Raw genomic sequence first — 72,089 nt, 5'->3', positions numbered from 1 at the left:
TGAGACAGGCACCCTGCTGGAAGGAGATACACACATACACACAGAGCTGCCCTTTTTGAGATTACAGTCCCTACCTTTCTAGTACCATACACTACAGTACTATATACTTATTACATGTGCTATGGAGCTTATGTATTCTGACAGTGTCTACCAGTGCTGTTAAGGTGGATTTTATCTGCAGATGTTGACAGTGAGGCCACTGTTGTGGAGGACGCTAGTCACAGGGCCATAAAATGACTGACCATTGCACAGACATAGGCCTGTCTGTACTGCTGTATGGGAAATGGGTACATATACACACACAAGGTGGCTGATGTGGGATTAGAACCCCTACCTATCTGCTATTACACACTACAGCTCACAGTATTAGTTGCACGTGCCACTGGTTACATTTGGTGTACAAGTGGCTGCAGCACTACGCCACTCTGCACCTTTATGTTGCTATATATATTTTACCTCTATATATCTATTATATATCTATCTATATACATATAAATATATAGACACACACACACACACACACACACACACACACACATATATATATATATATATATATATATATATATATATATATATATATATATATATATGAGATTGGTACTGATCCCCGAAGGAACTTTTCACCGAAGCACAAATAGCCGGGCATACTTCTGCAAAAGTGCTTTATACAGAAAAAGCACTTTTGCTGAAGTATGCCTGCAGCTAGAGGGAGTTGTGGGGGAATGACTGTTGCGGAGATCATACTATGGTGCAGATAAGGGATATTCCCTTTTCCTCACTGTAGTGTGATTTCAGAGTGAGAATATTAAAGTATGGGGGTGTGGGGGGCTTGCCCCCTTGCATGAAAGTAGATTTATTGTTTTTTAATTCACTTTAACGAAACAGCTTTTTCAGTGAAAGCACTTTTGTTAAAGTGTGTTCGGTGATTGTGGATTCGGACTATTGAACTTTCATTCAATAGTCCTAGATATATATATATATATATATATATATATATATATATATATATATATATATATATATATATGTATGTGTGTCTGCTACATACTGAATAGATAAGGGTAATCATGTCTGAGGGGGACAGGGACAGACAGATACATATAAATATCTGTTTGTATGCACATATATACATTCACATATCAGTTGTTTAGGCAGATGAGGCATCAGACATGGGCTGAAATTAGCTAAGTGTAGGAGCATGCCCAGTGTGACCGTCAGTACCTACAAAGTGACTCCAGGCCAGAACTACTTGTACTCCAGTCTGGGATTTTGTGTGCTGCAAACAATTGGCTGCTGCAACTGATTCAACAGTCCTGCACCTCCTTGATATTTTTTTGGCCAAGGGATTCCATGGTTGTGTGATGTACATAATATATGAGTCATACTTAGGGTGTGTACAGATTATAATACACTGTACAGGGTTTTGTATCATATGTCTGGTAGTTTTACATAGCATTGTAATTTTCTGGTACATCAGTGGCAAATCATTACAGATTGACATTAGGAACTGAAGACAGGCAGTTGCTTTACCTACTCCATACAGAGCAGGGAACCCATGCTACTGGATGACCTGTTATTCTCTGCACTTTCTACATTTGTGTGGCTACTAGTTAATCCTTCTCCATATATGTGGGTCTTTGTCCCACTCCTGTTCATGTCTTTGTCCATTTTTCCTGCTCTAAGTAATTATAGGTATGCTGTGACTGGGGTTCATGATGTAACACCACACACAGGGTTACAGACTTCACACCTCTGACTGTACATGTTTTACAGGATGTCCAGCATTCTGCCCCATATGTCTGCTCTGCTCCTCAGACAGTTGTGTTTTTTTGGTAATATACTACTACATGGTGTCCACTGACTTGTGTAGGTACTGACACAGTTATGTGATGGTCTTTACATCCTGTTGCTACTTTGACTTGCTACAACCTGCTGTTATGCTAGCCACCTCCAATGTTACTCAGAAAATGTGTAATGTCCATAGCTGTGGTCCCCTGTCCCTTCATTGTCTCTGGCATTGTCCAGATTTCTTGCAGTAACAAATAGTGACATGTCTACAGTCTGTGGGACTCCTACCATAGGAGTACCTTACATGCAAAATTGTAGGTGCAGCCAGCTTCGAACCATGAACACCATCAACCATGCTAGTGTACTTATCCCACTAAGGCACACCAGCCAACAGAAAGTGAAGCTTAATTGCTGACACTATCAACAGCAGACAGACATACACTTCATCCCCTGCATATTGAGGAAATCGAACATGCTGCCATGTTGTTTGGGACAGCCCTGGGATTGTCTGATCTGCTGCTATAACCTTGAAAACATACTTTTACTGCAGTTATATGGGAACACACTCTGTGGGGGCTAGGAGACTCTAGCATTGACAGTCATGCGTCTGTCCTATGGCTCTGCTGTTTGGCATTTCCCTTGCATACTGCAGTGGGTTTTGCTGCCTTGTAGCCTAATGCATATTATGGGGAAGCCAGTATTAGACAGAGATTTCTGTTGTCCCACATACCTGTTAGTTCTCTGCAGGTAGCCCAGTAGCCCACTCTACTCCCTTGCATACATGCAGCAGGTCCATACATATGCTACCATAGTCTAGTACCCCATATATTTGTTGTACAGAAGAGTGACTTACCTTGTGAATGCAACAGTTGAGATAACAGTGCTTCAGGGCTAACTCTGTCTGATGCATGCAGTACACAGCCAATACATGGTAAGGTTCAGGTTGTGTGGTGTGGCTGGCATCCTTTTTATGATGTATGTGAGTTGGAGTGAGGTTAGTCCCTAGGACCCTAGGTTGTCAGTGCATGTGCTGTGCATTGTCTCTTGGCCAAGGTCAGGGCACACTGGGCATGCCTACATCTGCCTACAGGGACAGGCTCAGGGGGCTCCTCCTCTGAGTCCACCTGTGAGTGTGGCTGTGGGGACCTTGGCACTGGTGGAGGGCTGTGTATCCCTTCCCTGTAATCATCCTGCTGCATTTGTTTCCACAGGATCATATTGTGTAGCATGGCACATACTGTGAACATCTGTGCACATGTGGCTGGAGAGTACTGCAGGGCTCCACCAGATATATCGAGACAGTGGAACCGTGACTTGAGCATCCCAAACACATACTCTATGATGTTCCTAGTTTGTGTGTGTGCCTCATTATAGCATTCTTTGGTAGGTGTGTGTGCATTTCTGATGGGTGTCATCATACACAGTTCCAGTGCATAACCAGCATCCCCCAGTAGATGGCTGTATGTGATGTCCTCCCTGGCAAACATCTGGTACAGCTGTGATGCATGCCAGATGTGGGAGTCATGATAACAGCCAGGGCTGCCAGCACACACACTCATGATAATGCCCTAGGCATTGCACATGACCAAAACAATAGGATGTTCAAGGAACGTATTTTAAGACATAACCTGGACATAAACAACAAGGTGATGACAAATGCTTTGTTTGGACACATTAAAATAAATACGAACCATTCCTTTAAATTTATGGTGTTGGCAAGACTTTTTGACACACCTAGGGGAGGCGATGCTGTAAATCACATGGAAATTGAGGAATGTAAGTAGATCATGGATTTACAATCTAACCTTGAGCCAGGACTGAACAAAATTGTTCCTATTAAGCCCATACTCAAAGGGTGGGCTCTAAGAAAGTGAATGAATGACTTACTGAAGGTGTGTCTATTTGGTTGACTCTAATGGGCTGCTCACTTGAGAGTCATGGAGGAGGGAAATACTATTTAATATAACACAGACTGACTTTCAAACAGGATTTGATAAAGGTGGAAACCGAAAGCGCTTATCCTACCTACCAGTCAGTTGGTTTTGATGCATGAATTTTAAGTTTTAAGTTTTACTCATTAAAGGTGGTTTTAAATACGGGATTCATTCAGCTTTGGCAGTAGTTTGTGTTCTTTTTCTGTCTACACTTGTTTGGTTTATGAACTGCTTTCAGTGGTAAAACCTTTTCAGTCGTGTCTTATTTTATATTTATTGGCGTAACCACACAAAGCTACGAATGGAGAAAATAACAGCAATAGCCTCTGGAACAATGACAAAAATCGAAGGATGCATACTCTAGAAGAATTGTCAATACTTCTTTATCCTATGGAAATAATCCATTACTTAACCTGAATCTGGAATCTGGAATGGTGAGTGAACCTGTAATCCTACTAGACATGCATAAATTTGAAGAGGTTTACAAAGACGTTGAAAATGCTGCATACAAACTGAAACATTTGCAATGGCAACATTTTCACATGGAGTCTTGCCTCCATTATCAGGTTGTACCTCATGGCCTAAGGATAAGATGTATGCCTACGTATGGCAATACGTATCCAAATTTGTTAGCCAAGTGGCAGAAGCTAAACATTGACACTAGTTTTAGCTATATGAAGCTTTTAATCAAATTTTTTAAACCACAAGAGAATGAAACCATTCTTTTTATAGAAAGTAAACAAAAAGAAATGGAACTGATGCAGCTATCAGATAATAATTTTATGAAATTTGAAGCCTTACAGGATAAACTAGAAGCTTATGATGTGAAGCTATGAAATATTAGAAGTAGTAAACTGGTAAGAGACTTTAATGATTTCAAACAAGGTCGTTTTTTTGAATGTCCAAGGAAGAGGAAACCAAATATAGCGCAGAATGTGAGTTGAGACATAGTTTCTAAAGAACGTCACCAACAGAATAAAAATGAAGCACAGAACACTACATAGTTAGTGATAGAGGCTGAAATACCTAATACCCGGAGAGCTGATAAAACTCAGTTGCAAGGAAACAAATGTGTCCAGCAAGTGCAGGATGAGATCATTGAAAAATTAGATACAATCAAAGGCAATAATGGAGAGTTTAACTCAACAGATACATCAGAAATGTTGATGGGAGAAATGAATATAAATTCAAATGACAATGCAACTAGACCCAAAGAAGGGGCCGCACATTTAGAGTTATACCAGCAACTGCCTTTTTGTTACAGGCCAGGAACCAGCGGGAATCTCGCTCTGTGAGCAGGGAATGAAAGAAAAGGAAGGTGCAGTAGTGGATAAGGAGAGTTATCTAGTAGTAAATATCTCAGGACATCAACTGAGTAAATGTGAGCTAGACATATTGAACAGAGGATTGAATTTTATTCCTTCCTTACATTCACCCTTGAGTGAGTTTATAACTGACTTAAGATGTTTTGGCAGAAATGTGACATTAAAGAACATCTATGGGAACCAAGGAGAAAACACATATGAAAGTAGGTGTGTGTATATAAGAAACCCAGTCTGTTTGTTCCTATAAATCATCCCACTGTGGATGTTTTCATGTGAATATGTGAGAAAGAAATAGCATCTCTAAGATTAAAAGGAGAAGCAAAACACTTTCACAACTTGGATTTTAATGAGCACCTGATATTAACAGGGTTGCAAAGGAGAACTGATATTGTGATAAAGGCAGCGGAAAAAGGAGGAGCCATAGTGATTCTTGACTCAAAGAAATATGAAAAGAAAATGAAAGAAATGCTGGATGAAACCGATGCCCAAATTGTCAATGGGGAGGATGGATTATGCAGGATTTTTTCTGAAAGAATTATACAATCAAATGTCAACAGTAGCTAGCTATAAATTATATTGCTGGCAGACATCTGAGTGGGCTGAGGTGCATCAACGTACAACTGTTATGCAAACTTAAACATGATTCTATAGGACCCTAGGTTGTTGTGCACATGTGGCTGGACAGTACTGCAGGACTCCACCAGATATATTGAGGCAGCGGAACCATGACTTGAACAGCCCAAACACACACTCTATGATGTAACTAGTTTGTGTGCATGCCTCATTATGGCATTCTTACTGGCAAACATCTGGTACAGCTGTGATGCATGCCAGATATGGGAGTCATGATAACACCCAGGGATGCCAACACACACACTCATGATAATGCCCTAGGCATTGCACATAACCTGGCAGTTGATGGAGTGATACCCCTTGCGGTTGATGTACACTCTACCCTCTTCACTGGGCAGCACTTTGATCTGTACATAAGTGCAGTCTATGGCACCCAGTACCTGTGCTACATGGTGGAAGAGACACATACTCTCCTCAGGGGTGTGGGGTAAATAATTGTGCTCACTGACATCTGTTTGCATGGCAGCCAGGAACTGGTGGAGTACCCTGGATGCAGATGCCTGTGAGATTCCCATCATGTCCCCAGTTGGTCTTTGAAATGTACCTGTAGGTGGTATTCTAAGGACTATACATACATTTGTTTCCACTGGGATGGATTACCCTCTGTTGGTTCTGGGTCTAAATTGAGGGCAGCAAAGCTCAGTTAGTTCTTGTAGTATGTCCCTGTCCAGCTCACGTAGCTTCTGGAAGGTTACCCTGGGCCTGAACACTCTTCTTCTTCTCAGTCTAGGCCTATTGTCAGCAGCAGCATCAGCACTGACCTCAGCATCTAGCACATACAGATGTAGCAGAGCAGCAGCAGCCCCTAGCATTCTGTCAGTTAAAATCCCTAAGTCTATACTCCAATGGTGCAGAGTATGGGTGAAAAATCAGATTGTAGGGTATATGCAACCTTTATAGTGGTGTGCTGCAGTTGCAGCCTGTGTGATTGGTTCATTATGCTGCATTCCACCTGATAGGTATATCACTGGGCTTTGAATGGGCAAGTGTCAGTAGAACAGGGCTTATCAGTAATTTAGATACGATTGTTTTTCCTAGACTATTTTCTTTTTTTTTAAGTGCCTTCCCTGCTAAGCACTGCAATGTATCATACAAACTCACAGAGCTAGTGTAAACTCTGCTCAGCAGTTTGGCACACCTTCATGCATGGGCATGCTCATAGCTTAAACCAGCTAAAACATGCACCCCACAGCTAAACAAAGCTTAGCAGCACTGGACACACCTCCTTGCTTAGCTGAGCAGTGCACAGTGCAAACGGGCGCCTCTGAGCTCCAATCCTCTTAAACATATTGTTACAACCCCCCCCCCCCCTTTTTGATGTCAGCTAGCTGTTCTGCAGACACCAACATGGTTCTGCGGCTACACAGGTTTTATCTGTGATCACAGTGGCCCATTTTTGCTATTCAGTAACCCCAGCTCATTTGCATACAGTTCCTTGCACATAACCTGGATACTTTACTCTTCCAGGGCCTGCCTCCTTAGCAACCACAGATATCTACCATTGTACATACCGCATGCAGGGCCGTATAATGCATTATTCCTCACTTATGTCATCTTTTTACTTTTTAAGATTTCTAATATTTTCTTTTGCATAATGGCATGTTTGCGCACTGCTGCATGCTGTAGAAACATAGTACGGGTATTAAAAAAAAAACATTTATTTTATATTATTTTGGATTAGTTTGTGGACTCACAGGACATAGTTTTGCACATATCTGTCCCTACTATGACATTTCTGACCTTCTAATTGGGCTATTTCAGCCCTTGTTCAATTTTTACATTTCTGTACAGAGAATATCTGTTTGCTGGGTCATAAAATAACCTCATTTGCATGAAATTCACCTGTTTTTGAGGTGATTTGCATGCCATGAACACTTCTGTGTCTACACACTCATGCACGGTCCTCTGCTCTGTTTACTGGATTGCACGGCTACTTAATTCCATGTTATCTCCATGCCACTCTGCCCTACAAGGAAAATCACTCCAGTAGGCTTTATTGAATTCGCTCCGGTATCTTCTCATATGTCTGTGAACATTTGAGACATTACTGTTTTCATAAAGAATAACCAAATCAGTTGTAAAATCCATGTGAAAGAGATGTAAGAAGCCAGGTATTTACATAGTGATAGTGTGCACCCCAAAAGTATGTTTAAGGGGATAATACATCATGGCCAGTGCCTTAGAGATAGTAGACTTACTATTAATCAACAGCATTATATAGAATAAGTAGGAAATATGTCATTAAAGGTAGAAGTTTATGGGGCAATGATCATATGCAGATTGATGTATGTCACATCATGAAATATACAAGAGATCTCCAAAGATTATTGATATGATTAAAAGGAATTGGTATATTTTTAGTTCATCTTTTGAAGTTAAGGAAGTTTTGGAAGACAGTCCAAGTTTTTTTTCTATAAAAGGAGTAATAATTAAAAAAAAAAATGATTTCATAAAGATCTACAGAGTTCTAAGAATTTATATTAAAAAAATAAAGGTACCGTATTGCACTATAAATGTCAATTTTGTTAGTTTATTATGTAAGGACAGAGTATTTATATTTCCAGTTACTACTAAGAGATATGATTTCATTTATTTTGCTATATGTAATTCTGAAATATCTAGTTTATCTAGCAGCTTGCGAAACCTGTTCTAGGTTGTATATAGAAAAAATGAATAGGAAATTAAAATAATGAATTTTAAAGCATTTGTTAGATATCCAGATAAATATAGAAACAGACATTTTATGTAAACATGTTAATGAAAAATCAAGCACAAGTTTCAGTTTAGGGTTATACAAGGATTATGTCCTCCTGTACCCTGCCTTAAAACATGCCGCACTAGTCCATTACAGATGAGTCAGCCCTTATTTGTTCTGCCCCAAAGCCCATGCTTCTCCAACAGTTTATAGACCATTCCTTCTCTTGCAAAGAAAACTAGCAAAATCAGACCTATTACTAAACACAAACAAACAACAAAATGTATCCTTTTCACTCTTGTGTCATACAAATGGAAAGCTAACTTTCAAATCACCTTTGCAAATAAAATATGCATTGAAGTAGTTTTATGGGACTAAATTACTAGGGGTTACAGTAGACAATATCATGACATTCCACCTCCACATCCAATAGGCAATCAGAAAAACATGGGGTTGCATGTATTTGCAGCATATCTAAGTGCGGCCATGAATTCTTTTTTATTAGACTCATTGCTCCATCTACTGTTAGAAATGTCTGAGTATTCTTCTTTCACAATGCTCTCATTTCTACTTGCAAATCCTGGTATTTTATGACTTTGTGTCTCTTTATACATAAGACACTGTAATCACTGGGTATAGCAATTTCAATGACCAATGCTAATTTTGCCTTTTTTTCGTGGACTACTATATCTGGTTGCCTTACATCTATTTTTTGAATGGTTGGCAATGGATGATCTCCCATGAGCTATACACCGTCATTTTCTATGATGCTTTGTGGTTCATATTTCCAATGCTCGTCAGCTACTTCTATATTGTAGTGTTTACACAATACACCAATGCAACAGTCTTGGGACAATATTGAGCCTTTCAGTATATACTGTAGGCCCTCTGCCATGGGTTTATCACACCCAGCAACAAGATGTGCAACTGTTTCCAGTTCTTTTCTACAGAACCTGCATTTGCCTTTTTCTCACACCTTTACAATGGATTTTGTAAACCACCATGTACATAGTCCACTATCCTGGTCCGCCATTATTAAACTTTCATCGTTTGGTTTCATTTCACTTCTCCTTAACCATTTGTACATCAAATGTTTGTGAACACAAGGTTGTTCCAGGAGATCTCTATACTTGCACTATGTTCATGAATGTTCCACATTTTTCTTTGCTTCTCATCCGTCTCCTTATATTCTTTCTTTGGCTTTTTTTAGCAAATTGAATTGCTGTCTGATTTTTGTCTATTAATAGTTTGATTTCCATTCCCATTTGACACTGAAATGCTTCTGCTAAACTAAGAAAATTACAATAATATCATCTTCATCTTCTCCTCATGTTTTAAAACTCTCCCTATTTTTCAACATGAAGAGGTCAGCAAATATGTATACAGTCCACCAATTGTAGATCTGTCCATGTCATCAACTTAGAGGAGACCAATGCCTCTTCAGAGTCAGGAATATATAATCTTGGTATACACTGATAATTATATATCATTTGATAAACATGAGGCATTTTTCTTGTTTTCATGTCCTGTTGATTCAATAATTTTTGGGGCCAGTTGCTTACTCCAAAACTGTGAATTAAAACAGGAAGAGCAAATTAATTTATAGCTTGGACTTTATTTCTGGATGTCAAGGCAGTTTTTAATACCACTTTTAGTCTTTTGAAGCACTCCTTACTGAACTTTATTCACATTTGTTCATATTTTATAGTTTATCCTTCATCCATTGCCAAATATTTATATACTCCCTTTTGCATAAGTTCCTTTATATCATATTCCTGTCCCAGGTTGATATTTTAATTTTTTTAATGCTGCTTTTGCACACTTATCAAGACCAGATGCCATTCTTATGGCATCTGAGAAAGTTTTATACAATTGTAGTTGTGCTTTCAACTCCTCATCTCATGAACTATACAGTTTGAAGTCATCCACAAAAAAAAAAAAAAAGGTAGATGAGATATCTAAACACGGTTGTTTTCTGGGATCCAAACTGTAACAATAACCTGATCTGTTAACTAAAGAACTTAGTTCAGTTAAGGACAAGACAAAACAGCAGCAGTGATACCACAATATAAGGACAAAATGATAGACTTCAACAATTGGCTAAGCTTCTGGTGTCATTCAAAGCAGATCCAGTATCTGTCTGCCTGGGATGACATGATCGACAGTCCACGATGCTTTGCCAGAGATGGTCTGCACCTGTCGCCCCCGGGGATTCAGGTTACTGGCTAAGGCTCTTGCCACCCCTATAGTGCCTTTTTTAGGAAAAGTTCAAAGGACAAAACCACCACTGTAACAGGTACAAGAATGCAAAATCTGAAGGCAATGCTACTTAATGCTAGAAGTCTTAACCTCAAAATGCACTCTCTCAAGGCATTCCTAAAAATGGAGGACATTGATATCTGTGCAGTAACTGAGACCTGGTCCAAGGCTCCAGAGAGCACTCCAGCAATACCAGGCTACAACTCTTACCACACTTTTCGGCCACCAAACCAGGATCGAAACACTAAAGGTGGAAGAGTGTCCATATTCACCAAGGATATTCACACCACCAGGCTAGTTGCCCAACACAATGCGTTTGAAATTCTCCAGGTGCAACTAACACTAGGTAAGACTGCAATCCAATTTGTAACTTGCTACAGATCCCCCAGCATGCCCCAAGCTTTTCACTAGACCTTTCTAAACATACTGGAAAATATTAAGATAAAACCAAACACCCTAATACTGGGTTATTTCAACTACCCTGCCATTAACTAGGAAAACTACTCGTCTACCACACCTTTGCCCAATGGTTCTTGGAATTCATAAATTCCAATGCCCTGGATCAACTAATCCATAACCCCACCAGGGGATCCAATATCCTAGACCTGGTCATTACCAACATGTTAAATCGATGCTCCACACCTATGGTCACCCCCTTGTTGGTCAGGTCAGACCATAAGCTAATCACTCTTAACATCCACATCCCACCCCCATCCCCCAGTAAGGAAACCTCCAAAAAAAACTTCTCCAAAGCCAACTTCATGCTACTCAAGTCAGAAGTGACAAACTTCATGACACCCATGCAGACAGGAACTGAAAGCTTGACTGCTGGGTCTTACACTAAGGCACTGTACAAGCACATCCACTCATGCATGAATCATGCCATCCCAAATAGAACCGAAATGCTCTCCTCAAAAATAAGGAAGCCAATATGGTGGTCCTCTGCCATAAACAAACTTTACAACAAAAGGAAGAAACTGTTGCAGAAAAGTGGAAAATCCCAGGATGCAAAAAACTCCCTTACCAGCCTTAGTAAGAAGCTAAGATCCCTCATAAAATCCTCCAAAGCTAGTTACGAAAATAAAATTGCCAAATATTCCAAAGACAACCACAAGGCATTCTATAACTATGTCAAGAATCTAAATGGCAATGTTCAGATCTGCTCTGAGCTACAACAGAATGGCATTAAATATACTGATCCCAAGGATATTGCAATATCCTGGCAGATCGATTCAGTACCAACTTTACCCCCCTCTCACTCCATAAATGGCCCATCTCAATGCCAAAAGATTGCCAAATTCCAGTAATAATGGCCACACAGGTAAAAAAATGCACTCTCCAAAGCTAAGAATACAGCATCCATGGGACCAGATGACATCCCGGGCTGTGTACTAAATGAACTACAAAATGAACTTGCACCTCACTTAAGTGTCATGTTTAATCATAACCTCACCTCAGGCTTCATGCCCACTGAGTGGTGCACAGCCACAGTTATCCCAATCAACAAGGGGCGATCCACCTTGGATCCCAGGAACTAACACCCCATCAGTCTGATGAGCCTGATCTGTAAGGCCATGGAACATAGTGTCATGGAACTTATAAACAAAGACATTGTCAACCTTCAAACACTGGACTCCACCCAGTTTGGTTTTGTGAAGGGCCGATCTTGTCTGCTGAACCTGATTGACTTCTTCAAATCAGTCTCCAGAGCCATGGACGAGGATAAGGCAGTCCACACAGCCTATCTGGACCTCGCCAAGGCCTTTAACACCATCCCCCACTCTGTAATCATAGATAAACTTTCTAAGGTGGCATTAATCCCTACGTTACTTGATGGGTTGCCAATTGGCTTACTGACAGAACCCACACTGTAAAAGTAGCTGACTCCAAATCCAGCTCCAGAGAAGTGACAAGTGGAGTACCTCAGGATTCAGTTCTGGGATCGCTCTAGTTTGGCATCTACTTCTCTGAAGTACAGGCGAACACTAAGGGACTCGACGGGGTGTGGCCAACTAGAAAGGGGAGGGGCTATGCTCAAAATCACAAAATCATTATGAGAGTCCAATTAAAAAAAAAATAAGTAGAGAAAAAAAAAAAAATCAAATGGGCTGCATGCATTGCCACTTACTATCTATAGATGGAAAAAAAAAAAAGGTTGTGAGGCAAAAAAAAATTTTTTTTTTTTTAATAAATTGAATGCCAGTCAAAAATCAAGTATAAGAAAACAAGCAGCACTCAACTCAAACCACTTCTCCTTGCACTGCAGTTCTAATTATAATTTATATTCAGCTTTATTAACCAAAAAAGACCTGCTGCCTGACAACTATCTACTTGTTTCATGGAAAAACATGATCAAAGTAAAAATGAAAAGCAAACAAGAAACAAGCTCAAGATACTGTAATCCTCCAATCCAATCCAATGTTACATTTATTAGTTAGTATTATTCTCTGCATGGCAACAATAGAAAGGCTTTCAATGTTGGCAATTCATTATGCAACAGGCACTTTGAGTAATAAGCATAAAATCACAGTACAAAAATATGACAGAAACCAGACCATTCTGCAAAATCAAGGACAGATGAAAAGCCACTGAATTATTTCTTAATTGTAAACCCTCCATGTTGTATAAATTGATGCATTTTTTTTAACATATTATTTTTTTTAGTTATGAAATCTGAATTATTTGTACCAGAATTCCTAATAACTTTATGAAGAACAAACCAAAAAATACAAGAACAAACCAAAAATAATGAAAAAAAATCTGCATCTTTTAAAATCTATTCAGCTGGAAAACTGTCTGCTGGGCCTGCCTGGGTGACACACCCATGGTTGAATGCCTCCCATCCCAAATTGAGCCTCTAATGGAGCCTTTGCCTACACTAAATCATTTACCATACTACTAACATTACTTCATACACTTTTACTTCATGTTTGAGTTTTAGAAAGTTTTTTTTTTATACAAACACTAAGACAACAAAACAACAAAGCAATGCAGTAAACAAAGCATGAAAAACTGACTTAGCATTAAAACTTTTCTTTTCTTGAATTCATCATTCACATCACATGCATTGAAACATTCAAAAAAAAATTCAATCATACATTTAGATAAAGATTAATTTTGGTTTGTTTTTGTTTATCATAGGCCCCCTTGCATATGAAATATACATGTCTTTTGATCCTTGTGTACAATACAGCAGTTGTTAGAGGGCTTTTTAAATTGTTTTTGAACAATTTTCCAGTAAGCTGGGAGCCATTATTGAATCCCCAAATGATGTGGATAGTCTACAAAAGGGCCTTACAGAAACAGATGATTGGTGCCAGAGCCATGGGCTCAAGCTCAATGCCAAGAAATGTATAGTTATCCCCTATGGGGAAAAGCATGTACCCATGGATTACCACATAGATGGCAGTAGACTAAACACCGAAAGTGTGATAAGAGACTTAGGGACCCAGGTGGACATTGGTTTAACCTTCGATAACTACATCACCACAACAGTCAGAAAATCCTTCTATGTGGCACACCTCATCACTAGGGATTTTCATCCATACATCATCATTGTCTCACTGTACTCATCCCTCATTAGACCCATTATAAAATACAATGCCCCATTTGGTATGTAGCTCTCAAGACATCTGCAACAACTGGAAAGACCACAGAAATATCTCACTAAAAGAATCACAGGCCTAAAGCAGATGCCCTATGCTGACCACCTTAAAAAACTCCAGCTTTTACTCTGTCACATATCGTCTACTCAGAGGCGATCTCTGCTTAACATACAAGGCCATGTCAAACCTGAGCTGCTGGACATGCTACATTTAAAGAAATCCCAATCCCTCAGAGCTACATGCTCCAGGAATTTAAACCTTGTCATCACAATGAACAAAACATGCTGTAGGGATAGGTTCCTGACCCAGAGACTCCCCAGACTCTGGAACAGACTGCCCATACATGTCAAGCAGAGCGCCTCTTTGGCCCTCTTCAAAAGGTACCTTGATGATTGGATGGGAGAAAGGAAATTCACCCCGGGGATCATGTCAGTCGTCCTGCTAGACAATAATAAGGTCATAAGTTCATAGGTTAGTACTAGGCTGATAGCCTAGTACCAACCTATGAACTTATGAACCTATGATAACGAATCACACTGGAATATCCCCCTTTGAATTTTCATTCCTGGGATAATAGCTTTCCTTTGTCATGGCTCTACTGCAGACTGGTTTACCACTGTTTCATGGTCACTGTAAAATAATTGATTGATGTAGGGTGTATCTTATACATCTGTAAGCATCCCTTTATCCATGAATGTGGAATGTTATCAAATACTTTTTTGTAATATATCCATGCCATACTTAAATTCTTCCCGTTTTTAAAAATTCTCTATTATGGCTTTTTTAACAACAAATGATCCTTTGTTCCATATGACTTTCTTTTGTTTCACTTTTGTTTTTTTGCCATAATTGAGATTTTTCTAAATGACTATAAACTTTGCATTAATTCCAGTATATTGTTTGTATATTATTTGAAAGCAAGTTAATGGTCTATAGTTCTTAGGATGGCTTGCAGGTTCACTGTTACGGAGGAGTATCATTTTCCTGTTGTTAACAAGGTTGGTGTCTGTTTGGGGGAAATTGTTACTCAGGGCTAAATCTTTATGTAAAGATGTTGACACTTTTGGCCAGACGTTAGGTAGTGTATTTGGCCCTGGGGCTTTCAGTTTGAAACTTTTCTTATTTTTATCTCAATTTCTCTCACCATTACTTCATCCGCTTAATATCTCATACATTGGAGTTCCTTACTGCTTCTTTAAATTCTCTTCCATCCATTCAATACTTTTGTTATGTTCAACAAGGTCTTCTTAAACAATTCTGCAAAATGTGTCTATTTCTTCTTTTTTTGGTTCATAGGTAGGTACTAGGCTATCAGCCCAAGGGCCTACGTAAGCCTAGCCAACAAGGTTCCCTGGCTTACGCCACCCACGAAAGTTATTTTCCTGTGCCACTGTCAAGCAGAGACACAGAAGTGATCCCCAGGGTGTATTTCCTATTTCCCATCCACTCATCAAGATTTTTCTTGAACAGTGCTAATGAAGAACTTTGCTTGACATAGATGGGTAGCCTGTTCCAGAGAATGGGAAGTCTCTGGGACAGGAATCCATCCCTCCAGCATGTCCTGTTTATTGTGGTGAAAAGGTTTAGGTCCCTAGAGCGTGTACATCTGGAGGGATTGGGATTTCTTTAGGTGTAGCATGTCCAACAGCTCTGGGTTTGACATAGCTTTATATGTTAGGCAGAGATTACCTCAGAGTAGGCGATATGCTATGGAGTAAAGCTGGAGTTTTTTGAGGCGGTCAGTGTAGGGCATTTGTTTGATGAAGTCACCCATTATTCGGGTGTTTGGTTGAACCCTAATATTTCAAGAAAAGAGGAGTGGGAATCCTGGGGCATTGTGGGGGATCTGTAGCAAGCTACAATTTGGATTGCAGTTTTGCCCAGAGCTAGTTGCACTTGGATAACCTCGGATGCATTATGCTGAGCAACTAGCCTGGAGGTGTGGATATCCTTAATGAATATGGACACACCTCTGCCTTTGGTGTTTTGGTCCAGGTTACATGGCCAAAATGTGTGGTATGAGTTATAGCCTGGTAGTGCAGGGGTGCTCTTTAGAGCCTTGAACCAGGTCTCAGTCACTGCACAGATATCGGTGTTCTCCATTTTAAGGAGTGCCTCGAGTGAGTGCATTTTGAGAGTTAGACTTCTAGCATTGAGTAGCATTATCCTCAGTTTTTGCTTGCCTGTTCCTGTTATGGTGGTGAATTTGTTATTTGAACCTTTCCTAAAAAAGGCACTATAGGGGCAGCAAGAGCCTTAGCCAGTATACGGAATCCCAGGGGTGACAGGTGCAGGCCATTTGTGGCAAAGCATCGTGGTCTGTTGACCATGTCATCCCAAGCAGACAGATACTGGATCCCCTTAGAATGACACCAGAAGCTTAGCCAATTGTTGAAGTCAATCATTTTGTCCTTGTACTGCAGTATCCTTCTGGGTGATGGCAGAATGCTACATAGGGCTAGGGTCATACCTGCCTGGGCTTCAAGATTGGAGAGCTCTTCCATGTCTCTTTTCATGTAGTCCAGGGAGGTATGTCTCAGGTCATTCACACCAGCATGGACAATGACAGAGTCATATTTGTACTTTCTGTGAAGTGATCTGAGTGTGTGGGTTATGTGACGGATCTTGGCACCTCACAGGCAGCTGACTGTAACCTTCTCCTTGTTTAGCCTGGTGAGTGAGACATCAGTGTGCCTGACTATAGAGTCACCTATGACTAGTGTGTTGGGTACGTTGTTTTGCCTTATTGGCTGTGGTTGAGTGGCACACTGAGTCTGTGGGTTATGTGTCATTTGGGTTGTGTTGGGGTATGGAGGTTGCTTGTGTTTCTGCTTTGGAGGTCTCTGTTGCTTAGACAGATTATTATTGAGAGCCTCCGCAAATGTTTTTGTGTTACTATGTGTGGATTTTGGTGGTGTAGCTTTAGTGAGACTAAGTGATGAGTGTGATGTGGTGCAAATGTTTACCTTCTCCTCATGACTGTCGAGTTCAGTCTTGGTTGGTGAGAGCTTTACCTCCAGTTTGGCTAGATAAGTGCATTTCTCACAGGTTGTAGTGTTGGGTGTTAGGAGGAGAGGGTTGTCTGTGTACATGAGACGATTTCTACATTGCCTCAAGATGCCCAGATTCATCAGATAGATAGGAGAGAACACTGAGAGCTGACCCTTGGACATGCTTGAATAAAAAAAACAATTTTCCTCTAGATAAGTGAGGAAAGTGAGTACAAGAGCTGTTTTTCACTAAGCAAGTGAGAAAAGTAAGTACAAAAACTGTTTTCCTCTAGGTAATGAGGAAGATTGAGTGCTACAGTAATTATTAGCTTATTTAGTGCTTACAAGTTCTGAACAAGTGCTGAGCATGAATAAGCAAATGTAAGTGCTAAAACTAAGAATTTGTGTCTGCACTAGACAAGTTACAGGACAGAAACAAGTGTGAATGCAGGCTTTCAAATCAGAAAGTTGAGAGAGATGGAAGAGATTGCCCAAATGGCCAATAACTACAATTTCTGGGCCAGAACCACTCCTTATGTGGTAGACAGGTTACCTAGTGCTTACCACTCCCACTGATAATCCAGAAGGCTTCCCTCCAACACAGAAAGGCTTGGGGGGGTGGCGGCTCAGAAGCGTACATATACAGTCCTGGATACAGCAAATCTGTATCTGGAACACTAGTTACAGAAAAGGTAGAAAACAAGTTTACAGTTTTTATTTTTTGTATTTATTTATTTATTTTTACAGAAAAGTAGCAAAAACAATAGTAAAAACAATTACACACACTTGAGTATGTAGCAATATTAGACCAAACACCGTTTAAAAAATGCAATTAAATTAAAAAGGACTTAAAAATGTGGTGTTTCAATTCCTTTTGCTTTGTTTCCCAATTTTCTATTTTTTGGGTCATCAATGAATTGCTTATATTATGCTTTTCCTTTATATTTATCTGCATATTTTTTAAATTTTTCTGCCTGGGCTGATAGTTTTAGTTTATCATTTGCAAAAATATATGATAAATCTTGGTCTGTTTTGATACTGTGCGTTGCTTTTACCATGTCTGTCTTTCTAAGTATTTTGTTAATCTGTTTCCTTTTCTATACCCTTCTAACAGTGACACTTATTGTCTTAATTGCAATATAGTTTTCACTGTTTGATGCTTGCATGGTGGCATTTTACTAGTTTTCTTCTTTTCATGGGTTCATAGGTGAATACTAGGCTAACTGCCTTGAAGGGCCATGTTATTCCTAGCCAATAACCCAAGGTCATAATCAAACCTTGTACTGTGTGTCTATAAGGTGAAGACCTTAACCATTATTCCAAACTCAAGCCAAAAATGTCATGCTGCATTGGTTGGAAATCAAACCCAGGCCTCCCATGTGGTGAACAAGAATTCAATCACTCTACCACCCATTTTCATATAATGCTAAGCCTATTTGTTAACCAGGTAGGTGTACTGGACACACATTCACTACAGGGGTGACCAGGGAACAATTTTTGGTTACGTGACTTGCTCAAGGTCACACAGGAGAGGCCTGATGGAATCAAACCCTTTACCAAAGGAACTATAACTCAAAAAAGTAACTTCTGCAGACGACCATAAAAAATAAATGAATCCAAATGCCTAACATGGGAATAGGAACTACAATTTTCTCAGCCTCCAGCATCAAAGGCTAGCGTTTTTACTTGTTGAGCCACTGATACTTTTGTGTCACTCTATGTTTTTGGGTAGCACTTTATCTGTTATTAGTTTAGCTGCACTATAATATATTTTATTAATTTCTGTTATATCACATGAATTTCTCTTAATAGTACTGATTACTGCATTCATCTGTTTTACCAGTCTTCTCATATTTCAGGTCATTTTATATATCTCTAATCTATTTCTTCCCTTAAATCATTTTCTTCTGGATCGAGGGCATCTTCTTTGCTCTCTGTTTCCTGTGAATAATCTACAGAATTTCAAGAAAATCTTCCTGTGGCATATTGTCTTCAGATGCACCCTGCTTCATCTGTTGCTCCAGCATATGGGAACCCTTTGGCCCATCACTCCACCTCATTACCTGTGTCAGAGTTGCCACTGTTTCCTAATTCTTCCATTGCTGTGTAACTCTCCTATCAAAGGATGCAGAGCATGTTGTAAATCTTCTTCATGTACCTCCACCTGCAGCTCTTTAGTTTGGGGACCCATAAATCCATTCTGCGACATTGCCTGTTTTGGACTCTATGCACTAAATCCTTCACTTTGCAGATAAATTTCTACCTTATTAATTCTATTTTCTACATTCCCTCTTTGTTTTCTTATTGTGAAATGTTCCATATCTGTGTACCTTTGCCTGTATTTATCTTCAAATATCTTTGGAGCTGCTTTTTTGTATCCATTTCGGTTTCCTCTTTGCATAAATATTGCACTATACCAGATCTTTTTTCTTTTCAATGTCCATGTTTCTTTTTTATACCATTTAAAACTATTTGGGTTTTGTTCTTTATAATTTCACAGTTCCTCTGTTGCTTCTTTTTCCAGCTAGCTCAAAGTTTCTTCACCTTTGTAATATATTTCTTAAATCTGGTGTAGTAATGAATACAAATTTTTATCTGAAGCATTTGACAGTTTTACTTGTGCAAGTGTATTTTCATTCCTCTAATTCCTCTTTTTAATTTTTCTAAATATTATCTATTTGTAAAAAATGAGTTTCTTATGTAATAGTAACAATATATAATTTCTGCCTTATCTTCAGTTTCTATTTCTGTTTATATTTATAAAGTCTAGGAAATCAGAAATGAGGTCATTGATTGTTGGTTATATTAGACTGAAACTTGAGTATGGAATAACAATATGGAAACCTTATAAGAAAACAAGCATGAGTAAACTGGAGTATAGCAGAAATATACCAAGGGCATCCATGGATAGGAAGATTTAAGTTATTATGAAAGACTAAAATATCTAATCATGTATAGCATTTCATATAGGTGAAGATGCTTTTCAGGTTTATTGGGCATTTAGAGACAACTACCTCTGGGAATGTTTGGGGTTATAAAAAAAGTAGTATAGAATTATCAGACAACCTATGTAGAAGATTCTTTAGGAATGAGATGTGTACTATTTCGTTCTAAGAGAGCAGCTGATGCATGGACTAGACTACTAAATTACATTAAAGCAGGCACTAGTTTAGATATTTTAAGAACAGCCTGGATATTTATTATGGGGAACAACTGTTTTGATATATTGCCAGGCTAGAAGGGAATTATTGTCCATACTTGAAATATTTGTAGGTATGTATGTATATAATATTTTTGTCATCTTTATAGAATATTTTTTTGCCCTGGCAGTGTTTGTGGAGTTTTTGGAGAACTTCTCCTTCTACAAGAGGGGACCATCTTCCCCCTAAACCTGGCTTAACCATGTTGCAGGAATGTTTCCATATCCTAAGGACTCTACACTGCCTTTTTTCCAGTCTTGGCACTAGTGTGTATACCAGGACTGGGCACTTTTTATCCTAGGACCTTTTGAACCCAACTGTCTTTTTTAAGCTATCATTCTCAAAGGTATATAGTACATACATTTCACTCTATATGTCAGTGTAGTTGAGGTAAGATTTTGTGGAAACAGGGTCCACTACATTAAGGTACTCACCATCACTTGAGGATGAATTCAGCTAAAACATTACTACTCTCCTTTACTTGCTGATTTCATATGGTCATTCAATATTACCTTTGCATGTAATGCTGCTAATGTTACCGGAACATTCTATATGTTGGCTGGGGTGCCTTCTGTGCAGAGCCTGCATGTCCTCCCTGTGGTCGCATGGGTTTCCTCTGTGTGCTCTGGTTTCCTCCCACATCCCAAAGACATGCTGTAGGTGGATCAGACACTCTAAATTGGCCCTGGGCATGAGTCTGTGCACCTTCTGTGGAAGGTTGGGTGCCAGGCTGGCAACTCAACAGAGTAAAACTCATGAGCAGACAGGTGATCCGCTGTGGCAAACCCTAACCTGGAAAAGCTGAAAGAAGAAGAAGAAGACTGTGCAGCTAAACTAATGACAGATAAAGTGCTACCACAAAAACAAAGAATATCAAAGGAAATTAAGGGCTCAAGTAGAATACAGAAAAATAAATATATCACCAAAACTCTTAGAAAGATAGGTGTGGTAAAAGCAATACACACCATCAAAACAGAACAAGATTTATCTTACACTATCTCCAATAACAACTAAAAGATCTGTATACAGAGAAAAACATCCAAACTCTACAGAAAAATATAAAAGAAATGTAAAAAACAACCAATTGACTGATGACCCAAAAAGTTTTATAAAGAATATGTAAAGAAAGCAAAAGCAGTAATAACACCACCTTAAGAAATAATAAATCAATACATTTTGATAATGTACTTATAAGATCCCTGTTGAACATAAAAAGATGCTAAATAGACAGAAGGGTTAAATAAGACATGGGTGTTATTAATAGGTGATCCTTTTTCCTATATGATTATAACAAGTACTAATGCATAGGAAGTGAAATAGATTGAAGTAATAGCTAGAGAAACTGAAACAAATTAAGAAAGGCTCTAAACTGAAAAACCCCAGATCAAGAAAGGTATTAACATCTTTGCACAGTGATTTAGCCCTTAAAAAATAATTATAATCATATCTTGACCAAGCAGCAACTTAAATGGGAACATGAAAAAATATACTCCTCTTTAACAGCAGATCTGCTTCCTAAAAAACTATAAAATACAAAAAAATTAAGAAGATGCTCAAAAAGGCTGTAGTCACACATAAACAAAAATCATGAACCAAAACCTTTTATTCAACATCTTTCCTAACAATCTCTGCCTATCCTGTCCACACTCCTACTTTAATTTCCACCTCTGACAATCTACCTTACCTACTCACTCTCATCCAAGAACCTTTGCACTCTGTTGAAAAATGGCTCATAAGCAACCAATTTCTATTTAACCCTAATAAAACAAAACTCCTCCTCTTCCTCCCTAAGTCTCTCCAACATCTCAAATCCACCTTCACAGTCTCCTCACTAAACAGTGCTATTATCAAGGTTGAACCTCACACTAAACTACTCAGAGTTTTCATCGATGATCAACTTAAATTTGATCTACACATCAATAACTACATCAAAAAGTCCCACCAAAAACTTGGTCTATTCTACAGAAACAAAAAATTCCTCACACAAGAATTTAAACTCTCCTTACCTCAGGCCTACCTACTTCCTACCCTATTATATGCTGCTGCAATCCTAACTAACCTTCAAAAGAATCTTTTGACTAAACTTGAAGTCATGTGCAACAAAATAGCTAGATTTGCCAGCATGTGCAACAAAATAGCTAGATTTGCCAGCAAACTTCCCTTTCACTCACACCACTGCTTTTCTCTAAAAAAACTCCACTGGCAAGAATTTCACCATCAACTCCTTCTGCCTCAGCTACACCTGACTTACTCTATTCTTCAACAACTCCTTGTCTGTCCTACTGTCACAACTCTCATCACTCCCTATGTTCCTAACTGCAAACTTTATAGCTCTGACCAACACCTCCTTCAAATGTACAAACCCAATAAATCCATTGGCAATCTACTTTACAATCACTCGGTCATCTCTGATTGGAATAAACTGCCCCTCTACATTTGATCAATTCATAACACAAATTGTTTCAAACAAGCTTTAAAGGAGTATCTGCTAAACTCATTGACTTGTCCTTTACTGATCAAACTTTATTTCTACCTCCACATTCTCTCCCAATCTCTTCCATGCATAATAACTGCTTCTATCTCTCCTGTCCTGAAGTGTTTATACATTATAAGTCTATTGTTCTGAAGATATGTTAATTTATCTGTTTTCAGGAGTGAACCCTCACAGGCATTCCTCTTTACTGTATTATCTCTCTGAATCTGCAATCCTGTTCTCTGACTTTTTACTTTATCTCTAATAGGCCACCTTGCATCTGTGAGTAGCTATACATCTACTGTTTTATTTTACTTCACTGTTTTTTGCTGACTGTCAAGTTGTATGGTATTATTGTTTTGCCTTACTCCTGTAATGATTTATAACTTACTAAGTTGGACAAAACTGTATATCTTTTATGTTAAACTGTTTCATTATTTCTGTATTAACATTCTATTGGGTCTTTTCACCCTGGGTCTCCACTGAGAATGGGCATCTGCCCAGTCGGACTAACCTGGTTAACAAATGTCAAATAAATAAATAAATAAATACAAACAGAAAATCCAGCACCCCACAAAGCAACCCAAGTCTGATCAATGTTTATTGGAAGGCTACATTAACTCTGTTTATACTGCCATGTAAAAAAATAATTATATAGTATTTTATTTCCATTGTATGATCATGACCAGCCAATAAAAACATTGAAATAAAAATCAACAGAAACAAATTATAAAAAAAAACAGTTCGTATAAATAACATACAGAAGCATTCTCCTGACTTTTCACATGCATAATATCTAACATATATTCAAAAAGTTCAATTAACACTGGTAGTATAAGGTCCCTAAAATAACAATCCATACATGTTCCTTATTAGTTAGTGACTCCTGATTCTTAGAATTTGCCCTACACCTTTCCCTGTAAAATTGAACTGTGTAGTGCAATGATTAGTAACATGTTTGTAAAGGGAATTGGAAATCAATTCAAATCAAATATCAGTAACATGTTCCCTTTATTCTATATTTAAATGGTCTTGAAACCTGACAAACATAAAACAAACCAGCAAAATAAATATTCAAATCTGTATTACATATAACAATTAGTTAGACAATGTTATGATCTATGTATTTGTATTTTTCATATACTGTTTTATCTGTAAATGACTGTACTGGAGCTTTTCTCCCCAGGCCTCCACTGAAAAGGGGTCCCTGACCCAGTCAGACTTTCCCGGTCACCAAATGTCAATAAATAAATAACAGATTGTCAAATATGGTAAATTCTGCCAATATTAATACTTGAGATATATAGTAACTAAAACAGAGGCACGTACATTACAAAAGCCCATATTTTGCTCCAGAGACTGTTCAACACCCTCAGTTTGTTTTGTAATACACTCACATAAAATTTGCGATAGGGTAACTTTTGGAATTAAACCCTGACTTCTTTCCTGTGACAGGGGTGAGAGTCATTAATTTAGGAGCTGTGATTGCTATAAGGCAGCTGTAGACCATTTAACAATAGATCTAAGTGTCTGAAGAATGTTTTGCCATTTCCTTCCCCTGTTCTTGTTGTGTTCTTATATACTGCTTCAGGTTTGAGATAAATCTAGGCCATTCAAAAAGAAGACTGACTGTCTGGGGAGTTTTAATTTCTTTTTCATATGTTCTTTGGTTCATTTTGTCTGTTATTGTTTTGTCTGAGCTCTTTGGGCCTGTAGTCATTGATGGCAGTGAAGAACTGCACTGCATTTTGCCACTTGGGTGGTCTGGCTGTTGCAATTGGATCCTTGTTTCTTTCATGTGGGGGGAGTGGAATCTTGGTTAGTCCACGGGTTGTGGTTGCTTTGGGGCCAGTTTCAGGACATTTAACAGCATAGCTGAGGGTCTGAAGGATTTTCCCAGCCTTCTACCCTCTCCTTGTTGTATTCTTTAAGCTGCTGCTGCTAATTTGAGATGGTTGCAGACATTTACAATATGGCTAGGTGTATGAGGAATTTTCTTTGTTGGCTGTTTTTGAATTTATTTTGGCAATCTGTTTATGTTTTGGCTGAGATCTTTAGGCCTATGGTTAATGATTCCAGTAGAAGGCTGCACAATATTTTGCTGTTGGAGTGACCTAGCTCTTGGAGTTGAAGCCATGTTTCTGTCTAGTGAGAGGAGGTGATGAAGAACTAAATATCCACTAGCCAAACAGTCTGCAGTTTACCACCTGTACTCCAGAGGGTCTAATGGCTAGGACTAAACCTTATCTTTGGTAGAAGATAAGACAAAATGCTGATCTCTAGCTGATGTGCCTATAGAGACGTAATCCTCTCCCCAGAGGAATAAAGCAACAAACTTAGTTTACAAAATATTCAGTGGATGGATAAGCATTCTTATTCTGTATACTTAATGACAATGCATTTGTCTGACATTGGTTACAAGAGTTTAGAAGAGTCAGCTGAATGAGGTGGCTTTCCTGGATTGGTGGAGAAATGTTCCACTATATTTACATGTTTTGAATTGCAACCAGTTGGGCTAAGTAAACTTTGGTTGTTTTTTTAACCTATACCTTTGTAGGAATTTTTCTTATTACCTTAAAGTTACATACATTAGACCAGTCATCGAGTATAATGCCCCATTTGGCATGTACCTCACTAGACACCGGCAACAGCTGGAGAGGCCACAGAAGTACCTCATGAAGAGGATCCTAGGTATTAAACACATGTCCTACATGGACAGACTCAAAAGACTCCAGCTATTTTCTGTCTCATATAGCCTACTTAGAGGCGATCTCTGCTTGACTTACAAAGCCATGTCTGACCCAGCTCTGTTATGCTACATCTAAGGAAATCCCAACCCCTCTGCACCACATGGTCCAGAGACCTCAACCTCATTACCACAATCAACAGAACATGCTGGTGGGACAGGTTCCTCACCCAGATACTGCCCATGCTTTGGAATAGACTTCCAATACATGTCAAGCAGAGCACCTCACTGACCCTCTTCAAGAGAAATCTTGATGAGTGGATGGGTAATAGAAAGTTCACCCCAGGGATCAGTCCAGTGGCTCTACTTGATAGAGACATTGGGAACTAACTTCAGGCAGCATGATGCCAGGGCACTTCTATGGGCTAGGTTTGTAAAGGCTCCAGGGCCATTAGCCTAGTACACACCTATGAACCTATATATACATCACACAGATCATGTAAAAAGACATTTGAACATCTGCTTGACAGAAGGTAAATACTACATCACATGGAAAAACATTTATACACACTATTTCAAGTAAAGCTTCATCAGAAGTCCAGTCCAGTGGGTTACCACTGGTGGATTTTCGGAGTCAGAAACACCCTTTAAATATCATCATTTAAAGCTGATCCCTCACCTGTCCTTGGCAAAAAAACAAAAAAGCAAAACAAACTTGACAAGTGTGTAAATAGCCTGACTACTACTTGTTGCAGGGTGCTACAATGGCTAACGTCTGGAGGTTATTATACAGTAAGAAAAGGAAGACTTCTAACACTATTGGTACTCTGATTCCCAATAATGACTGCTGGCTTGTTTAGTAAAGTACTTATTATTACAATGGTCAGGATTCACTTCTTTTATTTGACTTATTATTACAAAGGTCAGGATTCATTTCATTTATATTTATTGGCTTGTTTAGTAACTGTCAAGGGGTTCAAGTTACTGTGAATAAAATCTGCAGGTTCAAGGGGAATTGGTCAATGTTTGAACATCAGTGAACCTCCCATCAAAGAGCAATGTCCTTCCCATCCTTGAAGACTTTAGAATAATTTGTGGTTGTTTAATATATAAAATATTTGTCCAACCTTGGTGAGTCACAAGACCAAACCTAAGTCAAGCATCTGATGTAGTCCTCCTTCAGATTTTTTGCTTTGCTTTATCTGCTCTTTTCATGAAACTGCTGAACTAATTCTTTTGCAGTCTAGGTACCAACAATCTGGAATTCTTTGCTAACTAATATCAGAAATTCAGACACGTTTGTACACTTAACATTTGTTATTAAATTCTTCAGTACTGGAACAATTATGGATGACACTTTTTATTGAAGAACATGCCATTTTCTTTTGGGATACATTTCTGTTATTACTTAGGAGAATTTATCATTGCTGTGATGGTCTAAGTGCTTTTCTTGCTGAATCTCTATTGCTGCAACATTTATATCCTGTAACATTTATATTCTTGACTGTGTTCCTGTTTTATTGCTCAGTCTATAACATATAGCTAATGGCATACATTTTTTCTTTCAATATTACTGTAAATGATTACAGAAAATTTACAAAAAAGATCCAGCCAAGCTGGAGTCTTCATTGTGTGACACCTTAAAACTCCTGTTGTGGAGGCCCATGGAATATGCGCAAATAACTCCTAAAGAGCATCATGGCTTTTTATCTTTAAGTCTTTGTGTGTACATTCAAGCAAATAAAGGCAAACCTAACTAGCTATAGACATACAGGCTTCAGCCTTTTGACTGACCTGATCAGTACTGCATAAGTGGATTATCTGACTATACTTCAGATACACAGAGCTTAAAATTAAGCTCAATGTCCATTAACATTATGGTGCATGCAAATTATCCCAAATAACAACCAAACAAGGGTTAAAAGGTCACACACACAAATCTTTCAGTAAATACTACAAGAAAGACCCAGCCAAACTAGACTCTTCACTGTATAATACCTTAAACCTCCTGTAGTGGAGGGCCCATGTGACATATGCAAATAGATATGCTTAAGAACATAACAGTGCTTCAACTGTATAGTTTCCAAATGTCCATGCCTTTTTCCTTTTTAAGTATTTATGGGTAAATTCAGGCTGATAAAGTCAACCCCCTCTAACTGCAGACATGAATGTTTCTGCCCTATTACTGACCTCATCAACACATCATAATTTTTGGCTATATTTCTGAAACACAGACCATAAAATCAGGCCATTAAGACATTTTCAAATATTACAGTGCCTGCAAAAATGTCTCAGAAAAGGCCTTCTCAGTCTACTGTATACAGCTAAATTAATAAATTGCCAGCTATAAAAGTCCACTCAGAGGGATGCAAAATGTGTTTTTTTGTTTGTTAATATTCAAATGCATTCCATTGCCCATATTTACCATTGTTCATATATATATATATATATATATATATATATATATATATATATATATATATATATATATATATATATATATAAATATATATATAGTGGAATATTAAATGCATCAGAGAACACCAGTCTTATTAAAACAGTACAGTTTACTGTAGAAGAATGTAAAAGTGCAGATTCTTCCCCATTCCAAAAAACTCTGATGACTTAACAAAAGTTCACAGCAAGTGGCTTCAATACTGTCCTATATAGCTGGGACAATCTCTTTCAGTAGATCTTTCCTGCACTCTCTGAGCCTTTCAGTATTCAGTATGCAGCTATGCCTGCTGAAGTCTATAATAGAAACAATCTCCAGCTTTCTCTAGGCGTTTTCATTCAGGTCTTGCTCCTCTGCCGTCTCCCTTCCAGAGTTGCTGTTCTGGACATCAAATCAATGCTGTCTGACTGGACTATTTTTAGCTCTCCTGTTACAAAACATCGCACAAAAATGCTTTGGCTAATAAAGTAAAGTTTCTTTCTGGCCTTAAAGCATTTCCATTTAAATTGAATGCAACCCTGGCTGGCTAATACAACAACAATTCCTCTGTTATTAAAGAAAACTTTATTTTATCTTATATACGTAAATGAAATGCTTTTATTTACAATAATATTAGTATTTACATACTACATGCAAAATTCAACAATATTTACAGCATTTACATTCATCTGGCCTATTTGCTGAGATTCAACACGCTATGCAGGTATATGTCATAGATATGCATGCCATCATATTGACATTTTAGGTGAGTACAGTTTTATTTAGTTTATTGTATTGTGTATGAACTAATGAAATGATTTACTACATATTTATTTAATTGGAATGTGATAGTAGTTTAAACTTTCTGTAAATGTTATTTTCTGTAATAATATTTGAAAGGGGGTGGCGGACCTTTAAGTGTTCCTCACATTAAGTGGCCCTCATATTAAGTATGAAATAGGCAGGAGTTAAACTGGGAGGGTAAAATGACCCTTACAAATGGGATTATGGAAAACAGATTTTAAAGTATTGCTGAGCACAGGAAAGCATCTAGTATATACATACATACATAAGTACCACATTATCAGGCCAATATTAAGTATATCCCAGAATTCTTAACAATTTATGTGAAATGTCACTTATAATATTACATTTTTGAACACTTAGCAATATGCATTAGATACATTGCATATCTTTTGACTGCCTCATTATTGGAATGCAAATAAATAATTAAGTAAATAAATAAATGTGCCCTTTCCTGTGCTATAATAGATTATCGCCTTTAAGGATTTCCCTTTCCTTCATAAAATATATATTTCTGTGGCAAAGAGTGAGTAGAAACTCAAAGAGGGAAACAATTATACTAAATAATGTTCAATGCATAAATATACCAGAAAAAGGTACTGCTGAAAATTAAACTGTGTACAGTTTGAAGCTGTTAACCATCAACATTTATAACAATACAGAATTTAGTGCATTAATACATTAAATAAATTAGAATAATGTTTATATTAGACATACTTCTGAAAACTATGTGGTGTGTCAGCACCTTTACCTTTATGGCTAACCACTTAAAAAATAAAAAGGTCATACTGAAATATGGGCAAATATTATAGGAAAGTGTTACAAAAGGTATTCTAAAAAAATGGTTGGCAAGATTCATCAACAACTACATGAAGTGTGGTGAATATGTTGGCTACACAATGGCATACAATTTGGTATTCATTAAGTAGTACTCTACAATATGTAGAGCCACCAAAAACAGATAAAAGACAAAATATAGTTAATGAAAGCATGAAGAGCCAAAGCACATGCTAATTAACCAGTCCAACATGGTGGATCGATTCAGTAGGCTATAAAGTAATCACGAAGGCTTTTGCTATGTACATTAAGACTCTTTGGAATGCAGGCACAATTACACTTACAAAAAAAAAAACATGTTAGGGGTTGTTTCTGCTATCATTATGCTGCATGTGCAACAGGATTTAAATCAGGGTGCTGCTACTGTTGCTACTAGACCTCGGGCAAGAAGAACAAAGGTGTTTATACCTCATCTGACTTATCATGGACTTCATGAAACAGAAATTGTTGTTGAGAGATACAAGGTCGACAGGAAAACACTGGAGGAAATATGCAACCTCTGCTGCTCCCACCTCAGACCCCAAGGGAATCGAGGATAACCCATCCCAGTGGTAACAAAGGTACATTTAGCATTATGTATATTAGCTAGTGGCACTTTCCAGAGACCCACAGGAGATATATTAGGGATGTCACAAGCATCAGCCTCTAGAATATTGCATCAGTTTTGAAATGCAATGCTACTACATGCAAGCAGGCATATCTGTTTCCCACAAACCCGCAGGAGAGAGCAAGAACCATGCAGGAATTCAATGCTGTAGCACATTTGCCTGAAGTGTTGGGGGGGGTCATAGATTGCACCCACATAGAATTAAATGTCCCACTTGGGGAATGGAATGGAGGTGCATCAACTGAAAAGTTTTTTACTTGATAAACTGTCAAGTTGTCTGTAATGCCCAAAGGATAATCTATAATGTCTGTGCAGGTAACCAAGGCAGCGTCTACAACTCACACATATAACACACTTGTGAGCTGCACACTAAGTTTGCTAGGGATGGCATTCCTCAAGGGCATCTGGTGGGGGATGCAGATTATGGACTGGAGCCCTAACGCACGACACCCGTGAGGAACCCACACAACCCAACTGAGGAAGGGTACAATGAGGCCCATGCACAAACTGGGAATGTTGTAGAATGTGTGTTTGGATTGTTAAAATCAAGGTTCTCTGTTGGCTAGAGACATCAAGCGTTGCACTGTAGTATGACCCAGACACCTCAGCCAAAATACATACAGTCTGTGCCATGTTACACAATGTAATACTCAGCAAACAGGTTTAACAAGAACAGCTAGGGAATGGACCACAGTTTCAAGTACCACAGGCAGGGCTAGAAGCAGCAGGTACAGATGAGGAGTTTGAGGAAGAACCACCAGCCAGCAGCAGATGGTGCTGGCAGACAAAGGCAGGCACAGTATGCCCTGGCTCTGTTTAAGAGGCAAAGGATAGCAAACGTACTCAGTGCATAGCTCAAAGCCTAAGATCCCATACACATAAAAATAAGAAAAATGATGCCTGTTAAACAGCACAACCTTAACTTAACCATGTAATGGCTGTGCTTTGATGGCAGCAGACAGGCACAACCCCCAAGGACATGATTTCTGCCTGTACTAATGACAGGTAAGTGTGGAACCTGTAACGAAGAATACATGTGTTATAAAACTGATTACTCTCATACAGAAATATGCAATCTGCCCCCTTACCAGAGCATTTCCCTAATGTTTACAGTTAAGTCAGTAATATCTCCGCTTTCAGATTTTTGCTATATTCACATATATATTGCAAATAATATAGTGTAATAAGCACTTCAACTGAACATCATCTATAAACATGGATCAAGTCAATTATACTTTCATTTGCACAACTATAACAAAATTAAGACCGCATTACCTTAGTTTCCATTGCTGTTATGACAATACTCACTGAAATACAATGAGGTTCAACAATTATAGAAGAAATCATTCACAAATGAGCACAAACAAGAATTCAGCAATTTTTCTTCTGCAATACATATTGATAAATGAAATCAAAGTAAGCAAGCATTAGCTACTGAGTAAAAAGCACTTTTATAATAAAACGTGGACTGGTTTGCTGTTATAAATTTGTGAACATTCTACTTTCATAATAGAATGTGGATTGGTTGCTATTCTCCAGGTGCTTTTTACTCAGAATTTGTTGGTTTGGTTCCAAGTTGGTCTTAAGCATTAGCTACTGATTGCGTGCATCAGATGCAGCTGCAAAATATGCAAAGGGCAGGGCTCAGTCATCATCATCATTTGCACAGTGGGGTGGGAGGTAGAAGGGCAAGGCTGACACCAAAGAAATTAGTGTGTGCAAGTAAGAACCACATGTATCTCTCAGAGTATACAGTGTTCAGGGCCAGTAATAACAGTATGTACAGCACTCAACAGTACTGATTAGATAGTTTGCATGTGTGTGAGGTGATATGGGCAAATGAAAACCTTTTTGTTTTCTATGTGAGTGTGTGTGTGTGTCTGCATGAACACAATCAAGTACTGTGCAAGCACTGTGTCCTGGCCTGGCATCTTTGACAGTGGTGAGCCATTCATGGTGGAGTACTCAGTTCAGCATCATTGGCCCTGATCATGAGAAACATTTCTGCCAGGAGTTGCACTGCAATTTCTATGGCCTTGTTAGAAGTCAGTGTGTTACATGAACATGAGTGATGTTTGCTGGATGAGTTCTCATCAGGACTACATCCAGTACCAGAACCCCATGGCCTACCATGTCTGGGTATAGAAATCAGTCACTGATGTAGCCGTGGACATAGTGTCACTGAAGGCATTGCATTTTGAATGTCTGTTAACAACAAAAGACCACGTGGATGCCTACCCTCCCCAACAGATATTCCATGACAGAAACTGCCCAATCCAGGGTGTCATATATCCTGTTTAAGGAGTTGTCCACACAGTTCAGGGAGTCACTCACATCTGAGTGCATGACATTTAGCAGTCACACTGTATCTTCTGAGGCCTTAGTGGAACACGCCTGTGCCTCCACTATGGCTATAAGGAGGGGAGTGGACAGCAGGCCTCCTCTGAATACCCCTACCGACATTTCTGTGTGACACCAAGCCCTTACAATGGCTACCAGGAGAAGCAACTGGCTGTTTAACCAGAGTAGCAACACTAGCCTGACCAACTGTGACATCCACAACCTGTCCTATATCAGAGGTCTCTGTATTCTGCATAACCATAGGCATACTGACTGTGTCTGAAATATACACAGGGGATGTGGGATTACAGCCTCAGAGTCAGACTGACCCTCTGCATCCTCAGACCATGCCTCTTCATCACCACCAATATCATCAGAAACTGCTGATACTCAGGCATCAGGACATACTACAACTAATACATTGATCTCTAGACTGCATAACCATATATGTAGGAGGTTCATTGCCCAACACAGAAGACTTTTGTGTGGTGTGTGTAATGTTTGTTGCTGTATCTACTTCTGCTGAAGAGAATGCATTTAAATGTGCACACAACTCTCTTATCCCAGTGTTTACAGAAACATCCTCTGTGAAACATACTGATGAGGTCATCCTGATAAAAATGCACTCTCTACCTTTCAGAGTCAGACTTCTCTTGTGATGCTTGCAAGTAATACATTGCTCTCTAGATATGTGTAATGTGTGTGTGTGTGTGTGTGTGTGTGTGTGTGTGTGTGTGTGTGTGTGTGTGTGTGTGTGTGTGTGTGTGTGTGTGTGTGTGCGTGTGTGCGAGTGAGGGTATTTACAATTAGGTGTGCATATGCTTAATCAACATCTACTCTGGATAAATGTTTTAAACTGCTCCACCATACCCTAAGACCACCTTCCACATCCTTGACTACTTTGCAATACAAGGGTGAAGCTAGGTATACTATTTGCACTCTAATGAGTACAATTTTCTAAACATTACTTAAAGAAAGTATTACTTTTTTGTGCAATATTCTGTCCACAGATGTGTAAATTAATGCTTCAGATAAGTTGGTAATAAACTGAAAAAATATCCATGTCATGTTTTTAGAAGGAAAGTGATGCAAACATTTTGTTAAGTAGGGTGGAGGAGAACTTTTCCAGTTTTCAAATGGCAATTGTTTTGTAAGGAATCTTTAAGTGCACATGATTACAGAATTATATTGTCTGCATACACCCCTGGATGAACATACTGATAAGGTCATTTTTTCGCAAGTGCATTGTCACTATTTAAATGTCAGACTTCTACTATGGTGCTTTTATGTCTTACACTATTGTCTAGAATGTGTAACTAGATAGGAAGGATGTTCGAACAGTGCGACTGCCAATGAATTCATAATTGCTTTACACACATTTGCAGTAGCAACTTTTACATTTCACAGATGGCTGTAAAACTAATGTTACCAGATATATTTCCTTGCCAATACACTGCTGATGTCACCCCTTCATTGATGCTGTATGCCTCAGTTATACTCATATTCTCCTGTGAAGCTGGCTGCTGATATTATGCTATATAGACTTTATAAGTGGGTAGGTAAGTGGTTTGATTCCATCACCGTGTCAGTAGTGTGATTGTGATTGCTGTCATATACCATTTGCCACCTCATAACCACCTTTATGTATATTTTAGATTATGGGACTGAATTACAGTAGCACTCTGTGACACTAGGAAATCCTAGCTTGTACAGAGAAAATAAATTTGTGGCCACATCATGATTACATAATGCTAACATATTTGCAGAATGTCACATCTGGCGTGCACATTCTCCTGTATTGTCTGACTTTGATATAGTGCTTTGTACATTGTGTAATTACATATGTTAGATGTTTGATACCAGCTTGTCTTTCACCCTCATAGTGTGTATACTAGTCTGCAAAGACATATATGATGTGTAGCTGTACAGTGTTTTTGGCACTTCAAATACTTTTTAGCATAAACATCCAGCTAATATTAGTGGTGATGTCATCAATTTAATTGTGCACTGTCTCAGTTGTTCCTTAACATGTCATGTGGAGCTTGCAATTCAGACAGTAATTTTTAGCTTCTGATCTTGGGTAATTACTTCAAATCCATGCATTACTGCTCAGACTACATTGTGTCAGTGTTATTGTGACTGTACATGTCGCTAACACTGTTGTCAAGCACATTTGCTTTGTACACATATAGCTGTTGATCCTGCTTACTAAAAGCTGTGACAATCTGTCATATAGCAATACTTTTATTCAGAGTAATGATTACATGTGATTATGTTTTCCTTACATTAATATATGTAGGGAGCATTATCCTCTGGCAAGAGGAAATGAGACAACATGCTGTCTGCTGCTGACTTACTACCGCAATTACAGGCATACATATTCCTTACAGCAATAACAGCAATATCATGATGTAATGCCTGTGCATAATGACATATCTCACAACTGCAGTGCCACTTCTAATGTGGTGCATTCATCTTGTACAATATCATGCATTTTCTGTTGTCAACATCCACATTCAGTGCCTGTTAACATTGTTGTGCCTTATATTTTAATGCATGAATGACATCTGACACTGTTATAATTTGTACATTTATGGTGAGAAAGGCCTCCACCATTTCCTTATTTCAGAGATTGTTTACCACAAATGCATCTGCTGTAATAAGTTAGCATAGTTGGAGTGGCATATTAGTGTTAAGACTTCTATTATGGAGCTTGTGGTTGATCCACATGTTATTAGTGATTATAGTCACATGGTTTGCTGTTCTGTTCCTAACAGAGGCAACATTATATGAATGTACTAACATTACATAAACACAAGTGTATCTAGTTATTCATATACATTTTATGTTGATCAGTGATATATCATCACAGGTTGTGATTGAATTAGAGTGAAATGTTTATTCGGAGCATGTTGTGCTCTGACTGCCCCTGTGGCATGTATACTGACTACTGGCTTATATAGCATACCTCCACAGATAGATTGTAGTTCAGTTCTGGGACAGTGTGTCTTACATGGTAGAAACAGCTCATATTATGATGATCACTGCTGTGTGGACAGTAATGTGTAGCTCCTTTCCAGCATTGTGAATAAATATGATTGCTCATATTATATTCATACCTCCTGTTTTAATCCATAATTTCAATTCAGTTATTTGTGACAGCCCCCATTGTTATCTGATGTCACATGTGCAGTCAATACAGAGGTCTGGAGAGAGCCTTGTATAACAGGTAGGGTTATGAATCTGGTAACATCTGTATGTTAGATAACAGTGGCTTACACAAAGACAATATTTATGGTCCTTTTCAGAACTCTTACTGCCAGATAGGCCATCCATATACCTTATATGATAGGAAAGTGCTGTAATTCCTTGAAGGGTGTTCTTTATGATATGACTGACAAGCATATTTCTGTGGTGATAATGAGTATTATGCATCTTTGTGATATCTCTTCTGGCATGTGTTTGAAATGACATGATACAAATATTTCTTATATCATTCATTGCTCATATGCATTACTTATTCAAAAGATAATTAGGCTCTGCATTGCATGCCTTCATCCAGACATGTCTTTAATACTGTTTAATACAATTGTTTCGTCACACTATACAGATTAATAGCAGCTGAGTGATTCCATAAATGTTTCTTACTGCATGGCATGCTGCCAGACCATCTGAAACTGTGACTGATCCTCTGTTACAATACTTTTTATTGTGTTGTTGCTGCTGAATTGCTGTTATGTTACTGTTTCCTATAATTCCATGTGAGCATGACCAATATTACAATGTCAGAGATGTTTGCAAATAAAAAATGGCAAAACTGGACTCATGACATGTCATCCATTCTGTCTTGTCATTTGTTATGTATGTTTGTTATTAGATTAGCATTTAACATTTACATAGCTATACAACATTTGCTTGTTTATTACGTGTTTGTAGGTGATGAAGGCCTTTCCTATTGGTACCACTGCCATTTCTTTGCAAAAACATACCCTCTTCTGATTTAACTGATATTACAGCTGTAAGGTCTTTTCATTTTTCTGCATACATGCTGAGGTGGCGAATACAACAGTGATGTAAGCTTGAATGCAAAAATTCCCTGTATATAAATTTCATATGCAATAACTGTATTACACGTGTTTATCCCATACAGTATCTTCTATCCTTGCTAACTGTTATTGCAAGTCAGCATTTAATTAACTTATATCACATCTCACTCCCCTTTATTGCACTGCAGCTTTGTGCCCCTATCACATTGTTTATTAGCATGTCTGTTTTCATTTATGTGTTTATTTGTGGGATAGACATTAATTATCATTACTGCAGGATTTATGTCAGAAATTCTTCTTCTTATACGCTCTCATCACATTTGCCTTCAGGACATGAGTACACTTTAAACATTTCCCCTTCAACACTAATTATTCCGTATAACACAATTTAGTGTACCACTTTCCCCATTTTACTTTACCTCATTCTGTATTCTTTCCCTGTACTTGCACTTAATATATTTGGGCTACAGCATGTTCTTATAAGTGAGTATTGCCTATATGCAAGCTGTTTTGTTTACATTCTGTGCTCGTGCTTGTAAGTACCTTTCCATGTCCATGAACACTATTGCAGGCCATGAAAAGGTGCTTGAGAACATGTACGTACAATGAGCAGCATGCATATTCAATTAGCAATGCTACTTATCACTTGATAATACTCTTATATTGTGTAGACATATGCGGCACCTACACAAGTGTTAATGAATCCCAGAGAACATTTCTTCTGTGTTGACAGTCTTGTTGATTTCTACTTATTGTGCTAAGTTCCCAAGGCAAGCAATGCCACAAAGCAACATCTCAACAAGTTGAAATTATAGTTTATCTTAAAGCAAGGCCACTTAGACACTAGTATTTAATATTATACGTACAAAATATACATATAGATTTTTTAGATTATGTATATATATGCACGTTAATCGGTTCATTTTATTGCTAGTCTGCATTTTTAATGTGTGAGAAGTTTTTATTGGCTGGATTAGAATGCTTGTAATTTGATCGGTTAGTTCTTTCTTTCTGGTCTCTCTATTAAATGCATCCAAAATATCCTCTCAACTAAATGGATAGAGGCATACCCCCAGATTTACTAATCTTCTGTGTAAGACTAGATTAGTCTTACATGGAAGTGCTAGTGTAAGAGTATGATGGCAGTGCACCATGCATATTAATGAGGGTGCACTGCCTCAACTCTAAAGCTTACACGGAGCGTGGACAAGTGTAGGGGGTGTGTCAGACTGCCAAGCAGTCCAAAAATCCACACCCCTGCAATGAAGAAATGCCGCGACTTCCAGTTACATGAGTAAGTCTGCTCACATGTGTACAATGTAACACTACACTCCCCCATATGTTAAACAACTTACAAAATTAAAAATAATTTTTTTTTCTTCCGATATAGCTGCCTGTAGTTGTGCGTGTGTGCGCAGTTTTGCCCATTCCTTAGCTACAGTTAGCAGCTTAGACAACAGAAAAGGATAATAAGAAAAACATATGCAAATTAAGCAACATAGCAATTGCATAGTGGTTAGAGCCTTTGCACAAATAGGAGGCATTCCCGGTTCGAGTCCCACTACTGCACGTTCTATTTTCTGTGGGAAATCTGTATACAAAAATATTTCCTGACATTTTTTATGTATAAGTTTTGTAAAAAGCATTGAAATGTTAAATGTAGTAGTGAACAAATTATATATATATATATATATATATATATATATATATATATATATATATGAAGGTGAAGTGGTTATGCATTCTGAGGTATGAGTACCCTATTTTAAGCAATATAAAGCACTGCTAAGCACATTTTACCAGTATTAAGCATATTTAAATACAATTGCACGTAGCTATGGTCCAAGCTAACTAGCGCAACTTCGGGCAATGTCAGGCAACGTTGGGCAACGTCGAGCAACATTGAGCAATGCTGGGCAAAGTCGGGCAAAATCGGACAAAGTTGAGCAAAGTCAGGTAAACACGCTCATACCTGCTTTACTGTTCCTTAACCAGTCAGGTCTGCCCAGCAGGAAAATAAAAAGCAGTGACAGGACTCGAACTCAGGATACTGTGCACTATAGTCGCAGTACTTAACCACTAAGCCATGACAGCATTTCACAAACATGCACTTTCAACAGACACATATCTATCAAAGGAATTTTAAACATTGCCAACATCAGCTAAGCAGGCGTGCCTACAGCTGAGTTTTTCCAAAACTGGCCAATCACAAATAAGTGTGGGAAATGAGGCATATTTAAGCTCCACAGGCAGGAATACTTGCTATAATTGGTTGTAGCTTCCTTCTGCAGTCAGCATGGCTGGTGTTGGTGAAGGCACTCGATTTAGAGCGCAACACTGGGACATCCAGCAGTCCAAAATTATGGTTTGGCTCCTCATCCACAAACATGAGGAAAGACTCCTGCGGGGCCAGTACCAGGGTACCCAATATAAAACGGAGGCCTGGAACAGTCTTGTCCATGATCTCACCAGTGCCACTGGTGTTCCTCGGACTGGTGAGCAGGTCAGGCACCAATATTCTGACCTGAAGCGGATCCAGGAATCCCGTACGATGCCTAATTCCCCAGTACTGAGTAAGTAGCCATTGTATTAAGTAGTTAATAATTGCTATGCTTGTCTATAATATGGATAGGTATGTCTCAATATCACTGCATTTACTTCACAGCTGCAGGTGACCAGGCTATGAACCTGCAAGCCCATGAAGATAGGCTGCAAAGGCTGCATCATGAGACAGGTTAGTAATTATTCTGCATGTACTGTTATATAAAATAAATGAGAGAGCCTTCAAAAAATATTTTAACCCAATAAATAAAGGTGTAATATTCTTTTAATAAATGTATGATTCATGGAGTGCGTCTGTGTCATTTTCTTTGATATGTTGTTGTACTGATGCATTCTACAAATAGTAGTGCTGTATTAAGCAGTGTCAACCCACACTTGGGTAGGCCCATATAATGTGGATGAAGGGAGTGCCAGTAGCTTGTATGCATATGTACAGCCCTCAACTGTTGGTTCATGGCCAGCATGTACAGGTTAATCTGGCACATGAGTAGCTTGGTATTGTGTTCCCCAGAAATGTCAGTGTGCTGCCAGAAATGTAGGGAGATGTTATCATATAACTGATACTTTCACCTGAACATATCTAGATAATTATATGAAAGTAGAGCTGTCAGTGTACCATCTTAGCAGTAGTGTGTGTGAGCAACTCTCAAAATATGTTGCAGTAACATGTGCATTCTGGACAGTTTGTATGTAAGATACAGCTCATGTATATAATGATCTAGCAAAATCCAATTGCACAATATAAGGACATTGGGTAGTATAATAATACATGTAAGGGACATATAACTGCAGTTAATAGGAATGTAGTGAAAACAAGAAGGATATATAAGTTGTTAATTGAGCTATCTTTTTCCACCCTACTGTATGTGCATACAAAATGCAATTCCACACCTCAATCTGTATGTCTAATCTCAAAACATTTGTTGGGAAGTATGTCCTACTGGTTTATAAATATTTGCATTTATTTCTATGCATGTGCCCTGTTAAAATACCACAATATTGGTGGCCTGTTGCCATCAATTCAACCTGCATGCTGTTGTAATGTCCACTATTGTTCTATATATGCATGTGTCATGCTTGCTTTTCAACTGTTGAAAATCTGATGAGTTGGGTTAATGGGAATACTTCTGCATGCTGTTATAACTAATTGGCAATGCTGTTGACTGTTACTAACCCATATCTTTATTAAACTGTCCAAAACATAGTTCGTATGGGAAGGCTGGTCCCAGCGGACCCACCTGTCCCACCTCAGCTGGCCATGGCACCTGGCACCAGCAGATCCGGTGACCAGCCTGGGACCTCCTCCTCCGTTGGCCCTGTGTCACCTTTGGGTGGAAGCGCTGCAGGGGATGGGGCTCAGATCCCCCGTGCAAGCATGGGTGGAGAGGCACTTATCACCCTTCGTAGGGTCCAGGCTGTGGTGCATAGAGAGATTGAATGTTCTGTTGCAGAACCTCTACATCAGCTTGAGGCCCGAGTGGCACAACTCACGGGTCAGTCTGCCCCTCCTACACAGCCCCCAGCACAGCCACCTTCTGGGCCGTGAAGGTGCAGTGGTGACTGCCCATGGGTGGGGACCTCAGTCCCACTGTTTCCATCTGGGGGCTCATGGGCTTGCGATTTCCAAACATTCCTCCTCGTCAAAGGTATTCACAAACCACATGTCATATACCACCCCTGTATGCATCTTGTTTGTCTTGTCTGTTTACCTCCCCAACCTATCTCCCTAAATATACCTACTTCCCCTACCCCACATTCCACTCTCACCTGAAAGAAAAAAAAAGGCAATCTGCTCCCAAAAAAAAAATTATGCCACATACATAGCTGCCCATTTTGCACACATGTCCACTGGACACATGAAATGTTATTTAAACTGGCATTACAACAAACTTTGTTGTCCTCACCCCTCTCTCAGGGGTTGAAGGGTTCATATCTACCTCCAAATTTATTGCATATGCACAGCTGTTGCTGTTGAAGAAATGGGCAGCTATGGACCTTCCCTACACCTGTCCTGCACATCCCGAGCTATTTTCCATACTGTCTTTCCCTTTTTGTGCCCCTTTCTCACCACTTTCCTACCTCCCCATTTTTCTTTTCTTTCAAAGAAATTAGTGCGGGGGTGAGTGGGAGTAAGCACTATTAAGCAGCAGTGAGTGGGTTTGCATGGGTTTGCTCTTGTTTGCTCTTGGCTAAGCAATGCGCAGCAATGTGCAAACCCACGCAAACCCGCTTACAACTACTTAAAAGTGCTTTAATCGCTCTGTATGTGAGGGCCCTTGTTCTGCTCAGGAACAAAATAATACACCTCTGTAAGTCTTGAACCCTGCACACACTATACAACATGAAGTACCATTAAGCCACAGTAGATATACATCATGTTGGTGCTTAAATAATTATATCATGCATCAGAATGAGTGAATGCAAAGGAAAATTAGGAATATCATACCACACAACTTGTTCTGTGGATGTTGACCAACAGTTGTTGGGAGATTACATTACATGACTGTGATAAGAGAAGCAGCCATTCTAGCAGGAAATAATGTTACACCATCACTTTACAACCCCACACAGTATCACAGCAGGACAAACACTGGCAAATCTGTTTAGGGCAGAGGCCATATCTCTCAACTGTCCCTAATTTTCAGGGACGTCCCTGATTTTGACCCAAATTTTAGCTCTGTCCCTCTGAATCCCTCCTAAAACTACTAACTTTAGGCAGAAAGGTGGTGAATTACACTTAATGAATAATGACAATAATTAAGAGTTAGAGACTTCTTTTACTTCAGAAAAGGTGTATTAATTCATATGCTTTGATTCTCTCAATGTTTCAACTTAATGGCACTAATATTTTAAAGGTGTCTCTGATTGTCCCTGACTTTTTCTTGACTTTTCCCTGATTCTGTTCAAATATGTACCTGATTGGTTGAGAGGTCTGTCAGAGGCAGAAACACAGAGGCATATTAGCCTTTCTGCTGTTACACACTGTGCAAATAGCTTTGGAAGGAGTTTTGGAAGCATACCCTTATGTAGGAATACAACACTGAAATACAAATGGATGTAACCATGTACTGGTAGCAACCAACTGTAAGAATGCCATTGATCTATTGCTGAAAAGACCTGTGTGGTGCACAGACAAAAAAATAACAGGCTATTCTCTGGCTATCATGTGGATAAGTCCACAGTTGGGAGTTACTCAGACAGACTACATGCCTTGATAAACTAACATGTACACAGCAACCCTGTAAGTCCAGCAAGATAAAATCCACACAATACTACTTACGCTCTCTGTACTTCTGCAACCCTACCCAAATGTAGAATATACCTGTGTGTGCAGGGTCTACCAAGGATGTAGGTAAGCATACTCACTATACTGAAATGTGTCCAGTTTTTCTGAGCAGCTCGTGCTAATGTCAACACTAAAAATCACAAACTGTTTAGAACTGTGTAAATGAATATTCACAGTACAGCAGTTCACAAACAATTTTTATGCCAAAGGAATACATTTCCATAACTAGCTTTGTATGGCAGTTAATTGTAACAGTTGAAAAGAAAGTACATCTTTCCATGTATCTTGGGGTAGCATTTTGAGGGGTGACAAGTGGGTACTGGAAGCAGCAACATTAGGTCTGAGTACAAAATGTAAATCTCTGGCTACACCCCTGGCTTTTAATATAAGAACTATACCAACCTTCTGTCTTAAACAATGATGTCCACACCAAACAAGGATGATCTCCATTTTGCTAAGCTGAAAGGGCCACCCCTACATGAGTCAGCAATTTATAGTACTGGGTTGCTATGACAGTGATTACTGCAATTACTACACAGCAAGCTGCATACAATTAGCAAATGGTGGCCACTAATTGGTGCAGAGGCCATCACATGCTCATGTGCAAATTCCTACAAAAGCAGGCTGCAATCCCTGCCAACAAACTCAATCACTCTATTGCAGAGACTGACAGGGAGAGACAGACAGAGAGAGAGAGAGAGAGAGAGAAAAGGAAAAAGAAATATTACCAAATTATACAAAGGAAATGTATGTGACACATATGTATTTACTGGCATGTAGTAGATGTTATTGAAGAATAATCTACATAATGTGAAACATTCATATGTGGCAGCAGTACTTCTTTCTGCACAGATGTTCTGCTTAACTATTGCTATGGACAATACTATGTGTACCTGTGGGCAGTGGGACATACCTGTGAAATGTGTAGCTCAGCATTAAATGTCAAAGATCTGATCCATGTTATCTGTGTTCTGTAAAGTAGTGTGGCCAATGGCTGTTGGGGGGATTAGCACTGACATTATATAAACATAGGTGTGACAGAACAACACATGCATGATAGTCATATTAAAGTGTAGATTAGCATTGGCAACTGCTGTAGCAGTCTAGTATGCTTATCTAGCATCTGTTGCCATATATACCCCCCTAATGTTAGTCTGTGTTCATATGTGACACCTGTGTGTGTTACAACAAGGCCCAACAGTTCAGCTGTGAGGTCCAGGGACTTACAACAGTGTGGACCATGTGTGTGTGTATGCCACACACATATGGAGAAATATATATGTGTCATATATATTCACATCTGTATATGTGCATAGAGCAGGGGACATATTGCAACTGTTTGCGAAGGGGGGAGATATATATGTTGGTGAAGGTTAGTATGCGTATATTTGCATGTAGGTTTTAGTGTGTGACAAACAAGACAGCACACAGTGCTGGTATATGACATGTGGTGGTTAAATACTGTGGGTGGTTTGTTCAGTTTGCAATGTTGCAGCCAATAAGGCCTGCTAAAGCTACCTGGGCTGTGAACACCTTCAATGCATTTATCCGAAGACTGTGAGATTTTATTACATTACTGTACACCTTACATCCTTTGTATAATTGATATTCTCACTATGAAAGGTGAAATGTATATGTATATATATATATATATATATATATATATATATATATATACATATACATATATATGTGTAGACAAATGGATGTGTATATGTATATATATAAAAAAAAAAATATATATATATATATATATATATATATATATATATATATACTCATACACACCTACATCTACTTGTTGCAATAGATTCTCTGTACTGTTGACTGACTGTGATGGTCAATATGTTTAGAATACGTCAACGATATTTATCTGTGGGATAGGTTAGTTAGAAACTGTTTATGTTATGGTATTATGGGTCCTTGCTTTGATCCTAGCAAAAGCTGTGTATTCTCTTGCTAGGCAGAACTAGTGCTATTGCATACAGTGTGATTAAGTCCCTTGGTTTTAACTAGGGTGTCATTGGAGGCTAAAGCACTACATCTATGATTATTGATTGGTACCAATGTTGAATGTAAATCCTGTGTGTACTGTAGTACTAATTGAAGCTCTGGGCCTGTACAGCAAAGTATGGTGTATGTCCACATTGCTTGCATCCACTGTTTTGTGTGGTCCCTGTATTCATCACAGATTACATTTCTCAAGATTAAGGTTGTGTAAGTACTGACACACAGTACTGTATAGTACACACTGAAAGCTTATCTGGGTTGTCATACCTTTGTGTCCTGTAATTATGTCTGATGTGTGTGTGGGTATGTCTGTAACATGTCCTTTGACATATGTGTTGTAATACATATAACTGCATATGTAGCAACATTCATAGTGTACTACAGCAGTATGTGACCTATATTCCCAATTGTGCACATATTTTGGCCACAGGTTTGGCATTAACAAGTTGTGTGGTATAATAGTAATACATTTACTGGACCTTACACTGATTGTGATGGATGATATATTTCTTTACACATCAGCTTGATGTATATCTGCTGTGGCTAGGTGGTGCATCATGTTGCATACAGTGTGCCAGGTACTCTTGTATAGTCTTATATAGTGATTTTATTTTGTTGCTGTGCAGAACATGGTTCATTAGATAGAGAGTGAGCAAGGCACTTTCTAGCAGTTGTGGGGTGAGCAGTGATAAGTGGCAGTTACAGTGTTTCACTCTCAGTTAGCTTATAGGTTGCTATATATGTGTTTCTGAAGAAGTCAACCCACTGAGCTGACGAAAAGCACTTTAAATAAATATCCTTTGTTGACTGCTAACTGCTTGTTCACGGTTTGTTTTATATATTTTTATAAGTTTGTTTTCGCTTGAGTTTCTAGGTTGCTATATATGGCAGTTCAGTGATATCTGCATTGTATAATGTTAAATGTGCCATATGACTTGCTCAGACATATTTTTGTATTTATATCTTCCAGGGATCATGGCCCAACACAGGAACCCAAGTTTCAGTAGGGCTGAAGATGATATCGTCACTAGCAGTATGATTCAGCGGTACCGTCTAAAGTTTTCACGAACCAGCCAGGACCAGCAGGAGCGCATTGCAATGTGGCAAGATCTTGTCCGCTGGGTCAATGAGGTAGGCCTGCATAGCCACACATATGAGCAGGTACGCCACCACTGCAGTGATCTTTTCAGACATGTCCGTCAGTGTGCTGCTGATGTGCGTAGAGAACAGCTTGCAACAGGGGGTGGTGTTAACATCCATTCCCCCCTCACCAGAGTGGAGGAGCTGCTCATGAGCCTGGTGGCACCTACCCAACAACAACAGCAGCAGTCATACACCAAGATGGAGGTTTGAGCCACCCAGCAAGCACACATGGAGCATGCAGGTAACATGGCATATCTACAGACTACTGTTATCTGTATTGGTAGATCATGCATATGTGAGATGTGGAGTGTGTCGTTCAAAGATGTGGAGCCTGTTGGCGTGCAATACTGATCATTTGGAACATAATCTGTAGCCCTATGAATGTAAACTGTTGGTGCACTGTAAGATTGCAAACACACAGTAGCAATGCCACAGTTGTGGCCACTGACAAACTGTCTCATCTCTATGTAGGTACCTCTGGGGTGACATCAATGCAGCAGACAGATGCTGGTGAGTGTGTTCTACATTTATTATTGTAAATAAAAAAGTGCATGTCATAGTTAAGGTGTAGGTCATGTACACATGTAACACAACTACCCATAATGCATGCTGTGCATGTTTGGTGTAAGAGCACGCACATCTCACTAATGTGATTAGCTGCCTCAAACACATGCAATGCCCAGACCATCTCAAACAAATGTGGCTAGACTGTAGTGTTTATTTATTTTATTATTTATTTTATTTTACATTTGTTGACCGAGCTAGTCTAACTGGATGCATGTCCATTTTCAGTAGAAGCCCGTGGAGATAAGGTTCAAAGAAGAACAATGAAATGAACACAATAACAAATAAGGAAACATTAAACAAAAAAAATCATATTTACAAAACATATTACAGGTTATCACAGTAAATGTAGCAGTGCAGAATAATCCTATTTACAATACATATTACAGGTTGTCACAGTAAATTTAGCAGTGCAGAATACAGGCATAACATAGCATGCTAGTACAATCAAGATATTCTAGAGGTAGATAGTATAATGGTCAATATGGAAGGACTTACAGTTAATGAGTAGAAGGGGTAGGAGGAGCAAAGTATTAAGAGACACATAAACTAGTCAGGCTTAGTACAGGGGCATAACCAATGAGTTCTGAGGAACACTTTCAATTTGTTTTTGAAGCAGGATAGTGAGGGAAGTGAGGAGAGTTCACTGGGGAGGAGATTCCAGGCTTTTCCAACAATATTAGAAAAAAGGGAGTCTCCAGCCTTGTTGTTTGGTTTAGTGGTATGTACTAGAAGTCTCTGAGAAGACCTTAAGGATTTCAGGTTTTTATAGGGAGTGATGAGTGTGGATAGAATAGGAGTTTTGGAAGGTTTGTAAAGAGTGTTGTGGGCTATAGATAGTTGATGGAATTTAATCAGATTTTGTAGTTCAAGCCATCCCAGATGCTTTAAATTAATGCAATGATGGGTTCTAAATGGGTTGCCTGTAGCAAATCTGGCAATGTTATTGTAGGACATTTCCAATTTGTTAAGATTATTTTTAGATAGGTTACTAAAAATGGGTGAGGCATAAAGAAGCGATGGGATTAGATGAGTGTGTGCTATAGTGGTTTTAGCTGAAGGTAAGAGGAAGGATTTTATCCTATAGAGAGAGCCTAGTTTTTTGTTGACAGTTTTTATAGTATTGTTAATATGGATATCAAAGTTCAGATTGTTGTCAATGGTGATACCCAATAGTTTGGTGGTTGGTTCTGGGGATATAATAGTTTTGTTGGTAGAGTTAACTGAGAAATCCAGAGGGGGGGACTTCTTAGTAGGAGAGAAGAGGAGGAGTTTAGTCTTTTTGGGGTTTAGGAGAAGGCATCTATGTGTGAACCATTGCTCTACTGCGTTAAATACTTGTTGGGTAAGAAAGAGAAGTTCAGAAGAGGAGGGGGCTGAGCATATCAGTGTGGAGTCATCTGCATATTGTATGCATGTGGCTTGGGGGATGGCAAGGTGAAGGTCATTAATAAATATGGAAAAAAGTAGAGGTCCTAGGATGGACCCTTGAGGGACACAAAGGTTGACGGGCAGGTGAGTCGAGAGAGACTTGTGCCATAGTATGGCCTGTTGTCTTTTATCAAGGTAGGACTGGAACCACTTTATAGAAGATGTATCTAGTGACAGGGATTTCAGTATTTTGATGAGAATTTGGTGATTTACCATGTCAAAAGCTTTAGACAGGTCAATAAATAGTGCTGAAGACAGCTTGTTTAGATTGCGGTTTTTGTTGATACAATCTGTGAAGGAAAGAAGGGCAGTAGTAGTGCCATGTGACAGTCTGAAACCATGTTGACAGTTGGATAGTAAGTTATTTTGTGTTAGGTGGTCAAGTAATTGTCTGTGAATACATTTCTCCATGATCTTTGCCAAAGGAGAGAGGAGGGCAATGGGGCAGTAGTTGGAGAGTTCAGTGGATTGTCCTCCTTTATGGAGGGGGATAATATGGGAAATTTTCCATAAACTTTGGATATGACTTTCGGTAATAGTTCTATTGATCAGGATAGAAATGGGATAAGCAATAGCTTTGGCGGATTGTTGTAGGAATTCAGCAGGTAGTTGGTCTGCTGAGGGTGAGCATGGTTTTCATTTCTGTAGAAGGGTTAGGATATATGTTGTTGGGACAGGTTGAATATGAAAAGTAGGGGGTGAGGTTGATTTATAGGAAGGTAGAGTGAAGTTATTTGGTGATAGTTGACTAGCTAGTGTTTGTATAGCATCAGTAAAAAAGGTATTAAGCGCGTTAGCTGTATTCATTGGTTTTTTTGTGGTCAGTGTTTTGAGGGTTTGGAGTATTGGATTGCCCTGGATGGAGTAGTTGGTTAATGCTAGTCCAAAATTTTTGCGGCTTGTTTTGATTAGCTTGCTGGGATTGCAGGTTGTAGTTTCTTTTATCAGATATTATAACTTTCTTGGTTTCATTTCTTAGCTGTCTAAATGATAGTTGGTCTATAGGGTTTTTTGTCTTCCTCCATTTTGCCCAAAGTTTGTTTCTAAGATTTATTTTATGTTTGGTTTCTTTTGAAAGCCATGGAGCAGATTTGGTTTTAATTCTAATTAATCTGGTTGGGGCATGGTGGTTGAGAATGGCAAGGAAGTTGGAGTTAAAGTAACTAACGGTTACTGACCATTGGATAGGCACAGTTGATACTCAACATGCACATAACATACACATCTATGTCATACACAGAGCATTTTAACATGACACACATAAAGGATTCCCAACCCCTCTGTAAAGACACGCTCCAGTATCCAAAATCTCATCCACACATTACACATAATATACCTGAGGGGTATAGGCCTATCCTGAGGCATTTAAACACTCTGCAACACATTACAAACTCATGTAACAACTGGTTGTGAAATCGTGAATTTAGCCAAGGTAGTAGAGTTCTGGCACAGCATGATTTGTGCTGGTTTGTGAAACATTTGTAGCTTTGAGTGATCACCTGATGCTTCATGATGATGGCCTATGGTACTATACCCCATCCAGTTATTGTAACCACAGTACTACACATAGCTGTCATTGCTACACACCATAATGATGCATGTGTGCACACATATGCACCTCTAAACAGTATGCATACCAATCACCATTTGCACAACTGACACATATATGTCTTGTGATGATATTGAGTGGCTAGGTCATATGACACATATTGGGTATGTGTAGTGTTTAAATATGCAGTTGTGTTTTAGTATGCCTTGTCATGGATGAGACTGGCATGTCCACAATATGATCTACACTCACAATAAGTACCGTATATTGGGTATGTGGCCAAGTGGCATTCCATCAATTATCCATGCACCACTGATGATGTTGCATGAATACTCATCAGGCATGTGCTAAAAATGTGTCCACAATTATTTGCTAAAGACACAGAGGCTGTAATCAGCATTGGATACCTATCTGACACACAGATACACATCCAGCAATGGAATGTACACCTGTGAATTATGGTGCACAGTACATCACAGGGTTACGAATACCTGCACAGCAATGTTGTGTCCATGTATGCATTGTGTTCCAGGGGGAGGGCCATCACCTAATAACAAAACACATGCATCAAAGCCATGTATACTGTTAGTAACAAGGACTGACTACACTTGCACTGCATGCTGTTGAGCAACAAATGTCATGCATGCTGACATGTATGATATGACTGTTTTGCTTGTGATACTGTACCCCACCATCATCTGCTATTGTGTATGTTCTGTGATTGCTGGTGTTGTGTGTGTCTGCTTTCGGGAGGAGTGTAGTTTTGTGTGTGTGCATGTGTGCATGTGTGCATGTGCGCATGTGTGCATGTGTGCATGTGCGCATGTGCAAATGTGTGCATGTGTGCATGTGGTCTGAAGTCATAAAGTTTGTTTCCTGTTTTCCTCTCACAGGTGGCGAGGTGGGGCTGGTTAAGTACAGCAGGGAACCTGATGTCACTGAGACAGACAGTGATGATGAGGATATGTGTGTTGAGGCACAGGCAGGTTTGTCAGGGTCTGTTGTTGGGCCAACAGTTGACAGTACACAAGTCTCCACCCCATCCATGCACACAGTCATACTGCCTGTACATCCATCATCGCCATTGCCCTTAGCTAAGGGACAGTGTATGGTTGGCACTGGCAAAGACAGTGTGGTATCTATGGCACATGTATCAGGACACAACAGCCATAGCCAGATGTCTGGAATGGTACCACATAGGCAGATGCCCAGGGGTTCTTGTCAGAGTACTGCTGGTCATCATGCCCCTGTCAGATATGCCACACCTCTTTCTACCACACACATTTTCCAGTCTGTCATGGAGGCACAGACACAAAAGGAGCCAGACAGGGGATAAGGGCACAGAGAGTTCATTACACCTCTGTAACTGACAGTATCCATGACCTAGCAGGTGCCATAAGTAACTACACTGAGGTCATTGATAGACGTTTGGGTGAGACATTGAATGTCCTCCACAATGTCATGTCCATGTGTCAGAACAGTGCGGGTTGGTTGAAACGTCAACGTGGACGTATGCCAGACACATCACCAGCTGGAGGTCACCGTGGACGTCCAACAAGTCACAGCTGCTCCCGTAGTGCTAGTACCAGCCCCAGCAATGTTGGGGGGGGGCTGTCCATAGACCGTCCTAGCAGACCATGTGCACGTGGCTCTGGCCAATCCCAGCAAGGACCTGGATCCAGTGTACAATTGTCAACCTCTTCAGATAGTACCCAATCTGGATTAGTACCTGATACTGTCTGCAGCACCCCTGCCAGGCACAGGTTCCGTATCCGTGGCCAGCGACGGTGATCTGTAAAGCCTGCCAGGTACAGTCTGTAGCTGTCTCACAAATCCCCCTATATGGCAGCCACATGGTGGAACTGTGTGCATGCAGACACACACACATAAACCAGAAACCTAGGGCAAACACATACCCACACACATGACATCAACATTGGCCCATAACAGTACTCATGGCCCTCACACACACACTCACACACACATGTCGATTGTATGGCTCAGTGTAGGCCTCTGAAAACCAACAACACACCCTGTGCATATGATGAAACCTGTGCCACCTCTTGTCATCTGTAACATTGATGCAGGAACAGGCTAACATGGTGCTGATGCACAGGGTAACTTTAATAAAGTATAGCAATGGTTGGATGTGTAGCATGTTGTCAGCAGTAAAGTGTAATAATATCCTTGAAAGTGTAGCTGAGCAGGCATGATGCATTAAAGCTGTAATTAGCAATATTGTATTGTTTTTACCAGTGTTTATTCCCATTGTGTTTTGTTTGTCCATGTGCCACTTGGCTGATGTGTGTAGTTGTGTCAGCATGCGTCATGCAGTGGACAGTAAGTGTGGGGTGTGTGCAACACAGGTTTGCAGGTGCCAATTTGTAAACATGGTGGAGGTGCACTTTCTGCATGTACATGCATATTGGACACATGGGCAAGGTGACATGCCCTGTATTGGCCAGTGTTAACACTCCATAGTTTCTATTGGTGGCCAGTATGCATTGTACTACACACATTTTGGAACTTGAGTACGCATGTGTGTGTATGACATGGGTTGACACTGTGCTGTGGGTGATGCTGTTGTTGCTATCTGTCATTGGTTTGCATTACTAAGGTTAACACTGTCCCAGCTGCATAATCCTTTAGTAATGCACACTGTTCACCTACAAGGTTGCATGGACCGTGCTATAACAAACACAAGAAATTCTCACTTATACAGTAAAACTGCATTAGTCTCATGGACCCCTGCCATAAACTAAATATATAATAGAAGGTGTGAAGTTGTACCAAAAAGAGTTACATACCAAGAAGGGATAACCTCTCTGGTCAGTATCATTGGGAAAATACAAGCCCTCATTAAACATACAAGGCAAGCTTCAAAATACAAAATGGCAAGGATTCCAAAGACAACACTAAAGCTTTCTTTAGTGTTGCTTATAATCTACAGGGGAAATCTCAGATTGGGTCACAGTTAATGTAAATGGTCACAAAGTACACTTATCTGACTGACATTACCAATTTCTTGTCAGACAGTTTGAATGCAGATTTCACCACCCTGTCGTTACACAAGGGTCACATTTCCAGACCTGAAGAATGTAAAACCTGATGATTCACAGACACTCTAGTTAAAACATCTCTTTACCAGAGTCCAAACCACAGTGGCAATGGTACTGGACAGTGTCCCTAGCTGTGTCATACACAAGCTGACATATAAAGTCACCACTCACCTAAACACTCTGTTCAGATGCAGCCTCTATACAGGTTACATACTTGTGGAATGACGCACGGTAATGGTGTTCACAGTCCACAAGGGTTGAGCTACAACGTCTTCTTCTTCTCCTTTTGGATGCTCCCATTAGGGGTCACCACAGTACATCATCTGTTTCCATTTCTTCCTGCCCTCTGCATCTTGCACTGTCACACCATCCACCTGCATGTCCTCTCTCACCACAGCCATAAACCTCATCTTAGGCATTCCTCTTTTCTTGTTACCTGGCGGCTTCATCCTTAGCATCTATTTCACAATATACTCTGCATCCCTCCTCAGCACATGTACAAACCAATGTAATTATGACTATCTGGCTTTGTCTACTAACCTTCAAACCTGGGCTGACCCTCTAATATACTTATTCCTAATCCTGTCCAACTTCGTCACACCCAGTGCAAATGCTAACATAAATTGATTAAGGGTAGAGCTACAACAGATCCTTGAAACTCTCACCCTATAAGCCAGACAAATGTTATCTGGAAGGCTAAGGAGCACAGCATTATGGAACTCATTAACAGAGACATTATGAACCTGCAAACACTGCACCATATCCACTTAGGTTCTCTAAAGGCCAGATCATGGCTCCTACACCTAGTAGACTTCAAGCCAGTTAAGGCTATAGGTGAGGGAGCGCTCACCAGCAATTCATACCCATCCCACATTCTGGTATTATACATAACCTCAACAGACAGACCATAAATGATTGTTAGATGATGGATTGACAACTGACGCACAGATGCAGAACACACAGTAACATTTGCAGCCTCCATGTACAATTCTATACCAGTAACAAGAGGTATTCACCTGCACTCAGTCCTGGGACCACTCCTGTTTGGCATATAGCTTTCTTAGGTACAAGCAAACATGGTAGGGATATGTCTGCCCACGTTTGATGAAAATGCATACTGTGGGCTATACGTTATTCTCCAGATGACACACACAACCTCCAAAAGGGTATCATAGAGACAGATACCTGGTGTCAAAATCATGCTGTAAAGCTATAAGCCAAAGAAAACATAGTTATCCACTTTTAGAAAACAAAGTATCCCCAGAGTACCACATAGGTAGTAGCCCCCAAAATGTGGAACAGGTACTAATGTATACATAGAGCCATGTGTTTAGTCATCCATCCTTTGATAATCACAGGGTTTTGGAAATCCCTCTGTGGAGCGCATAAGCAATAAAGGGTTTGCATGCAGTTCCACAGAGGTTGTTGCACACCTATAATTATTAGTCATCTTTGCCAGACTTTGCTTGCTTTGAAACAGGATTCAAATATACCTCAAGCATAAACCCTCACTCACACTCTTCAATAGAAACCGTGATGAGTGGATGTGAAATAGAAGTCATAGCCCAGGGATCACTGCAGTGGCTAAGCTTGTCACAAGCATACAGAAATGACCTAAGGTCTGGAAAGTGCCAGCACGCATGCTCTGACAAAGATATCAGATGCTTTCATGGAGAAAGCAGAGTACCCACCTATGAAACAATTGAGGTCACATGTATGTATATAGCTTTGCCCCACAGCTACCTTACATGTGTTATGCACATACAGTTGTCATTGTGATATGTCATACACTAGAAAAATCAAAACCTACTCCACATTGACACACACAGTCAGCAAGTGTGGGATTCAAATGCCTACCTAATGATACGACAGCAGCATGCATTTACATGATGTGCTATACCCATTACTGGGACTTCATTTTCCCACAGGTATATTTGTAGGATGGTGACATCATCAGACTTGACAAAGATGAGTATATCACTTTTAAGGGGTGTGAGGAGTCTCCAAAAAGGTTGCTCCCTCCCCCAGGGATACACACACACTCATACAGTTGGCAAGTGCATGATTCAAATCCCTACCTAACTACATTATGATATTATAGCAGTACACATTTACACAACATGCTATACACATTTCAGAGATTTCACTTTCCCACCGGTATATTTGTAGGATGGTGACATCATCAGACTTGACAAAGATGAGTATATCACTTTTAAGAGGTGTGAGTGTCTCCAAAAAGGTTGTTCCCTCTCCACAGAAACACACACACAGTTGGCAAGTGCAGGATTCAAACCCCTATTGAACTAGATTATGATATAACAGCAATTTGCATTTACACAACATGCTATACACACTATTTTGATTTCACCTTCCCACAGGTGCATTTGTAGGATGGTGACATCATCAGACTTGACAAAGATGAGTATATCACTTTTAAGGGGTGTGAATAGTCTCCAAAAAGGTTGCTCTCTCCCCAGGGAGAGACAGATACACACATACACAGTTGGCAAGTGCAGGGTTCTTAATCCAAACTAAGTACTTCTTTACACTTCAGCAAGCAATATGGAGTTACAGGGTGCAATACAGACATTACTCGCTGACAGTTTGCCCAAAGGTTTGTTTCACATTTGCTAACCTCAACAGGCTTATCATACTAGGTGTATTGTGAGTGTATTGTATGCATAGGCCATGACCATATCATATATGGGTTGATGCACCACATGCTGGCACACACAGGGTCAAACCAGTGGCTAAGCTCTGTCAACCCAATAGTGGACAATACAGTCAAGAGGAGTAGGGTCATACAAGCATACCACCAACAGTCTCACATAGACCCACAATATAAGCACCAGGAAAACACACAAATAAATGCACATTACCATACTCGGAGAATAAAAATATTAATCTGAAAAAGAGTGAATGTCCTCCTAAGCAGACAAGCAAGCAACATGCACCAACAAGCACACGCCAAAAAACACATAATACACCAAAGCAGTGTGCCTCACAACAGGCCCTAAGGCAAAACAACATACCCAACACACTAGTAATAGGTGACTCCATAGTTAGGCACACAGATGTTCCACTCACTAGGCTGGACAAGGGGAAGGTTACTGTCATTTGTCTGTCAGGTGCTATGATCCGCCACATAACACAAGCACTTAGATCACTCCAGAACAGGTACATATATGACGTGGTCTTTGTACATGTCATTGTGAATGATCTGAGACATACCTCCCAGGACAACATGACAAGAGATATATAGCAGCCGTATGATCATGTAGCCCAGGCTGGTATGACCCTGACCTTGAGTAGCATCTTACCTTCACCTACATGATACTGCAATATAACAGAAAAATGATGAACTTCAAAAATTGGCTGAGCTTCTGGTGCCATTCAAAGGGTATCCAGTCTCTGTCTGTCTGGGATGACATGATAGACATGCCTCGTTGCTTCACTAGATATGGTTTGCACCTGTCACCCCTATGCTTCTGAATACTGGCCAAGGCTCTTGCTGTCCCCATATTACCTTTTTTAGGCAAGGCTCACAGGTTCATAGGATCATAGGTTCATAGGTAGGTACTAGGCTATCAACCCTGGGAACTATACAAGCCCAGCCTAAAAAGGTACCCTGGCTTTTGCCACACAAGAAAATTATTTTCCTATGCCACTGTCAAGCAGAGTCACAGAGGTGATCCCCGGGGTGAATTTCCTATTTCCCATCCAATCATCAAGAGTTTTCTTGAAGATTGCTAATGAGGAGCTTTGTTTGATATATATAGGTAGTTTATTCCGGAGTATGGGAAGTCTCTGGGACAGGAATCTATCCCTCCGGCATGTTCTGTTTATTGTGGTGACAAGGTCTAGATTCCTAGAGCTTGTAGCTCGGAGGGATTGGGATTTCTTTAAGTGGAGCATGTCCAACAGCTCTGGGTTTAACATAGCTTTGTATGTTAGGCAGAGATCACCTCTGAGTAGGCGATATGCAACGGAGTAAAGCTGGATTTTTTTGAGATGGTCTGTGTAGGGCATCTGTTTGAGGCCAGTAATCCTCTTTGTGAGGTATTTCTGCGGCCTTTCCAGTTGTTGTAGATGTCTTGTGAGGTACATACCAAAAGGGGTGTTATACTCTATAATGGGTCTAATGAGTGATGAGTAGAGTGGAACAATGTCCTCTTTTTTTCTGGATGAGAAACCTTTTGTGATGAGGTGTGCCACATAGAAGGAATTCCTGACTACTGTGGCGATGTGATTATCAAAAGAGAGACTACTGTCCACCTGTCTCCCAAGGTCTCTTATCACACTTTCAGTGTTAAGTATACTACCGCCTATGTTGTAGTTCATGGGTACACAGTTTTTACCAAAGGGGATGACAATGCACTTTTTGGCATTGAGCTTGAGGCCATGGCTTTGACACCAGGCATCTGTCTCAGTGAGGCCCTTTTGTAGGATGTCCACATCGTTAGCAGTTTTGATTATGGCTCCTAGTTTGCAGTCATCTGCGAACTTCATTAGCCAAAGACCTTCTGTGTTAGCCTGTACTTCAGAGAAGTAGATACCAAACAGGAAAGGACCCAGGACTGAACCCTGTGGTACTCCACTTGTCACTGGTCTGAAGTCGGATTTGGACTCTGCTACTTTCACAGTGTAGGTTCTGTCAGTGAGCCAGTTGGCAACCCATCTTGTAACATAGGGATATATACCTAGTTTAGTGAGTTTATCTATAATTCCAGAGTGGGGATGGTGTCGAAAGCCTTGGCAAGATCTAGATAGGCTATGTGAACCACCTTACTCTTGTCTACGGCTTTGGAGACTGCTTCAAAGAAGTCCATCAGGTTTAGGAGACATGATCTGCCTTTTACAAACCCGAACTGGGTGGGGTCCAGAGTTTGGAGATTACCTATGTCTTTGTTTATAAGTTCCATGATGATACATTCCTTGGCCTTGCTGACCAGACTCATCAGGCTACTGGGGAGGTAGTTCCAGGGGTCCGTGGTGGCTCCCCCCTTGTGGAGTGTGATAACCGTCGCTGTGCGCCATTCAGCAGGCACAAAGCTTGAGGTGAGGCTATGATTGGCCATGGTACTTAGGTGGGGTGCCAGTTCGTTCTGTAGTTCATGTAGAATGCAGCCTGGGATGTTGTCTGGTCCCATGGATGCTGTGTTCCTGGCTTTGGAGAGTGTGGTTTTTACCTGTGCAGCCATGATTACAGGAACTTTGCATTCTTCCGGTATAAAGATGGGCTCTTTAAGGGTGAGAGGGGGTAAAGTTAGCACTGAACCTATCTGCCAGGATGTTGGCAATATCAGTTGGGTCTGTATATTTAGTGCCATTGTGCTGTAACTCAGAGCAGATCTGAGTGTTGCCATTGAGATTATTGACATAGCTATAGAATGCTTTGTGGTTGTCTTTATAATCAGTGGCAATTTAGTTTTCATAACTAGCTTTGGAGGATTTTATCAGGGATCACAGCTTCTTACTGAGGCTGACCAGGGAGCTCCTACACTCATTGATTTTACTCTCTTTTGCAACAGTTTCTTCCTTCTGTTGTACAGTTTGTTTATGGCAGGGGACCACCAGATTCGCTTCCTTTTTTTGGAGGATAGCATCTTGGTTCTGTTTGGGATAGCATGATCCATGCACTCATGTAAGTGCTTATAAATTGCAATCGTGTAGGATTCAGTAGTCGTAACTGTATTGTCCATCTGCATGGGTGTCATGAAGTTCACCACTTCTGTCTTAAGAAGCATGAAGTTGGCTTTGGAGAAAGTTTTTACCATGGTTTCCTTAATGGGGGGTGGGGGCAGCATGTGGATATCTAGGGTAATTAGCTTATGGTCGGATTGGACCAATGAGGCATTGACTTCAGGTGTGGTACACCGGTCACTCAGAACAAACCAAATCCAGTAACCAACACAAATAACCACACAGTGAGCTAAATGCTACTCAATGCCAGAAGTCTCAGATTCCAAATGCACACACTCCAGGCACTTCTCAGTATGGAGAATATTGATATCTGTGCAGTAACAGAAACCTAGTTCAAGGCTCCAGAGAGCACACCAGAACTACCAGGATACTACTCATTCCAAACCTTCCAGCATCAGAACCTGGATCATAGCACATATTCATCAAGGATACCTACACTTCTCTCTACATCCTCTCTACAGGATATGTACCCATAGAATGTTTGCACAGCAACATTCTTCCCACTCGACAGGGGTGGGGCCACAACATACCCTTGGCATTCCTGCTCTATGAGCCTGATGAGTCTGATCTGCAAGGCAATGGAGCCAATCATAATGGAAGTCAACAATAAAGATATTGGGAACCTTCACACAGTTGAGCATGCCCAGTTTGGCTTCATCAAATGCAGATCATGCCTCCTGAACTGGATGGATTTCTTTGAGACAGTTGCCCAGGCTACAGATGATTGAAAGGAGCTCCACACAGCCTACCTATACCTCACTAAGGCCTTTGACACCATTCCCTAGTCAGGTATCATAGATGAACTCACCAACCTGGGCATAAATCTATACATCACAAGATGGATTGCAAACTGGCTCACAGATAGATCCCACAAATTAAGAGTTGCTGGGTACATGTCAGACTCTAAACCAGTAACAACTGGTGTCCCCCAGGGTTCAGTCCTGGGGCCTCTCCTGTTTGGTATATACTTCTCAGAAGTACATGCCAACACAGGAGGGTTGTGGTTGACTAAGTTTGCTGGGAACTGTAAAGTGTTTGCCATAATAGATTCCCCGGATGACACAAATATTCTCCAGAAGGGACTCTATGAGACAGGTGTGTGGTGTCAGAATCATGGCCTCAAGCTCAATGCGAAAGAATGCATCGTAATCCCCCTTGGGGAAACAAAGTACCCACAAACTAACACATAGGTGTTACCCCCTAAAAACTGACAAGGTAATAAGGGATCTGGGGACACAAGTAGATAGTCATCTTTCCTTTGACAACCATGTTGCCAAAGTGATTAGGAAATCCTATGTGGCCCACCTAATCAACAAAGGGTTTGCATCAGGATCAAACGAGGTAGTGGTGGCCCTCTACTCTGAAGTCATCAGACCCATCATTGAGTACAGCTGGAGAGACCACAGAGGTACCTCACCAAGAGGATTACTGGCCTCAAACAGTTGTGTTGTGCAACACAACTGGAAAAACTAAATCTGTTCTCTGTTGCGTACCGCCTACTCAGAGGCAAACTCTGCCTAACATACAGAGCCATGTCCAACACATAACTGTTGAACATGCTCCATCTAAGGAAAACAAAATTGAGTTGCACTACACACTCCAGGGATATGAACCTCATCACAACAATGAATACAACATGCTTGCCTTACTGTGGAACAGAGTCCCAATATACATCAGACAAAGTCCCTCACTGACACTCTTCAATAGGAACCTTGATGAGCGGATGGAAAACAGACAATTCACACCAGGGATCACATCAGCAGCCCCACTAGAAAGGGGCTTAGGGTACTAACTATTAGAACTAGGGCTTAGGAGACTAACCAATGGGGTGGTGAAAGCTGCACAACTTGTCAATGCTAATATATGCCTTCGTGAAGATAGTCTACTACATACCTATGAACCTATGTGACAGGTACATGTCTACAGATAGTAGATGTGTATTTCATTGTACAGTCATGTTGCACAGCAGGCACATGCACCACATACACTGTAATACTTACAGATACTGGTCGCTATTATGTACAGTGGGTGAGATGTGCACCTCATGTCTTTTGTGCCATTGGGATGTGTGCTGGATGGCTCCCTGTCATGGTCATCCTCTTACACACATCTCTGCCCATCCATCTTTGGCTTATCATACTGTGTTCCCTCTACATATATAGGTACATAGGTATGTAATAAACTATCTGCCTGAAGGCATATATTAGTATGGCCAGAGTGTGCAGCTATCACCACACCTGGGGTTAGTTCCCTATGCCTCTGTGTAGTAGAGCTGATGAAGTGATCCATGGTGTGACAGTTCAGTTTCACATACACTCATCAAGGCTCCTCTGGAAGAATGTCAGTGAGGGACTCAGCTTAATGTAGGTTGGGAGCCTGTTCCAAAGCAAGGGAAGTCTGTGAGTTAGTAATGTATCCCTCCAACATGTTCTATTTATTGTTGTGATGATTATATCCCTACAGCATGTGGCACAGTGAGCTTGGGTTTACTTCAGATAGAGCATGTACATCAGTTCTGCATTGGACATGGACCTCTCTGTTGGGTAGAGATCGCCTGAGTAGATGGTATGCAACAGAGTACAGATTGAGTTACTTCAGTCTTGTTGCATGGGGCAAATGTTTGAGGCCAGTAATCCTCTTATTGAGGTACTTAAGTGGTCTTTCCGGCTGCTGAAGATGCCTCGTCAGATTCACCGCAAGTGTGTCGTGGTACTCTCTGATGGGTTTGATGACTGATGAGTAGAGGGAACCTCCTTTGACCTACATGCAAAGACTTTGGCAATTTGTGGGAACACATAGCATAATTTTCTAACCCCTTTGTGAATGTGTTTCTGAAAGTAGAGATGACTATCCACATGTGTCCATAGATCCCTTATTATTACCTCCATATGTATGGTGTTGGCACCTATGTGGTATTTGTATGACTGTAGCTCGAGGCCATAATTTTGACACCACATCTGTCTGACTGAGACCCTTTTTAAGGATGTCCCTGTTGTCCCAAACATCGATTATGACAACCTTTTTGCAGTCATCCACAAACTTTGATAACCATAGCCCTCGTGTGTTTGACTGTACATCTGAATAGTATACACCAGACAGGAGGGGTCCCATGACTGAGCCATGGGGGATAGCAGTGGTTACCAGCTTACAGTCCAACAGAGAGACAACAATTCTTACCTTGTAGGATCTATCTGTGCCCCAGTTGGCAATCCATCAGATGACATACGTGTTTATGCACAGGTTGTTGATTTTGTGGATACGATATGTGTGTGGGATGTTGGGAAAGGTCTTTTCAAGGTCTATGTAGGCCGTGTGGAGCTCATTTCATTGATGCATGTCCTGGATAACTGCCTTGCAAACTGTCTAGCAGGTTTAGGGACCATGATCTGCCCCTGACCAAACCAAAATGGGTAGGGTTCGGTGTTTGTAGGCTCCCAATAGCTCTGTTTATGAGTTCCATAATGATGGACTCCATGGTCTTGTAGATCAGGCTTATTAGGCTTATAAGACAATAGTTCCCATGGTCTGTTGTGCACCAACACTTGTGGAGTGTGCCAAAAGTTTCTGTAACCCATTCAACAGTTTCATATCCTGTACAGAGGGTGAGTCTCAATAGACTGTTCAGGTGCAGGGTCTGTTTGTTTTGGAGTTCACATATTACACAGCCAGGGCCACCAAGCCATCCCATAGACGCTGTGTTTTTAGGTTTGGATAAAGCTGTTTAACCATTGTATATGTGATTTCTGGGTTTTCACAATCTCCAGGTATGGTAATGGGCCCTTTTGTCAGTGAGAGGGGGGTAAATATGTATGAACCTGTCTGACAAGATGTTGGCAATGTCAATCATGTACAAGTATTCTTTTACACTTTGCACTAACTCAGAACATATATGAGTTTACATTGATATTTATGACATAGCTAAAGAAAGCTTCATGGTTCTCTATGGAATCTTTGGCAATATTTTTGGCAGAGCTTGGCTTGGATAATGCTAGGAGTGCTCATTGTTTCATGATGATAATAATCAGAGATTTATTGATCTTCTTTGTATTTTAACTTTCTTTGAACAACTTAAGTATTTGTATTACATAGTTTGATTATGACAGGGGTCCAATATATTATATGGGTATGTTTTCATATCACTGTGTGCGCAAGGCAGGATTGGTGAATAGTGACATGTGTCTGGAGTAAGAACTGCAACTGCCAGATATGTGTGGTCCACTGCTGTACTCATGTACTCAGACATGGCCTAAGTGTGTGAGCATGCCCAGTATGACCTTTCAGTATGTTGTTGACTGAAATTTGCATAATTTGTTTGTGTGTGTGAGCATGCCCTCTATGGGCATATATACTATATGTGTGTGAAAGATCACGTTGGTTTTACTTCAGGGCTCACCTTTGTGTTGTACATCGACAGGAAGCACGCTGTGCCTGCAGGGCTTCCATGAGTCAATTTGCATAGACTTATCAACATTTCTACATACAGGGGGGACAGCTATTATTTGTACATTTTTACCCGGGGGGCACACCTGATTGTTACTGTGGGTGGACATAGGATGAGGGGTACACCTGACACTTATACACATTTGCTAGGCCTGCACTACTATGTCAGGTACTCCATTTCAGTCTGTACTGTTGCCTATCGTACTGGCTTGAGGCATTAGCTTCCAATTACACGCATATTAGTTTGTGACTTCATAGCCTACCCAACCCACATCACACTGCCTGGCCTGCTGTTATCTGTCTGCATAGGCCTGGGGGGAGGTTACCCATATGCCTCTTCAGAGGGCATGATACAGCATTTGTTTGTGTTTGCATTTGTCTACAATTGTCCTGCTGGCTGTGACTATTAGGTATGTGACCTCCCCCACCAACTGGTATGTGTGAGTGACTTAAGTTGTGTCTGTGCCAGTGAAATGCTGTCATGGCTTAGTGGTTCAGTACTGTGACTATAGTGCAGTATCCTGAGTTCGAGCCCTGTCACTGCTTTTTATTTTCCTGCTGGGCAGACCTGACTGGTTAAGGAACAGTAAAGCAGGTGTGAGCATGTTTACCCAACTTTGCTCAACTTTGCCCGACTTTGCTCAACGTTGCCCGACGTTGCCAGACATTGCACTGGTTAGAGTGGTGTGCAGCTATGCGCAATTGTATTTAAATATGCTCAATACTGGTAAAATGAGCTTAGTGCTTTATATTGTTTAAAATAGGGCACTCATGCCTCAGGTGGTGCTGCAGGGCTGCCTATGTCGGATGCACATAGTACACTCCCTATACATATTTGAAAACAGGTAGTGTCAAGTTAGGCATCCCTTTTACTGCATGGGTGAGTCAGAGAGAGGTGTCATTTCCAGGGTTCCTACTGAGTCAGTGTATGTGCTATGTGTTGCCTCTTTGCCAAGGCCAGGGCATACTGGGCACGCCTCCTTCTGCCTACTGGGGCAGGCTCAGGTTGTTCCTCCTCCGAGTCACACTGTGCCTGTGCAGGCCTTGGCAATGGTGGGGGGCTGTTTGGCCCTGCCCCATGCTGTTCCTGCTGCAGCTGTTTCCGCAGAATCATATTGTGTAGCATGGCACATACCATAACAATTTGGGTACATGTAGTTGGTGAGTACTGCAAGGCTCCACCAGATGTGTCCACGCACCGGAACTGTGACTTGTGCATCCCAAACACATGCTCAATTATGTTTCTTGTTTGTGCATTTGCCTCTTTATGGTGTTCTTGTTCAGGTGTGTGTGCATTTCTGACTGGTGTCATCAGCAACCGCTCCAGTGCGTATCCAGCATCCCCCACTAGGTGACCATCAGGGATGTCCCCATTGGCAAAGCTCTGGTACAGCTGCGTCAGATGCCAGATGTGGGAATCGTGATAGCTTCCAGGGCAGCCAGTGCACACATTCATTATTATGCCCTGGGCATCGCACACAACCTGGCAGTTGATGGAGGGCAAGCCCTTGCGGTTGATGTAGACCCTACCCTGCTCACCGGGTGGTGCTTTGATGCATATGTGCGTGCAGTCTATTGCACCCACTACCTCAGGGTATTCTGCTATTTGGTGGAAAAGATGCATATTGCTGGTCAATGCCTCATGGGAATTGGGGAAATATACATGGTCACCGACATGTGCTGACATGGCATCCAGGAAATGGTGGTGTACCCTGGATGCTGATGCCTGTGAAATCTCCATCATATCACCAGTTGGTCTTTGGAAGGTACCTGTAGCTAGTATTCTTAGGCCAACACATACCTTGGTATCCACTGGGATGGGTTCCCCTCTGTTGGTTTTGTGTGTGAGGCGTGGCCGGCACAGCTGAACAATTTGCTGTAGGAGGTCTCTGTCCACCCTATAGCACTCCACTATCTCCAGCTCATGTAGCCCCTGGTAGGTTACCCTGGGTCTGTACACTCTTCTCCACATCCTTACTATGGGTTGCTCAGCAGCATTCACAACATCACCACCCTCAGCACCTTGCACATGTTGGTTTATGATAGCAAGTGCAGCCCCTAACATTTTGTCTGACTTAAGCTTTTTAAGCTTTCCCTCTTTGTATACTGCAGTGTTGCAGAGTTCTTGAGAAAAAACGGGGGGAATGGTGTTTGCAGAGTTTAAAGTGCTGGGCTGGGCTGGGCTAGTCTGCTACCTGTGCAATTGGCTGATTCTGATATATCTCACCTGGCAGCTCTGCTAGTTCTCCTTGGTTAACTTCCTACTACTTCTTTTCCTTCCTTTTGCCTTTCTGTTTCTGCCCGTGGCAGCGCAGCGCAAACAAGCACAAACACGCGCACATGCGCACACACGAGCACACACAAGCACACACACTGTGTGCATGTTTGCAAGGAGTTTTCTATCTTTTAACAGTGTGCACCTTTGGTTTGAGGTTTTCAAATAGGACAACATGCCTCTTGCAATTTTGAGCAACTCAGGGCAAACACAAGCCACTGTGCTCCAATTACCTTACAGCCTGTCTGAGACACTCCCTCATGATGTCACCTATATTCTAGTCTTCTACTCACCTACTCCTACTCTTACACTCTTGGGACATGCCTCACATGCTGGGGAAAATTGGGATTCACTATCCTTATCCTCATTTGCATAGGATTGCCTAGTAATGCATGGTTATATCTCTCACACTGAGCTCCCCCCCCCCCTTAGCAACCACTACTCAGTGTGTCTTCAGCCTGCCATTCACCTGCATGGCAGAATAAGCTTTTTAGTGAAAATGCCTATTTTTGGCTACTTATTAATTATTTTCTTGTTTTTATAAGCGCCGCACGTTTGCGCGGTACTACGCTATGCTTAAACATTGGAGATTGGGGAAACAAAAATGTTAAATTGTTATATTTTTAAACATTTTATAATGCCAATGGCCCTATATTTGGCCATTGGCATGCTTCCTCAACTGTATGCATCCTTTATTTGGAGCTGTCATAGCTCCGTTTAGCTATTTGCAGAAATGTACTCCGTTACCAATAGAGTACATTTCTGCATCTAACACTAATCTTCCACGGACAGGTTAGTATTTCCTGGATCGCAAATTTACTTCATTTGCATGGCTTTCACCAGCAAATGAGGTAATTTGCATACCATGATGCTGTCCATGCAAGAGTAGCTTTAGCAGCTCTCGTGCATGCCCCTGCCGGCTGTTCCTGGATCGCACTGCAGACATATTGCCGGCGTGAGCTCCTACACTCTTCTTGCACTCCGTGCAAGCTTTTGTAAATCCGGGGGATAGCCTCATGAACAGTAGGTGCAGGGTTTGAATACATGCAAGGGAAAATAAGCATTTATTTTGGGTATCAGAACTTGTCACCCAATATTGAAATTTAAAATAGATTTAGAATTTTATGCAGACTGTAAAACGAGGAATCTAGTCTATTTCAGCTTTTGTCAGACTTGTGTCTTTTATATAGGTAAAATGAAATATTCTCTTAAAGAACAGATTTTAGAACATAACAGAGATATTAGAAACAACAAAGATATGAATGCCCTAGCTCGGCATGTTAAGAAGGAAGGAGTAGATCATATTTTTAAATTTTTTGTACTTGAAGTGGTAGAAGAAGAAGGTATTAGGGGCGGTTACTTACGTAATAAGACAGAAATTGCAGAACAAAAGTGGATTCTTTACTGTAATGCAGATAAACCACCTGGGATCAATGATGTTATAGCTCTCAAACCCTTTCTTAAAGCAAAGCCACTTAGACACTAGCATTTATTTTATTTATTTATGTATTTATTGACATTTGTTAACCGGGTTTGTCCAACTGGCTTGCGGCCCCTTTTCAATGGAGACCCGAGGAGAAAAGCTCCAGTAATACATTTTAAAACAAGTATAATTTTAAACAGTATTGATATAATAGCAGTTATAGCAAAATGATTCACATATGTTGGGTTACACGCATAAAGTTAAAGTTGCATTAAAAAGAAGCTAAGTAACAATTTTACATTGATATAGTTCAATAGGTCAACAATAAACATTTTTTGTTTGTATAAAATTGTGCAAATGCATAGTAGACACATTGGAGAGAGAGGTGTAATGAGGTACTAAGTATGGTCCTTTTGAGGGTACATAAAGGGAAGGAAGACTAGGTATGGTCATGGCAAGGACAGGTTCTGGAATTGAGAAAATAAGCTTTTAGTTCATTTTTAAAGTGTGAGGTGTGGGAGATTGAACGTACGTCAAGGGGAAGTTTGTTCCAAGCATGGGCAAGGGAGTGTTTGTAGAGTAGTATGCCTACTGACCTTTTTGGGTGGTAGATATCAAGTAATTGTTGGTTAGAAGTATGGAGGGTCCAGGATGGGATGTAGATGGAGACTAAGGAAGATAGAGATGGACAGAAGGAGGGTTTATAAAGAATAGAGTGTAGCATATGAAATTGATAAGATAGCATAAACTGGGGAAGTTCAAGCCATTGAAGAGAGTTTAAAGAAATGCAGTGGTGTGAGTTGTATGGGGAGTTAGTAATGAATCTGGCTATTTTATAGTAAGTCTGTTGCAGTTTGTTTAGATTGGAGGCCTGGATATTGGTAAGAACTGGGGTGGCATATAAGAGGGAGGGGAGGAGGAGTGCCTGGCCCAGGGTAAGTCTAGATTCAGGATTTAGGAATTTTTTGTTCCAATATAGCAGACCTAGTTTCTGTTTTTTTTTTTTTTTATACATTGGAGTATGTGTAGGTTGAACTTGAGTTCATCATCGATAATGACCCCCTAGGAGTTTTGTGTGGGTGTCAGGTTGGATGTTTGTATTGTTAGAAAATGTAATAAAAAGGAGGTTTTGTGATGAGAAAGAGAACGGGGAAGGAAAAGTAGAAGTTTGGTCTTTCTGGGATTTAGGATCAATAGGTTGTGAGAGAGCCATTGTTTAGTGGATAGTAGGGCCTGTTGGGTCAGGGAGTTATTTGAGATGGATATAAGTGTGGAGTCATCGGCATACTGAATAAGGGAGGATTTTGTGCATGAGGTGTAAAGATCATTGGTGAAGATGTTAAACAAAAGGGGTCCCAAGATGGAGCCTTGGGGAACACCAGTGGAGATGGGATGGAAAGGTGAGGAGGATGAGAGCCATTTGACAGATTGTTCCCTGCCAGATATGTAACTATTAAACCAGACAAGTGTGGAGGGGGACAGGTGGAGATTTGCGGATTTGGATAGTAGTAGAGGATGAGAGACAGTATCGAAGTCTTTAAAAAGATCTAGGAAGAGACAGGAAATGAGTTTATTGTTGTCTAGGGCATCTGCAATGATATGAGTGAAGGAGAGGAGGGCAGTGGTGGTGCGGTGGTGAGGGCGAAATCCATGTTGGGTAGGGGTAAGTAAGTGGTGTGTGAAGAGGTGATTGAGAAGCTGTGAGTGAATACATTTTTCTAATATCTTGGAGAGGGGGGACAGAATGGCAATGGGTCGGTAGTTTGAGGGGTCAGTGGAGTTTCCACCTTTATGAAGAGGGATAGTGAAGAAAGATTTCCAAAGGGTGGGGACAGTTGATTCCAGAACAGATCGATTAATTAGTATAGATACAGGATAGGCAATTGAGTCAGCAGCAAGTTTGAGAAATGTAGGAGATAGATTGTCAGTGGAAGGAGAGCAAGGTTTTAGCTTGAGTAGTAGAGAGTTGATGTAAGTAATGGGAACTGGCTCAAAAGAAAACAAAGTTGTTTTAGTGGAACTTGGAGAGGTGGGTGTCGAAGTAGAGTTTGGCTTAGAGGTTACCAGATTTTGGATGGAAGAGATAAAGTGTACATATAGATTTTTTTTAATTTTAGTGTTTTTAATGTGTGAGAAGTTTTTATTGGCTGGATTAGAATGCTTCTAATTTGATTGGTTAGTTGAGCATTTAAATAAGTAAAAGTGTATGAATGTAGCATTCTGATGATGTGATTTTGATATCGCGAAAGCGCTTACTTTAGTTTTTTACGTTAATAAAGTCTGTGTTTTGTTTACAGCCATGTAGGCTCGGCACTTTATTTCTTTTATTTCAACGTTTCTTCTGTGTTGACAGTCTTGTTGATTTCTACTTATTGTGCTAAGTTCCCAAGGCAAGCACTGCCACAAAGAAACATCTCAACAAGATGAAATTATGGTTTATGCAGAAACTAAATTTATTTTAGACATAGCTCCTACATTTTTCTTATCTTACAGCATCATGAGAATGATGCCCATCGATAGCAACTCAGTGTTTTACAGATAATAATATGAACTATAACATCTGAAATTCTTTAGCTGTAGGCATTACTTTGTATTCAGACATGCTCTGGAAATACTGAAGGTGGCTACACTTAGGATCACAGCTGGACATGAACAGGTTAATAATGTTTTATGGGGCTGTATGGTCCTCTGTTCACAACCATCTCTGAAAATAGACCACAACACAAAGTTCTACTGATTCTGCCAACCATTCAGTTCTTTACTGTTATATAGAATCTTGTAGTACATGGACAAGAACTGCCATTTCCCAAACTATTAATCCTCTAATATATTGTATTTTGGTTTCAAAATGCCTGAGATTGTGTGGCCTCTGTCATACTAGATGACTTTTTTCTTACAGACCTATATGTCATTCATCATTAATTTGGAGCATCTTTTTGCATTCTATTTTTCCCTGTGCTAACCAGTTGCCATAATTTCCACCATCATCTTGACCCTTCTGTCCCTAGAGGGGTAATTGCCGATTGTAATAAGTCATTACTCAGGGTTTTTGTGCTGCATAACCCTAAACAGTCATCTTTGTGGCAATGTCTGTGCTCATAGATAAAAGCATATGTAATACCTTCTTCTGATGTCATGCATATGTGGACACAAGCCTCCTGAAGTTTGCAATTTTGTGGATAGCTATAGAGCAAGCACTAATCCAAACTACTGCTGCTTGCAAATTGCCTTTGTCTGATAGCTGTTTGCAGTGCAGTAGGTTAAATATTTCAGTTAGTGACTTGAGCAGCTCAGTCCCACCCCACCCCTAGATTAGCCAGTGCCCAAGCCACTAATCAAAATGATCAATATTTCAGACAGATAACTAGAACAGAAACAACAGAATTATTACTGCAAAGAATTTTCAGTTGAAGGGCTTTCCTATATTGTCTTTTAAATAGTATTAACAGTGAAGTCAAGCTTAATGAAAATGAATATCTTAATTTTGATACTGCAGATGAAGGCATCACACTGGGTTAATAAGTGGAGATATACTGCATGGCACATTGTAGCATTACAGAGCTATTATGTTCACGTGCTACAGGCCAAATACAATACAAACGGAATCATAAAAGTAAATGACAAGTCCATTCAGAGTCAAAAAAGTGTTTAGCACTTGCATTATCTAAAGGAGGTTCTAAACTCCTGAGAATGTCATCATTCAGATGAGATGTTAAACTCAGGTCCCGTCTGCTTGAGTTGGTGGTAGATCAGGTGATGCAAATCATCTCATGGCACTCTAATGAAATAATAAAGGCTCTTTTATTGAACATACTTATTTACAACAATCATACAATATTTACAATTATTATCCTATATACATTATTTAAAATATTTTAAACACTTCACCTTTCTACTTATTATACATTCTATTAGACACCCATGCCATTTTCCATAACCAAAATCTTATCTTTCCAATATTTTTGTCAAATCCCATCTTTCATTAAACATTGTTTCCTTTACCATTTAGTTCCATAGAAACCATACAACCATAAGCATGTGTTTTATCTTTTTAATTAATACTCCATAGTCTTATTACCATAATATGCATATTTAACAATATCCATGTTTATGTCTCCTATACTCTTCATATTTTCAAAATAATGTATATGTAGCATTTTTTGTTTTACAACTCTTTTTCATTTTAAAAATACATGTTCAGTTGTCTCAAGTTCTTTTCAATAATTACTTACCCTATCTTCTTTTCTTTTATGCATCATGTCCGCTTAAAATGGCAGTTTTTTATAGTCTCCACAAAAAGTCCTGACATTCTAAGATATATTTACATCTTTGCATTCTTGCCGCTATTGCCCTAACTTTTTCTTCTTCCAGGTCTTTCCAAGGATACACATAGCAATGTTTTTCTGAACAGTTTTATACTGTACTTTTCTATTTTCTTCAATATTATTTACATTTATTTTCCAAGATAATATCCTTTCCTGGTAAATTTAAATTTTTTCATTTATATCTTGCATTTTTCTTTTAAATCTCAAGAATGATTCCCATCCTCTTCCATAGTTAGACCTTAATATGTTATTTCGTAAAGTTTCTTTATCTTCCTTCATACATTTCTGGACCCTATACAAATTTAAATAGGCAGCATATATGATTGGATTAATCAAACCTAAACCTCCTTCTTCGGTGTTAACATATAACGTAAATCTCTTCATCAGGTTAGGCCTTGAACTCCAAATAAATGTAATCATTGCTGTATATACTTCCTTTAATATCACACTTATCAAACATATCTTTTTTAAATGATAATTTACAGGAACTGCAAAATTTACTTGTGTCTTATCACTTCTATCATCTTTTTCCATTATACTTTTATTATATTTTCTATCCTGAAACATTACCATAAAACTAGGTACCGGAGATATTGGGCACCATTTTTCAAACTCACTACACTCCTCTATCCCTACTAGCGAGCTTAGTTTCTTCCTTAGTGTGCCAGCCTGGTAAGTATATACGGATAGCCTGTATCTTGCTGTATAAAATGGAGAACATCGATATCTGTGCAGTGACTGAGAACTGGTTCAAGGCTCTAAAGAGCACCCATGCATTACCAGGCTATAACTCATACCACACTTTTCGGCCATCTAACCTGGACCAGAACACCAAAGGTGGAGGTGTGCCCATATTCATTAAGGATATCCACACCTCCAGGCTAGTTGTGCAGCATAATGCATCTGAGGTTATCCAAGTGCAACTAACTCTAGGCAAAACTGCAATCCAAACTGTAGCTTGCTACAGATCCCTCACCATGCCCCAGGATTCCCAATCCTCTTTTCTAGATATACTGGAAAATATTAGGGTCCAACCAAACACCCTAATAATGGGCGATTTCAACTACCGCACCATTAACTGGGAAAACTACTCATGCTCCAACTCCTTCATCCAGCGCTTTCTGGAATTCATAAATTCCAATGCCCTGGATCAACTTATCCACACCCCCACCAGGGGCAACATTATCTTAGACCTAGTCATTACCAACATGAGTGACTGGTGTTCCAAACCTGAAGTCAATTCCTCGTTGGTCAGATCCGACCATAAGCTAATCAGCCTAGATATCCACATCCTGCCCCCACCCACCATTAAGGAAACCATGCTAAAAAATTTCTCCAAAGCCAACATCATGCTTCTTAAGACAGAAGTGGTGAACTTCATGACACCCATGCAGATGGACAATACAGTTACAATTTCTGAATCCTACACAAATGCACTCTATAAGCACTTACACGAGTGCATGGATCGTGCTATCCCAAATAGAACCACAACGCTATCCTCCAAAAAAGGAAGCCAATCTGGTGGTCCCCTGCCATAAACAAACTCTATAACAGAAGGAAGAAACTGTTGCAAAAGAGAGTAAAACCCCATGAGTGGAGGAGCTCCCTGGTCGGCCTCAGTAAGAAGCTGAGATCCCTTATAAGATCCTCCAAAGCTAGC

This window comes from Protopterus annectens, chromosome 1.part0 (genome assembly GCF_019279795.1).
Source record: "Protopterus annectens isolate FY-2018-M chromosome 1.part0, PAN1.0, whole genome shotgun sequence".
Taxonomy (NCBI): Eukaryota; Metazoa; Chordata; order Ceratodontiformes; family Protopteridae; genus Protopterus; species Protopterus annectens.
This window is presented reverse-complemented; position numbering follows the sequence as displayed.